Consider the following 72,089-nt stretch of genomic DNA (forward strand, 5'->3'; position numbering starts at 1 on the left):
GGAAATACGGACCGAAGGTGCTTGTAGTCTTCGGGACTCACATAACCACCATTCGGAGCTGCTTCATGGCTTTCCTCCGGTTGGCGGTCAGCAACGACTGGAACCGAACGGAACCAGAGAAGCATGAAGTCTATGTAACAGTCCACGCGCTTGCTCCCTCACGGGACGCTGAGCAAGCGACCGGTGATAAAGTTTACCTGCTCTTTCGACTACCTATGGAAAGCATGCAGGCCCAAGCAGCCTTTGCTTCTTCTACAAATTTTTTCTATTACATTGTAACACCCATATTTTAGTAACCAATAAGAGTTGATCACACGTGATATCTATACTATCACTTCTTAAAATATTTAATACTCCTCCTGAAACATCCTGATTTCTAAACATCCTGATATTTATCGGGATATGTCTTTCTCGTAGAAACGAAGTACAGTTTTTGATCTAACGTTTGTTGACACTAGCACTCTGGTCACTATCAGAGGATTGCGACATACACATATAGAAATGACAGTAGTATGGCGTAACGTCATTGTGGCCACCTAAAAGGAATTAACGGACTGCGAACACAGAATGGTACTTGTAACTAGACGCGTCGGAGATTCCGTTTTGGAAGTCGTTAGGGAACCCGATATTGCGAGATCAACAGCGTCGAGAGTGTGCCGATAATGCCAGATTTCAGGTAACACTACTCACCACGGACGACGCTGTGGCCGACGATCTTCATTTAACGACCGAGAGCAGGAGCGTTAGCACAGAGATGTCAGTGCTAACAGACAAGCAACGGTGTATAAAATAACGGCAGAAATCAATGTGGGACGTACGAAGAACGTATCCGTTAGGACGCTACGCCGACATTTGGCATTAACGGGCTGTGGAAACAGACGACCGACGCGAGTGCCTTTGCTGACAGCACGACATCGCCTGCTGTTCCTCTCCTGGGCTCGTGCCCTTATCGGTTGGACAGTAGACGACTGGAAAACCATGGCCTGGAAGATGAGTCCCGAATCAGTTGGTAAGAGGTGATGGTAGGGTTCGAGCGTGGCGCAGAGCCCACGAAGCCATGGACTAGAGTTATGAAAAAGGCACTGTGCAAATTGGTAGTGCTGGCCGGTGTGGCCGACCGGTTCTAGGCGCTTCAGTCTGGAACCGCGCGACCGCTACGGTCGTAGGTTCGAATCCTGTCTCGAGCATGGATGTGTGTGATGTCCTTAGGTTACTTAGGTTTAAGTAATTGTAAGTTCTAGAGGACTGATGACCACAGATGTTATCCCGTAGTGCTCAGAGCCATTTGAACCATTTGAACCATTTGAACCAAGTAGATAGTGGTGTGTTTACATGGACTGGACTGGGTACTCCGGTTATGTTCGGTTACTTTGAGACCATTTGCAGCCATTCATTTACTTCATCTTCCGAAGCAACGATGGAATTTTCGTGGACGACAATGCGCATTGTCGCACGGCCACATTTGTTCTCGACTACTTTGAAGAACGTCCTGGACAATTCGAGCGAATGATTTGGCCACCAAGATCGCTTGACATGAATCCCGTCGAATATTTATGAGACCTAATGGAGAGTTCAGTTTGCGCAGAAACTCCTGCGCCGGCAATACTCTCGCAATTACTGGGGACTATAGAGACAGCGTAGTTCATAATTTCTGCTGGGGACTTCTAACGACTTGTTGAGGCCGTGGCACGTAAATTTGTTGCACTGCGCCTGGGACAATGAGGTATGATGCGATGTGAAGACGTATACCATGAATTTTGTCGGCTCAGTCAGGAGGATGTATGCAGAAACGGCCCGCTTCGCAATCGAAACCTTTTTATACAATTGGTTTACATTATAAAAACTTTTTTTTATCGGCTATCATAAAAATTTTAGTTGCCAGTGGTTACGAATCGTATTTCGGCGACGTTTCATCTGATACGTGCAACGAATTCACGTGGGCGTATCCTTTACTACCGACTGATTTATGCAACTTTAATATTACTAGTAAAAGTGTGTGTATTGTAGAACTAAGTCAGGAAACATCTGATTGTCGTGAGTGACTTCATAATAAATGTTTTTGTGGAAAATTTCATATTCTGTAGTAATTTGTTTGGGTGCGGGGTTGGGAGGAGAGGGGGATGTGAATGATTTATTGCTTATAGCGTTAAAACTATTAAACGTATTGAAGCATGTTACCTCGTGTATAAGGCTAGGCTCTCTCCCATTTCATTTTTTAAAGGAAATTAGCGTAAATGACAACGACTGACTCGTCTCATTGGTGAGTCCTGTTTAGTTTCTTTGAATTTAGTGTAGCGTTATCAGATAATGTGAAACAATTTCAAAGATCTTGGCAGAGAAATATTTTACTTCAGAGATCCTTTTCTTCCTGACATTCCTTTCGTTCCATGTGTGTCGACGTGGCGTATTTTGGCGGTAGTGAATCCCACCACGCGCTGATCAACTCCCCCACCCTCCTGCTTCCCTCGTTGTCAGGAGCTTAAGCTTCGCCCTTTCTGAGTGGCACACACGTTTAAATCAATCGCTCCTGCATAGGGCCTCAGCATCCGTTATCTTACAATCTTGGAGAATCAAGTTGCTGATACAACTGCCAACGACGATCGCTTCCTCCAGCCTCCTAAAAGCTGTTTGGTACGCGTTTTGTTTGTTTCCAGTTATTCTTCCTGAAATAAAAGGCTTGTAATTTTAGGTGTTCCGTAGTGGCTTGGACCCCCTCATTTTAAGTAGTCACTCAAGCACAGTACCACTTAATACTCCTGAAGGCTGTGTGTTATTGCAAGGTTCAGTGTCTGGAAGTGAAGTGCATTAAGCTGCGGTAACTGAATTCTACAGTGCAACGATGTCGTAACTTCTTCCGACCTCGCCTTCAACAAAAGATTTCTTCGTACGGCGGGGGAGGGGGGGGGGGGGGGCTGGAGGCAGATTTGTGAATTGAAGCGTTCCCCCCTCTCTAGATGAGGGCTAGATGAGGCATTACTGAAAGGGGTGGTAAGAATTTAACAATTTACAAACGGGGCTATTTAAAACAATAGAATTGCGGTGGAGACAGTATAGAGCGACTTAGGAAAGTTAACCGCTTTAATACAATAAATTACCTTACTGAATTTCTCACTGCTCATTTTTATTTGCAGTACAGCGTGGCATTAGGCAACTGAGTGGACGATCAGTCCGGCACAAATTTTAATTGAAAAACATTGCATACAGCCTAGAACGGATCAGAATAAATATCTCACGTGGGTTCATATATTTAATTGGAAAGTAATTAACGAAAGAACACTAATTATTCCGATCGTTCGTGTCCGAACAATCCGTAGCCAACCTCGCCTATTTTGCCTGTAACATGTGGAGATAATAGCATGAGTGATTAAAAGACAAGATAATGGCTTGAATTAATAACGAAGCCGACACAAAGTAGATCTGAAAAAAGTTTATAGAACAAATGTAGTTACAACTGAGACATTTACAACCGCTCAGCTAGAACTCCAAACGACAAAAGTTAATTTGTACAATAACAAGAGAAAAGAACGGCACTCTTTCATTTACTCTCTGTGGCTCTGCATTCACCATTTTTACAAATTGTGGAAGTTTCTGAAATCTGGTTTCGCAGGACAGAACGAATCAGGTTGTGGAAAGGTGCCAAGGTCAATTACTGTTAGTTATAGAAGAGCACACAAAACTTTATTGCTCAAACCAATGCACAGTTTTCTCTTTAAAAGAACGAAGATCATTTCACAGCTAAGGGCCCAAGTAACTTCTCGAGAATAAGTAAATGATTGCTTTTAAAACACCAGGATTTAGTGTAACTGCTGTAGGCCTTACTTAAGCAAAATTACAATATCTTTTCGGCTAGAGGCCGAAATAATATTTCAGATCCGCTAAGTAAATTCTCTAAAGCCAATCATTTACAAATTCCGGCTAAAGGCCATTTTAAGGAAAATTCAAGTTAATTCTTCGGCTGAAAGCCCAATTAAAAAATTTTTTTTGCATAATAAAAGAAAGACTTTAAGCCTTTACTCAGGACAGCAGAAGAACATCTTAAGTACATGAAGTATCTTGTAGGCTCAAGGCCCAAACAGTTACTCAAGAATAATTAAAGACAACATTAAGATAAACATTTACAGAATACGGCTGAGGGCCGTTTCAAGAACTCATGATAATTAAAGGGAAACCTTACAGACAACGATTTACATATTAAAGCCACAGATTCTGAAACAAACTCGACTGAGGGCCTAAATGAAGAGCAACAAGAATTTTAAATGAAAAACGGCTGAAGGCCTAATCTTATTCAGTCTGGGACCGCGAGACCGCTACTGTCTCAGGTTCGAATCCTGCCTCGGTCATGGATGTGTGTGATGTCCTTAGGTTAGTTAGGTTTAAATAGTTCTAATTTCTACGGGACTGATGAACTCAGATGTTAAGTCCCATAGTGCTCAGAGCCATTCTTTAGCCTAATCTTAAAGTTGTTATGAAGTTCGGCTGAAGGCTGTACACTAAACATAAAACAGACAATATTAACACACGGCTGAAGGCCTGGCACAGTACTTGCGACCCAATAAATTGGCGATTACAAACAACAAACAGTGGTGCTCAGAAGTGTTCCAAGGGTCGGCCTGGGGAGGACCCTCTAGGTGAGACAGCCAGCCAAGCGTAACACTAAACAATCGGGTTGCAGGACGACGTACGGACGGCTGCCGAACCAACCAACCGCTTAATCAATTCCTTTCAACCCGACCATCAGCACGACAACCAAAAGTATCAGCGAAGACGAGGATCACAGCAGGATTATGTCTTAAAAATAACTGGCGTTTAAACACAGTCAAGGCACAATAAACACGAAAAGATAAAATGAGAACAACACCAAGCTGTCGAACTACACGCCGACACGCCGTGCCGGACAGCATGAACACGGAGAGGAAAACACGCTGCCGCGAAATTACGGTAACGACCAGGGCAGTTAACCGGAACGGTAACAGCCACAAGGCAGAAGATACCGCTGCTTGCGGGGACAGCCCAGGATGCAACAACCAACGATCAACGAAGAGATGTCACAACAACAGTTGAGCTTTCATGACAGGTTCTTTGATTGCTCAACTCCAGTATGGTGGTCGTGACAAACTTAGCTGTTCCCGCAGCTAGTGCCACAAAAATCCGACCGCGCCACAGACTTCCTCGCTGCTCCACCGCATCCGACCAACTGCCTACTCCAGCACGCTGACAGCATTCATCTGCTCAGTTGGAATCACAGAAGCTACACACAGTGCCACGTAAACACTTAGACCAAGAACTTCGTCAATCCTAAAACCGAAACTTCCTGTCAGATTAAAACTGTGTGCCCGACCGAGACTCGAACTCGGGACCTTTGCCTTTCGCGAGCAAGTGCTCTACCATCTGAGCTACCAAAGCACGACTCACGCCCGGTACTCACAACTTTACTTCTGCCAGTATCTCGTCTCCTACCTTCCAATCTTTACAGAAGCTCTTCTGCGAACCTTGCAGCACTAGCACTCCTGAAAGAAAGGATACTGCGGAGACATGGCTTAGCCACAGCCTGGGGGATGTTTCCAGAATGAGATTTTCACTCTGCAGCGGAGTGTGCGCTGATATGAAACTTCCTGGCCGATTAAAACTGTGTGCCCGATATAGACTCGAACTCGGGACCTTTGCCTTTCGCGGGAAAGTGCTCTACCATCTGAGCTACCGAAGCACGACTCACGCCCGGTACTCACAACTTTACTTCTGCCAGTTGTGAGTACCGGGCGTGAGTCGTGCTTCGGTAGCTCAGATGGTAGAGCACTTGCTCGCGAAAGGCAAAGGTCCCGAGATCGAGTCTCGGTCGGGCACACAGTTTTAATCTGCCAGGAACTTTCATATCAGCGCACTCTCTGCTGTAGAGTGAAAATCTCATTCTGGAATCCTAAAACCAATCACCGTGGAACGACAAGGAGAAATGACAAGTCACACACACAGAGTGTTTCCATGAACGCTCGGCGACCAAAACCACGTCGTCCGGTGAGACGACCAGCCGGCGGTCGTTCCCGCTCCAATTTCCTTCCGGTGGACATTTCATGTGTGTGGCCAGCGGTTGGCAAGTACTGGTTGTCCGCGCCTCAATGGAGCTCCGTCCCCGACTGGACTCCAGACACACGACGACCTGGAAATACTAGCGGTCGCTCCAGATATAGTAAAACAGTGCGCTTATCGATAAGCGCTGCTACTGCCACACACGGGCAAGCAAACCAGCAACTTAGTGAGGCCAGTAAATCGAATTAAAATAAAAACGAGGCAACAGAACCATAAAAAACAAATGGCGAGCCGCGCGCGGCTCAGTATGGATGTGTTAAATGCAGTCTTTGAACATACTCAAAATCACAGCTTATTTTACAATTAAAACATGATTTTCCTTTCTTATACACTATCACATTATAAGTTATGAGAATAAAAATAGGGTTAGACACTGGACTGGCATTCGGCCATCCTGATTTAGGTTTTCCGTGATTTCCCTAAATCACTCCAGGCAAATGCCGGGATGGTTCCCCTGAAAGGGCACGGGCGACTTCCTTCCCCATCCTTCCATAATCTGATGAGACCGATGACTTCGCTGTCTGGTCTCCTTCTCCAAAAACAACCAACCAATAAAAATAGGGCAAGAAAAATAATGAAACGTTTTACCCTCCACCTGAAATGATAAATGTTTTACTGTTTCGTCTGTTGTCAGGTTTTCATCCCAAAATACTGGGTGTGAGATATTGTTTTGCTGCAGAGCGACTGCGTCACCCATCATTTTAAGAAATAACACAACCACAATAATGTGGCTCCCTTTTACGTGTATTGTCCTAATATTTTATGAGAGATTTTATCTACAGTTATTCTGTTGAGATTTTATGTACATTATGCAGATTGTCTTTTATGACCCTCCATTTACAAATGGTGTATTATAGTTTCTCATTTATTCTCTATGTTTCTTGTTGATACAACACTTTTAGAATTTATTGTCATTGTAATATATTTTAAGGTAACTCGTCTTTATTTATTTCATGCAAGTGCGCCGATAACCTCGCGCCCTAAAACACTAAACAATAACACATTAACTAAAAATAGGATAAGTAATCAGGGGAAACGTGATGAGAGCAAGAATGTTAACAACTAATCCAGAGGAAAAGTATTACCAGGGAGTCATGACATAAATATACTTCAGTGAATTTCCGCGTTCTGGCCATCGGGGCCGACCGTTCGCCAGTGCATCCTCTTCCAACAGTGTTATCGGATGCAGTAGGTGGGGGGGGAGTTGGGTCAGTACACCAGTTTCCCAGTCGTTATTGCATTTCTTAACTTTGGAACCACTAGTGATCAGTCGAGTAGTCCCTCAGTTGACGTCACGAGGCTGAGTGCACTCTTTACCAGTCTTCCCACCAAGGGAAAGTCCTTGCCATTACTAGGAATCGAACGCGGATCACCGGCGCGGCAGTACGCCGCGCTGACAACTCAGTAATAGAGCTCCCATATTAAAGGAGTAGCGTTCGGATTTTAATGTGATAAAAGTGGTTAAAGGCAACTATCTGGGGTGAATGATAAGGAAACTGTAACTGTCACACACGATATTTCATCGAAATTTTCGTGGAAACACGCTAGAATCACACCAAGAAGTAGTGGAAACGGTATTGTAACAACAGTGAAGAGTACGAACTAACTGTAGCTCTAAAGGTCGAATTTCTTTTATGACAAACAGTGGCTAAATTAATGTATTTTGTTCGTTCTGATTTACTGATTATAGACCATGACCATCGGTTAACTATTCAAATTGTAATGAAAACGGTAGTGGAAATAAGTATAAAGGCATGGCACCTACGAAGATAATAGTACAATGTCAGAAGCATATTGTGCCGAGTTTTTTTAAGGGAGTAGCAGATACATGAAGACAAACAATAATGACGGAATTACATAGTATGACACCCCAATTACAGAAACTCTAATAAACAACCCCCTGTTGATAAATAAGTAGGAAAATTAGTCATTCTGATAGTGACGGCAGTTACTGACGACAAATTTTGTGATAATTTGATCAACAGGAATGTCTGGTGAATAATAATATTTGTCATGAAATAGAGACTGAATGAAAGAATCTGATAAGATACGCAACAAAAACATCAAAGAAAGAATTGCAAAATAATTAAAATAATTAATAACGGAGGCTAAAGCCCAGATGGTATATTGGCCAAAGATAACATTTACCATAGAAGAGAGTTGTAGCCGCATCGAAAAGGAAGTTCGATGTGACTACAATGTAACGCGGAAATGGAAATGTTAGCTTCAGTTGCTATCTGGTCGCTCTCTAGTACTATTGCGATAGTAGCATGCATGTAAGCGGCACTAGATTGTTTTAAGCTAATCGGAAGTTTGAAAGTTTTGCGCTGTAGACTGAAGTATTATTCAGAATTCATACTAAAGCAAGATAATGGGATAAGGAGATTCGCGACGAAATTAAATCGTGTGAGATTTGTGATGGAACTTAGCCTCCGTGACACTGAATAAGCACGAACATTCAAGGACACTGAAAAAGAAAGATCGCCGACAGAAAAAGAATTACTAGTCTCGAGTAGGTAACAGACGAACGCAAACACAAAGAAGTACAATTGCGCCGAGTGGTCAGAAGTTGTCAACGACAGGGCTACTGATACAAACGGAATTGAGAAATCGGTGTGCGTGCTCAGCGTAGGGACAATTAATTACAAGGAACAATGAAATTGAATTCAAACTTTAATTCCTCATGTCGCCTACATAACTGAATAGACATTATCGTATGTATTAGTGAATATTTATTAACTATTACAATATTATGAAGTGATAATTGAATTCATGATTATTTAACAGTAAACAGTCATCGATTTGTCCCAAGATTAGGACGCATTCTGAACATTGCTTAAGTATATGTTATCTCTGCAATTACATCGTGTAGTTATTGGACTGCCGGAGTGGCCCAGAGGTTCTAGGCTCTACAGTCTGGAACCGCGATACCGCTACGGTCGCCGGTTCGAATCCTGCGTCGGGCATGGATGTGTGTGATGTCCTTAGGTTAGTTAGGTTTAATTAGTTCTAAGGGGACTGATGACCTCATAAGTTAAGTCCCATAGTGCTCAGAGCCATTTGAACCATTTTCTAGTTATTGAACACGCGACGTAGCGACGTCTTGAGGACGGAATAACAATTTATTAACTTAACATCCTTGCAATTCCATAATGTGGCCACGACTTGCGTGATGGAGTGAAGATTCAAGACTTTATATTATTAATATTCTACATCCATTATCTAACCGGGCATAATAAAAAGAACTACAGTTAGCCAGTTCGCGCAAGCTTAAAAGTCTGTCGCGGACTCACGACAAAAGAAAACCACGCAAGGAGTCTGTGCTTTTCTATTAGTTACAGGATGGCGCTGTCGTGAGCGACGGACACCGTTCCACGTCATACCGACTTGGACAACCGTCACCACCGAGGCGTGTCAACTCTAAGGAAACGCAGACGCCACAGTAGTTTCTTTCATAACACGGGTAACAGAAGTACATGTCCTTTCGTGGATGGAAACAGTTGCTCAGGCACTCACAGTCCTTGTTGTGTTATTGTATTATTAGCATTTTATCCAACCTCCATACTTCCTAATAATCTCTAAAATCCTCTTCGGCATTGGGTTTGTTAAGTTTTATAAATCTTGCAGGGAAATTGTTGCCCACTTTTCTCGTATCGCTTTTTTCAGTCCACGTACAGCCTCGTACTGCCCTCCATTGCGAAAAACACACCTTGCAGGTTTTCCACGGGGTTTATATCAGGGCTACGCGTAGACGAGAGGAAGATATCGATATCTTTATCTTCAAACAACTTTGTGATTATAGCAGAAACACGTACAGATGTTAGTCTTTCGATCCCTAGGTTCTTTTACAGTCTAATCAAGTCTGTCTCTAGCATCTCGACGAACGTGTTAGAGTTCATTCTAGTGTTCAGCCAATCAATGTGTGGGTTACCTTGAGCACAGAAGGCTACCCACATCATCAAACTTCTAACACCAAACTCTCCCCTCATTTTTACCTGCTATTCAGTTCCAAGGGCATACCAATAATATTGAAATACATCCGGCTCATCTAAATGAAAATTTTTCTCGTCAGTGAGGATACTTATCCCATTCTAAAGTCCGTGACATATGTTTTTCAGAGAACTCCAATTCAGCCTGTTTATGTTTTGGTCTTAAATCAAGTTACTGGTGTTGTTTCTTATTAAAGGCAAGATTTTTGTCATTTGATAAAATTTTTCATACACTTCTGGCAGATTTGGCAACTACAAATCAAGACCAAGTTGAGAAGAATAACTGTTTGCGGCCCTTGCTTTGCGCGAAAATAACCCCATTCGAAGCCCCAGATAATATTCTACTTTATCCATATTTTCAGTTTTGTATAAGTCATGTGTCCAATCTAACGACATTATCAATCACTGTAACTAAACGGTGCCGGCCGCGGTGGCCGCAACACTTATCTAGCCTCTCGCATCCCCCACCTGGCACAAGTTCTTTCTATGCCGGTGGTGCTGGCCCGCCGAATCCAGGCGGCACTAGGATATTTTGTGAACACAGGTCTGCTTTTTAAGGTAGCATACGAAACCCTCACCCTTCCTCGTAGTCGTGGAGGTCTTGGACTAGTCCACGTACGCGACCGAGCAGTGGCTATTTATGTAACCACAATGATAAAGATGTGGACACGACACCAGGCAAGTCTGCGGGCACCTTCATAGACGAACTCTCTCCACCTTCTCGTTCGGCTCCGGTAGCGGTGGCTCACATCTCACCATCGCTTACCCATATGCGAACCTTTTTTGTGGAACACAGTTATGTACATATGGAACTACCGACTACCAGGACGGCAACGGAACGTGATACATATCACATCTTCACTCGACGACGGCCGAATAATGCCGTAGAGCGCCGCCAAGCAACAGTTACGTGGTCAGTGGTATGGCGAACAGTGCACCATCCACACCTTGATACGGGAACGCGCGCACTGTGGTATCAGGTGGTAAATGGGAAATACGTTACTCGTTCCAGGTTGCATACAATTCATATGGCCACTGTGTCCGCAGTGCAATGTTTTAGACACAGAGGAGCATCGCCTGATATGCGATCCTTCGGCGGACGTATGGTGTTTGGTCAAAAAAATGATCGCCTTCCTCCTTCGGGTGGGGCCGCAAACAGTAGAACCACGCACATGATTTCTCCCAGATAGGACATATTATCCCCGAGCAAAGACAAACGCAGTGACTTGGATTCGAGGTTTCACTGTGCGCTATCTTTTCCGAGACGGCAGTAAGAATGTGCTTGACTTCTGGGCCTTATTACCGGAACATCACTCATAGCTTATGAGACATCCGAGATATCGAACATATTACGCAAATTTTTTAGGGAGTGCCTTGCTTGATCCCCCACCCAGTTGGGGTGTCCCGGGTAGGAGAATGTAATTATTGCCTATAAGTAGCAGAACAAGAAAGGACCAGGACAGTGGAGAGGATCCACAAACACACGTGAAGACGTACCCGACACCAGCGCGAGGTATGACGGGATTAGCGAGGTACGCGCCTGAAAGAGGAACGTAGACCGTTGTTGTTTTGTCCTGACAGAAGCAGGATTTATTTGTCACTTTTAGGTAAAAAAAAAATGAAAAGTCCACATATTTACGTTTCCCAGAAAATTTTTATTTTATAAAGTCATCGTCTTATATATTAAAAAAAATGCTAGAAGCAGTTTATGTTTGTTATTGTTACACCATTCCGCAAAAAAAACCTACATCTAGAAAAAAAAAGATAGTAGAGCACTTGCCCGCGAAAGGCAAAGGTCCCGACTTCGAGTCTCGGTCGGGCACACAGTAAAAAAGCGGTTCTAGGCGCTCACTCCGGAATTGCGCGAGTGCTATGGTCGCAGGTTCGAATCCTGCCTCGGGCATGGATGTGTGTGGTGTCCTTACGTTAGTTAGGTTTACGTAGTTCTAAGTTCTAGGGGACTGATGACCATAGTGCTCAGAGCCATTTGAACCATTTTTTTCAACTAAACGGTTCAACGTCTTGACGATTGCACGGTTAGAGTATCCCATTTCCTTGTAAGTACCGACTATTCCTTGTTCAATCGTTATAACTGTTTTCCACGTGGCATTGTCACAATCATAGTTTACGTACGCTAATCACACTATCACTAATGGCGCCTGTTTCTGTCTGCAGTAAAGGCACAATGCACACATTAATACTGCACAAAGCCGACTGTCTTTTCCACCCTCCACCACCTGAATCGTTGAAGTTTTGTTACATTACTACTGAAATCGCATTCGGGAGGACGACGGTTCAATCCCGTCTCCGGCCATCCTGTTTTAGGTTTGCCGTGATTTCCCTAAATCACTTCAGGCAAATACCGGGATGGTTCCTTTGAAAGGGCACGGCCGATTTCCTTCCCCATCCTTCCCTCACCCGATCTTGCGCTCCGTCTCTAATGACCTCGTTGTTGACGGGACGTTAAACACTAATCTCCTCCTCCTATACTACTGACATAAAATACGGTACCACTTGACTGCATTTGAAGCGATACTAGATCTCATACTATTGCGTATACATTGTGCACAACTTTTCCAACAGACAATGTTAATTTTCCTACAAGTATCCATACCTTTCTACTGATTTATACTACTGAAATATTAGAGTTGTATTTACATCGAACAGTCACGTGGGACAGGCACTACTCACGTGGCTGCAGCGCTTAACCTTCCCGTGTTTGCATGTATGTGAGCTCCACCCTCCAACTAGAAAAAATTCCGATTGCCTGAAGTCCTAATTAAATTTTACGATCGCGGATGTCACTGAACTGCAGGCCACAGTGTGCGTGGAAGCTTGCGCACAGTACTGTTGACACGGTTACCTTCATAAATGAATTGGTAACCTGCAAAATTCGACTGCCACTCTTCTCTGCTCTACAGCTAGGGCCCAGTATTGAATCTCGTGATGAAACGCCACGTGGAATGTCCACACGTCCTACAGCGAGGGGCAGCGTTTCCGCACTTCCTGCTGTCCGGCCGGTCATCCGCTGCTCGGACCGGCGTTGCCTCAGCGCGTCCGTTTTGGCATCACATCGATCACTCTTGGACGGCTCAGCGCTGACGGGCGCGTGATTGTCCGGAATGATCGATAGCGGAAACAGTAATGTATGACGCCGCTACGCCTAAGTAACGAGTTCCCATTCCGCAAACTCCTTTGACAACCGTGGGTGATGGAGTGCGTGTATGCTTAACGCTCTGCTCTGCGCATCTGGTTTCGGTCTCTCACTGCAATTCTTTCCTGCTCCTCTGTAATCATCACACCGCAACAGCTGCTGTGTTTCATTGTTTTTTTACATCTACATATATACGCCACTAGCTACCAAGCGGTGTTTGGCTGAGGGCACAATTCTTCCCAAAGTCATATTTCCACTCGCGGATCGCACGAGGGAAAAACGACTGTCTGAACGCCTCAGTACGAGCTCCAAATTCCCTTATCTTTGAATGGTGCTCATTCCGCGATTTCAAAATTGGTGGTAATATTATATGCTCTACATCCCCGGCGAAGATCGGATTTCGGAATTAAGTGCGCAGCCTCTTCCGTTTAGCGCGTCGTCTATCTGCAAGTGTACCCCACTTGAAACTTTCTATGAGATTTGTAACGCTCTCACGATGGCTGAATGTACCAGTCACGAATCTTGCCGCTCTTCTCTGGACCTTTTCAATCTCTTGAATGAGGTCCAACTGGTAAGGGTCCCATACAGACGAACAATACTCCAAGACTGGACGAACTAATGTATTGTAAGCAATTTCCTTTGTTGAAGGACTGCATCACTTCAGGGTTCTAGCAATAAACCGAAATCTAGAGCTCGCCCTGCCCATTACTTGTGTAATCTGATCATTCCATTTCAGATCATTCCGAATAGTCACGCCCCGATACTGGACGAATGTTACCGCTTCCAAAGACTGGGCAATTATTTTGTACTCGTACCTTAATGGGGATTTTCGGCTTGTTATACGCAGTAGGCTACACTTACTTATATTGAGAGATAACTGCGAGTTGTTACACCAAGGATTTATTTTATGTAAATCCTCATTGATTTCTTCACAACTTTCGTGTGATACTACTATCCTGTACACTACAGCATCGTCGACAAACAGTGATTTGGTGATAACTGCAAATCCGCTACATGTAATATTAATAACAGAAAGCTTTCTTTACGGTCTCTGCTTTTTTTACGGATTTTCGTCACTATGGGAGCCGCAGACCTGATAAAGTGATCAATAGCGTCGAATTTGGTAGATTCATCTTGCCAGATGATAGATTTTTGTCGTTTACTTGGGAGCTCTGAAAAGTAATATCTCCGAATTTTTTTTATTAAAACTATTAAGGCTTTTTAAACGAACGATTTTAGCATTTTACATCTTTATGTTTCATGTCTATTTGTTTTTCAGGGTAGCCATCCTGGCGACGAACACATTTCGCCCAACGAGTTTATTGATACAGTCATTGTAGAATGTTTGACTTTCTTGACGGAGACACCGCATCACCTCTGCTTGCACTGCTTCATCACTACTAAAGAAAAGCCCAGGAAGGTGATCTTTAAGTTTTGGAAAAAGATGGTGCCCAAATAGGACTGTATGGAGGATGATCGATGACAGGGAAGCCAAGGCGTTGATTTGTTGCAGACGTCGCGACACTCGTGTGTGGTCTGACATTGTCATGATGAAGAAGAGGGTGCTCCATGTGTGGACGAAGTCTTCGAATTCGGAGCCTGATTACAACACACTGTTTCTCACACACTGGCATGGTTAGGTTACGCATCGCCAGGTTACACACACACTATAATTTGGAACTCTAGCGGCATAACTACAAATACAGTACGAAAGTGTAGAACGAAGATGTAGAATGTTAATAACGTTTTTTTTATTTAAACAGCCTTAAGTACTTCTTTTCAACACGGCCTTGTGTATCACTCACCGGTAACGAACTTACTAAGATATGGAAATATTTTAATATGTTATTCTACAAGTAAAACTTTTAAAGTTCATATAAGCATAGGTCCGCAAATGATTAGTTACATAGTTATGGCGAATAAAATATTTTGCCTGAAATTTAGCAACTCCTTAATATGAAGTAATCAAAAAACTGTACGAGGTTCCAGTAAAGCACGATTTCCTTTTATTTTATTGTTACTGATCTGGTGAATCTAATAAAACTTGCCCCAGACGAGTGTCTGCAGTAGCTTTCCAGTACATCCAGAGAAGCAAAGAAGTAATTTTGTAAAATTTTTAATTTATAAACTACTTGTCATAATTTGTTTCTTAAATTACAGTCAATTGCACATAGTTCTCGGCAGAAGTTGTAGAGAATTTGATTTGTGAAAAATGATGATAATAACGTTAACTGGAACTGTATGAATGTGTCAGATAATCTGCTTTTATTAATGGTAGTATGTTCTTTCACAGAACAGTACAGAAAACTAGCTCGCTTCAAGGTTAAGAACCACTGAAACAACTCACTAACGGTTGCCAACAATGACAAAGGTTTCTACATTCTCAATGGAAAGTAAATATATTTACTTATATAATAATCTCTGCTCCTCTGGATGTTCCGGAAAACTACTGCAGATACACGCTTGGGACATGTTTTATTAGATTCACCACGCAATATCAACACAATAAATGGAAATCGTGCTTTACATTAACCTCGTACAGTTTTACGATGGCTTCATATTAGCGAAATTGGTAAATTTTGGGCAAAATCTTCTGTTAGTTGTAACTCCGTAACTGTACATTTGCGGACCTACGTTTACATGATTTTTTTTTTTTTTTAGTTTTACTTGTAGAATGTTAGTAAGCTTCATAATCTAAGAAAGATTTTTACTTCTGTCGCCATAATGTTTGCCAGGTATTTAATTTTCGAATTTATTTCAGGTAGGACTTGCAAATTTTCTTTGATGTCGATGTAGTGTAGTCTTGGTCATGAAAGAGAACTACTTCCTTTAGGATGTTCTGTTCATGTTTGACAGATTTTCCTTTCTCTTAGAGTTTGAAGTGAACTAACAATACAACTCACTTCCCTCTGATACTGGATACAATGTCTGTATCCTTAAAGGTCATATCTCCGTCCGAACAGGCCTTGGAAAGCCCAACGGTACCTCAGCCCACAGGCGTCACTGGATGCGGATATGGAGGGCCATGTGGCCAGCACACCGGTCTCCCCGCCGTATGGCAGTTTCCGAGACCGGAGCCGCTACTTCTCAATCAAGTAGCTCCTCAGTTTACCTCACAAGCGCTGAGGGCACCCCTCTTGCCAATAGCGCTCGGCAGACCGGATGGTCACCCATAGAAGTGCTAGTCCAGCCCGACAGCGCTTAACTTCGGTGATCTGACGGGATCCGGTGTTACCACTCCGGCATGGCCGTTTTGTTGTGCTATCCGGAATTCCGGCAAATATATTTCTGAAAGTTTTCCTTTCATGGACTCTTAATTTTGCTTCTTCTGTTTTTGTTAACGTCCATTTCTCACACACATGGAATGAGAAATATCATCTATTGGCTTGTTGTCGTCAGTTATGTATTTCTTGTCATCTCGTTTCATCGGGTGTACTACCGGTGGTCCGCGTTTGTCTAACACAATATTTCGTCTTCGTACCTCAGCGTCTTCATCAGGTGATTAACATACCAAGGTACGACGTCGAAATATTGTGTAAGAAAACCGCAGACCACGGGCAGTACACTAGATTCAACGACATAACACAAAATAGACGGGGAAGTCTAAGAGATTACGTATTTCTTCTTTGACGTCGGTTTTCCGTAGTTCGCTATGTTCCAAGATGAGTGAATTGAGTAATTGTTTATACTTTTTCTGCACCAATTTTAAAGCTTAATCTGCTTTAGTTGTCATGAAATAGTGGAGTATTTGGTTTTACTACTATTGGTTTCTAGTTTTGTTCCAAGTATGATATTATACAGTATGGTGGTTAGTGAATTATTTTGTTGGTTACTTTCTCCTACGATTACGACTTCATCTGTCTGTGCCAGTGTGTTAATATTCTGCTATGTTTCTTCTCCCAAACTGTGATTTTATTTTGCTGATGATCTACTCTACACCGAGGTTGAAAAGAGGTGACAAAAGCCTCTCCTTCTTTAGCTCTGAAAGTAACATTGAACATTTACATGAGGCAGGATACATTATCTCACGTGAAAATAAAAACCAGTTTGGTAGCAATTACGACACGTTACACTGTAATCATACCAGCTTACGCGCCCGCATCTCGTGGTCGTGCGGTACAGTTCTCGCTTCCCACGCCCGGGTTCGATTCCCGGCGGGGTCAGGGATTTTCTCTGCCTCGTGATGGCTGGGTGTTGTGTGATGTCCTTAGGTTAGTTAGGTTTAAGTAGTTCTAAGTTCTAGGGGACTATGACCATAGATGTTAAGTCCCATAGTGCTCAGAGCCATTTGAACCATTTTTTTTTAACCAGCTTATGCGTACCAATATGGTTCGGCTCTGAAGTAATCCGAAATGTTGCAAGTACATAGGTAGAAGCTGAACCACCTCTTAGTAACATGCCTAAACTATATCAAAGCTTCTGTAAGAATTAACATCATCGTGACATACTTTATCTCTTAGTTGTGGCTACTACCATCTCATCATTCTGAAAATAATTAGTACCCAAGGTTAACTTAAACTCTGTTTACTTTTATCATCTCGTTCATGACAAACACTATGTGGTAACTTTTGTTAATTTCAGCACAAATGTTTATCCTAAAAATAAGGAAGACTCAGTCCGTAAATTATGCTAAAAGGAACTTGCAAGTGGGTAGAATTATACTGAAAAAAAGTGACAACAGACAGCGTCATACGCCCTAATTTAGCGTCTGAGAGTCGTATTCCGATAACTAAAACTCTCCAACAAGTGTGTCAGCTATCTTCAGGCGTTGAACAAGAAATTGACTTCACCATAAGACAACGTCTCCTTTACGAACTGGAACGACCAGTAGTTACTCAGCCTTTTTACCTTTCTCCCTCTCAAAGCTATTCATAAATTTAATTCGTATTTTGTTCATGCTTAACAAATGTCTTGGAGAGTATAACAATTAGATATCTCTTTCTGCTAATCTACACTCCTCAACAAAATGTTGGATTGTCGTAGAGTTTACTTCAATGGGATACTCACTGAGGTGGAAACAAAAGCGATTTTGGTTAGTTACAAAAAATCATTACAAAAGAAAGCACTCTCTCTCTCTTAAGTGCACGTCTTGAAAACAAAATCAGTGGAAGTCTTTATCTCATGATGATGATCATCAGTCTTTATTAGTGCGTATGTCCTTCCTCCAGACGAATGAGTTCTTCCACACTGCGAGGCATGCTCTGGATGAGTCCATCAAGTTTATCTAGGGGTATGAGGTCCCACCGCTCAGTGGCAGCTTCGGAGAGGTCCTGTAGATTGTCAGGTGGACTCGGTCGCTGTGAAATGACCACCTTCAACGGGTCCCATTCATACTCAATTGCAGTCATGTCTGGGGACTGCACTGACCAATTAATTCGGCTGATGTTGCAGCCATGAAGATACGAGACACTGCTAGAGAACAGTGCGGTCACGCATTGTCATAGACTAGGTAGAAGTTGTCACCGACTACATGTCTGTAGGGCCTGAAAATCGTTTGTAGAACCTCTTTCAGGCTTCGGGGACCTGTCAAATTGCCATAGATGGGAATTATAGGTGTCCGCCGTCCCATCATTATTGCCGCCCAGAACATTAAGGCTCATGTCCACTAGGAAGTAAACTTCGGCAAGTTGCTTGCAGAAGCAATTTCTGCAGTCTCTTTGCATGTACAAACACCCGCAGCAAGTTGAGTTTCGCAAGTTTCGGCAACTTGGACAAGCAGCTTCCGCAAGCGAGTGTGTACGGTTTTCTGTAGATTTCTGCAATTACTTGCTGGACTTGTCAGTTGCGGGAAGTTTTTTGGGAACTTGCAGAAGTGTATACATTACTAAATGTCAGTTTTGAAGTTCGTGTGGACGAGTGAAAAAACACAATTGCTTATTCAGCGAGTGGAGTGTTTTCCCGTGTTATGGGGCACATGGATTTTAAAAATCGATTAAAAAACAAGACGCATCGGAAATTATTGTGTCAGAATTCGTCTCTACAGAGCTATAAATACGGAATAAATCCACAATTTGCGTATGCAGCATAATCAAGATCTAAATAAATCGAAGAAGAGAAAAGTGGACAAAGTTCAGACGACTTATATAAAAGTAAATGAGAATTCTTTGATTCCATGAAATTTATGTTTCGTTCCTACAAACCAAAAGAAATCGAAGATAGCATGATAAGTGAAAAAATTAATATTCTGTATATAGTATTTATTACTTTTATTACAGATGTATTTATGTTTACACCTTCATCAGAAATCAATCGAAATTTAAAGGCGTCTGTATTGCCAGGCTACTTTCCCTTCTGGTGAAACAAAGTAGTTTGTGAATTCATTTCTGACTTCCTTGGCCATCTGTGGCCAATTATGTATGTTTATTGGTTCCAGAGGTATATCAGTTTCTGTCTATATATCTTTACGTCATTCTCCTTGCGTCTGTAAATCTTGAAAATCAAATATGCCAGGTTGGGCATCAACGGAATTTCTACTCTCTTCTGTGAGTAAAAAGTTATCAAGAGCACAAATAGCTTTGAGAATCTGCCACGATTTCCCTGGGTTTATAAGAATTTGCGTTCGTGATACTCGAAAACGTGTGCATATAAGCCCAAAAAAGTTTCCAGACATTTCTTGGTCTAGAGAGCCGATAGTTAAACACAGGATTTTGCACTGGTTGGCCTCTAAAAGGTTAAGGCACCAAAATATAATTTTTTAGAGCAAATGCATCATCAGCAACAATGACTTAAGGTATCTACACAGTTCTACAGGGTAAATTTCGAGGAACTGGTACATTCAAAGTATTGGGCTCAAGACATTCTGAGAGTCTACAATTATTAAAAACTCCACCATCAGATAGTATACCATTACTGCCCACATTGAAGTATATAACTCTGTAGTCAGGTCCAATCAGTGCCAATAACACAGTGCTGTGGTTCCCTTTATAATTAAATTACACACTGTCTTCTTTCTTGGGAGCCTGTATGACTATATGTTTTCCATCCATATCGCCAATACAGTTTGGAAAAATCCCATCTATTCTCAAAACCAGTAGCGATTTGTAACCGTTCTTCTTCTGTGGAAGGTATCTGAAATTATAAAAAACAAAATTATATATGAAATTTATATCTTTGAAGATAAATATTACATTACAATGTTTACTTTAGGGATCAGAAAACTCCAGGGAAGATAATGAGTGTGATACAGGTACAGTCCACAAAAAAGCACAGTAAGGAAGAATTTGGAGACTATGTGGCATTGGAATTAAGGTTATTAACACAAATGTCAAGACGAAAAAAATTAAAGAGGCTAATACAAAAGGCAATACTCGATGTATGTGAGGAAGATGAAAGTGTAACTAATTCTTGGATGACAGGTGAAAGCAGTTTCATCTGCTCACTGTCAGAGAGAGTAATTATTATTTCTGATACTGCCCAAGTTGATCATCCACAAGGTAACTGTTTCGTAAATTTTCTGCTTAAGTGAATTATTTGTGTGAGTTATGAAATATCAGAATACAAACTTTCATATAGAGCCACACAGCAGCCCTTAACTCGACAGATTGTGCAGACGGGTACTCGGAAAAGGTACATAAAAAAGTGAAAACTATTGCATAAAAATTTAAAAAAGTGATTCAGTGAAATGAATATAGATGTACGACTACTGACAATAAACATTTATTTGACATTTACTTGTTTTATTCTCTTACCTGTGGCTAAAAATCGAAAACTAATTAAAAGACGATCTCTTGGTGATATAGCTTGCAGCAAAATTTGTATCCTGTTTCCGAATATTTGATTCTACAATTGACAAGACGTGTTAAAAACTTGTAAAAAACATTCTCATAAAGTTTGTAATATGAGCAAAGTCCTCTGATTTCAGTTCGTTCAGTAGCGTTTCTTGGAAACTTAAGCATGAATGCCTCTGTCTCACAACGCGAACTGTAGTGGATACACTTCCGCAAGTACTTGCAGCAAGTTCGTGAATTTAACTTCCCGAAGCGACTGGCAGAAGTCAACTTGTGCAAGTTTCCGTACTAATGTAAACACCGCAACAAGTTTTTGCAGAAGTTACTTGCGGACGTTACTTGGTAGTTGACACGCGCTTTTACACTTACACCTGCAAACGGATGGATTCTTTCTGCAAATATGACATTACTCCATTCTGCAATGGTCCAATGTCGATTTCCTTTAACAGATGGATTCTCGAGAAAGGTATTCATTTATTACAGGTACGCCAGGCAGTTCGCTGGATTTAGATACTTAGTGCTACTTGTGCAAAGCCAGGGTCCTCGAACATGTCCGCGTCCTCTACACCTCCCACTGACTTGATCCCCCTCATCCCCTGGTTCCTCCTCTCCTCTCCAACTCCTGCCTTCAGCCGCGTCTTCACCGTTGTGCCCCCCCACTCTACCTTCCACCTCTCACACTTCATCTCCTTTCCCGAGGTGGCTTCCATCAACTCCCCCTCCCGGATGATGTCCTCTTTCTCCCTCTATTTATCCCTTCTATCAACTATGATCCTCACCTCCCCCTCACTCCTTGTGTTTTCTTTCCCGGGCTCCCTCTCCCCTCCCCCTTCCATCCTGTTTTTTCTTCACCTACCCACTCCTTGACTTCATTCTCTCCCCCCAAGTCCTTTTTCTTTCCCCTCCACTACCTTCCCCACTCTTCTCGCATCTGTCCTGCTCCCTCTCTTTTTTCTGTGACCTCTCCCTCCATCGGCTGCCCCCTTTCTCCCCCCCTCCCTCATCTGCCCGGGCCCTGCCCCCCCCCCTCCCATACTGATATGCCTTTGTACTCTATAGTGCAGTGTTTTCTGTGAGTGTCCAATGATGTGTGTCCCCCTTTTACAGTGCTGCAAACAGAAACCAGACTGTCGCCGTGTTTTTTAATTGTACCTGTCTATTTCTTAAGTGTTTTTAATCAGCATCACTGACCTCTTCGATTTTTATGTTGTCTTCACAAATTTTTTGCCATGTACTAGTTTTAAACAGTAACCGTTTTCTTACCTCTTTTTATTGTTATATCCCCTCATTATGTTTTTTTAACTTTATCTGTAGGTTGCAGACTTGGGGGAATCGAAATACAATAAAGAAGAAGGAAAAACAAAGATGCTGGGGCAGCCAGTAGTTGTTCATGGAAGTGGCGAGCAAAAAGTTTCCGTTCAAAATCCATAAAGTCGAGAATCGGTAGGGCAGTCAGCAAAATCGCCTTGAGCATTGAAGCAATCATTCAACCGACGCACCAGGTTGTGATACCCGTTTCGTAAAATATCGTACACTGGTGTGTGAAGAAGTCCGTAACTACCTGTTGCACGTCTTCACCCGATACCAATGGTCGACCCTTCAAGGCCTTTATTAATGATCGAAGGCGTGATAATCACATGGGGAAAGATCAGGAGTATAGGTCTGGTGCTCAAATGTGTCCCACTTGAGCTGACGTGACTTTTGCCTTCCGATATCTGCGATATAGGGATGTGGGTTATCATAAATTATCAGCACCCAACACGGAACTTGTGGATGCACTTCAAAAAGGTGGTTTTCGACAGACATGCTGCTCCATACACATTCTTCATTCTCTGGTGTTTGTCATTCGGAAGCGAAGAAAAGAATAAGAGCACGTTGGTCCCGTTTAGTTTCATTTGGTAATAACGTTGCAATAGTTTACCCCACGTACGACGGAAAGACACGAATGCAGCGCTAATCCATTGACTATATGTCGGTGCTTCTAAACGCGAATCGGTATCACGCTACGATGCATATACGCTGCAGCAACGCCTTCAGTACAAAAAAATTTGGTCTCTCTTTATAAATGATCTGGTGTATAACACGAGAACCCTTTTGAAACTGTTCGTGGCCAATACTGTTGTGTACAGGAAGGTTTCAACACAAAAAGACTGTAGAGAATGCAGGATGACCTGCAGAGGATTGAAAAGTGGCCCAGGGGTCTGGAAGCTGGCTCTGAAAGTAAATAAATTTAACGTACTGACCGTAAACAGGCGAAGAACTTCACCACGCTTTGTTGATGTTATTGGCGATAGATCACTGGTAACGGAAAAAGCAGTAAAACAGGGGTAATTTTCTGGAGCAACATAAAGGAGAACGGGCACATAAATTGAGATCTGGTTTTCCTACAAATAGTTTTATTTGGAAGAAAAGGAAATGCAATGCATGAAGTGGTCTGCGAAACGCTCGTTCGATCAATTCTTGAATATTATTGTCATTCTATGATCGTTACCAGGTTTAATTAACATAAGAGCTGAGGAGACCAAATGAAATGCAACGCGTGCCGCCACGAGTTCGCCTGATAAGAGTGACGGCGCTATGGGGGTACTCCATCATCCCCAGAGGAAGTCATTGTAAGACAGGCGTTTGGTTTACTGTTTTGATTCCGAGAGAATACATTCTTAGAAGTCAGGCAACATATTGATTCCTCGTACACACATAACGCGAAGTGATAACGATGAGAAAATATGAGAAATTAGAAATGATATGGTTACCAATACTCGTTATTGCCATGTACCATTGACGAAGGGAGTGTTAGTAAGAGAAAGTTACGTTGGTAACAGCAGCACCCTGTTAAATGGTTTGAGTATCGATGTAAATAGTAGATACCAGGAATTCTTGCATTACCACGTTCGACATTCCACGATCGATGCTGTCAAATCAGAATAACCGATGAACGAAAAGAGAATTCATTTCTTTCAATCAACATCGCTATTAGAGACTAATGATATATTCAAATGAAACTATTTGGTTTCAGAGACCCTTTCAAGTCTCAGACACCTACAATGATACTATGCAGACAAACGACGAATGAAAATTTTTACCAGCGTCGTATTTCGAGCCCTGGTCTCCTGCTCACCAGCCAGTTACCATAACCACTACACCAATGGTTCTGAAGAAATGCTGGTATACCCCACCCTCCTCCCCAAATTCCCATTCAGGTGGTCTGAAGTAAGATTGGGAATTTGGATTGAGGGGGGAGATCTTTTGCCACATCGCTCTTCTCCTCTAGAAATGTTCTCAGAAAATACTGATACCGTCGTGTTCGGAGATGCCTGTGACGACACTGTGAAAGAGTTTCACAGCTTTGTTGGTGTAGCAACGCGAAGTGTCCAATGTGTGAACAAATATGTCTACAAAGAACCGTGTACCACTTGCAGTAATGTAAATTAATGTAAGATCGGTGATTGTGAAAAGAGAAACTGGGCATGAGGGTAACGCCTTATCAATGTAAATCGGTTTCAAATCCAGCAGCCATTTTCTAGTGTTAGTGGCTATAGGTTAACTCAACAATTTCCTGAGTCAGCATTGCGAAGGAAACTGCATGCATTGGGCATTTGGAGTCCCGTACCTTGCATTAGGCCATTGCCTACAGCACCACATAAATCTGTACATTTTTAGTGTGTCAGATTTCACAGAAACTGGGAAATAGCTAAGTAGAACCTTGTAGTATGATCTAAAAAGACACGATTTGTCAACTTTTCAAATGGTGTCGAGTGCAGCGACCTCAAAAGGAGGTTTAGGCTGCTGTGTGTGCAGAGTGTAGTCTATCCTGGTGACGCTCCTGGGCCACCTTGAGGCTTTTTTTTTTTATCTTGATTTAAGCCAACTCATGGAGGCTAACGTAAGGACGAACCAGGGTGCTTCATTTCAATATTCTCGGTGAGCAGGTGTGTTACTTCCCCTGCATTTTCACGAAGTGGACACTCCCAAGATGACAATAGCTGTATTTATGGGGCTGGACACACGTGAGGGATGTTCAGTAACTAATGGAACGCTGTTGTTTTCAGAAAGCAGTACATTTTATTCAGTATTCCAGTACGTCGTATTACTTCCCACTCTTCTGGTTACAAAACCGTATTTTTCAACATAATTCCGTTCAATGTGACGGCCTTACGCCACGTAACTGGGAGGGCCTCTGTGCCCGCATGGTAGCACCCGACTCGTCAGTGTTGGAGTCAACGTCCTGCTGCATCAGTAACCTCCCCATCATCCACTATTGGTTCCCGCGGACTGCAGCCTCGATTGGACGAAACAGATCGGAGTCGAAACATGCGAGCCGGTCACTGTGGCCGAACAATTCTAAGCGCTTCACTTCGGAACCGCGATGCTTCTACGGTCGCAGGTTCCTATCCGGCCTAAGGCATGGATGTGTGTGATGTCCTTAGGATGGTTAGAGTTAAGTAGTTCTAAGTTCTAGGGGACTGTCCGCAGCTCTTGGTCGTGCGGTAGCGTTCCCGCGCCCGGGTTCTGGGGTTCGATTCCCGGAAGGGTCAGGGATTTTCTCTGCCTCGTGAAGACTGGGTGTTGTGTGACGTCCTTAGGTTAGTTAGGGTTAAGTAGTTCTAAGTTCTAGGGGACTGATGACCACAGATGTTAAGTCCCATAGTGCTCAGAGCCATTTGAACAATTTTTTCTAGGGCACTGATGACCTCAGATGTTAAATTCCATAGCGCTTAGAGCCATTTTTGAAAGATGCGAGATCCGGCCCGTAGGGTGGATGACGAATAACAGTCCAGTGGAGTTTTGTAAGCTCTTATCGGGTGAGCAAACTTGTGTGAGTCCTTGCTTTGTGATGGAGAAGGAGAAGTTCGTTTGCATTGTGTTGAGGAACACGATGAAGTTGTTACTTCAGTTTCCTGAAGGTAGCACAATACACTTCAGAGTTGATCATTACACGATTGATGACATCGAACAGGATCACCCCTTCAGAGTCCCAGTCTTACAGACTAAGAATGCGTGATGCTTTGTACTTTCTCTTCGGAGCACAGATGGTGTGGCGCAACTCCATGGAATGTCGTTTTGTTTCCAGGTCGAAGTGATGTACCGCATATTTCATCATATTGGACAGAAAAATTGTTACGATCAGCCTCGTAACGATTAAGCCATCCCTCACAGATCGTTCTTCGTAGCTGTTTGTACTCTTCTGTTAGATGCCGAGGCACGCAGTGGGCAAACACCTTTCAGCACCCCAACTGGTGGATGAGTGTGTCAGCACTACCAACAGACTTCCAGACGTCGTGGTTCATTGTGATCCGTCGATCACTTCGAATGAGAGTGTGTGCACGTTCCAGTGTTACAGGTGTCACAGCTGTGTGCGGCTGGCCAGCACAAGAGAGACCGACAGGTTTGCGCGGCCCTGTTTCGATGATGACACGTGCCATGACTCTTCGTGCATTTGTTCACTGCCAGTTCTCCGTAGATATTTTGCAAGCGCCTGTGAATATTTGCAATGCTCTGGTTTTCTGTCAAAAGAAACTCAATGGCAGCTCTCTGATTGGAACGCACCTCCGTTGGAGACGCCATTTTGAAGGCTACGTACGTATAGCGCCGCCACCTATCGGAACTTCTTGAAACCATAGGGACTGAAGTGGGACTATTCTACGATGTCCCACGGATAATTCCTCATTTCTTCAACCGAAACTGGCGAGAAAAGAAATGTGGCCGATTGCTTATTGACCACCCATCGCAGATTCCTGAACTGTATGACACTCAGGTATCCTCTCGAACGTCGACTAACCAAAAAAATCACCCTTTCTTCAGCCCGTAGAAAAGATTGGGATTATTTGGAACAGCAGGTCCTAATCATCATCCCAGAAATTTGAGTCCCTGTGGGACATAATTTTTAACGAGTGGTTTAAGCGGAAAGTGGCAGAAATTTATGCATTCTATTCATCGCGACGGTGCATGGTATTACCATGACGCTTTGCTGAGGTGTGCCCTGTGTTTTTAAGTTACAACGGGCGCACCTTGATGTTAGATGTTGATTGATTTGGTGGAAAAGGCCAAATAGCGAGGTCATATGGGTCTCATCGTATTGGGGAAGGATGGGGAAGGAAGTCGGCCGTCCCCTTTTAAAGGAACCATCCCGGCATTTGCCTGAAGCAATGTAGGAGAATCACAGAAACCTAAATCAGGATGGGCGGACGTGTGACTGAAAAGTGGTCCTCCCGAAGACGGGCCAAGTGTGCTAACCACTGCGCCACCTCGGTGGGTGATGTTAGATGGTTCATGAACATCAATAAGATGAAATGTGTATGGAGGAGACAGTAAAAAAAAAGTCAGGAAATTCTATCGAAATACTCCGTGTTAGAACGGAGATGATCCATTTATTTATTAATAATGAAGAATATATTTGGAAATTTGTGGTAAGGTCTTATGGGACCAAACTGCTGAGGTCATCGGTCCCTAAGCCTACACACTACTTAATCTAACTTAAACTAACCTACGCTATGGACAACACACACATCCATGCCCGAGGGACGACTCCAACCTCCGACGGGGAAGCCGCACTGACCGTGACAAACCGCCCTTAGACCGTGCGGCTATCCCGGGCGGCGAAGAATGTATGATGCATTCCTTACATGTACCACTTATATGCTAAGCCATACTCTGCTTCCAAATTTTTACGATTTTCTGTGTGTGTCTGCTGGAATTTTCTTCAAAATCGGTTGGACAAACAGTAATGTCCCGTCTACGAAAAAAAAGAAAAAAAAATTACAGGAAACGAACTACCATGGAATTCGCCTTAAGTGATTCGGAGATATTACAGTTAGCTGAATAGCCATTTAAGCGTCTAATGTCTAATGTACCAGGATCAAGCTTAAGTCGTTTGTTTCCTTACTAGTATCCATTGAACTCACTTCAGCAGAGAACTAAAACTGTCGATTGAAATCCATCCTATTCGTCACAAGAATAGTCTTCAGATCGAAGGTTGACTAAGCTAGCTGGAAAGGTAACTTCGTTTTCACCTTTCTACAACGGGAAAGCTGAGCCTAAATCCGAACACTTTGGCGAACAGAGTAAATTTTGTATGAGTGTCATTTTCTGACCCAAGTAAGTCACCAAAGAAGTGGCGCTAATCTTGACCATGATTTATTATTTTCTTTTAATACGTTTGTTTTCTCCGTACCTCATAACTTTCATAGCGTCGTGCGAAATCACATACACGGGTACGGCCAGAACCATGCACTTTCGGCGATATGCGGCGTGAGAGATCGATTAAGCGGTGTACTGTATAACGGTCCGCCTATGTCGATCGTTCATACAGCTATTTTGCTCCCTCGGATATGCATTAAAGCTAGGAGAAAGTTAAGAGAAGAAGCTGCTGAGCAACAATCTTAAGTCAGAAGTGGGGAATATACCATACATTAATTTGTTTTAGAAGTGACAATACACTACCCGCCATAAAGCATCGGGACATTACTGCTGATGTTTAAGAAACGAAATAACATGTTTAAAACGTCAAAAAAAATGGTTCAAATGGCTCTGAGCACTATGGGACTTTTAGAAATACTTAAACCTAACTAATCTAAGGACATCACACAACACCCAGCCATCATGAGACAGAGAAAATGCCTGACCCCGCCGGGAATCGAACCCGAGAACCCGGGCGTGGGAAGTGAGAACGCTACCGCACGACCACGAGATGCGGGCTGTAAAACGTCAGCCGTGTATAAATCGCTGATTGATGCAATACTCTTACATTGCGCTAGACCACATATTTTATTGAAAGTGAAAATGGGTTCCAGCAGATGCTTGCTCTTGTTGGCAGCTAGAGGTTAGTTGTGTGATAGTAATAAAATGATGTTATTGAGTTGCAGAATGATGTGCAATGCTGCTTCATATTTTACTTGAAAAATAGTAATGATGACTGCAAGACATAATTTTTCTTTGAAACTGATAGAATTTCCAAGAACTCTCAATTTTAGATTTTGTGCAGGGAGGAAATTATCTGAGCTCGCAATCATATGCACATCCAGGGCCAAATATTGACAGTTTCAATTAAATATCCGTTGGGCTTATTGATGATTTGAATATTACACACATATAGCCGGTAGTGTCAACTACGTCGGTATAGTATAAATCTTTAACCATTTACGACTGGGAGTATGGAAACAGATAGTTTAATTCAACATTATTGGTCGCCATCTTCTCTTTCACTCACGAGACAATGCTAAACTCAGTACCGAAGAAGTTACGCACATTGTCCGATGTTCGATATACGCTCTAGGACAAGAAAAACGACACACCACGAAGGAATTATCCGAATGGGACAGAAATCGGTAAATGTGATTTACATGCAGAAACAAATAAATGATTACAATTTCAGAAAAAATGGATGAGTTGTTGAAGAGAAAACACTTCACAAACTGGGCAAGTCTTTAACGCATTGGTACACTCTTAGCCCTTATACAGGCACTTATTCGGCTTGGCACCGACTAATATAGTTGCGGATGTCCTCCTAAGGGCTACAGCGCCAAATTCAAGTCGTCAAAATCACGATCTGGTTGGAGAGCCGTGCCCATAATGCTCAAAGCAGTCTCAATTGGAGAGAGATCCTTGTGAACTTTCTGGTCAAAGTATGGTTTGGTAAGCACGAAGAAACTCTCCCCGAGTACAGGCGAGCAATTTCATTTCATTTCATTTCAGTCTTCAAAATGAGAAGGGAAAGCTAAGGTACACACGAACTGAAACGTACCTTGGTACGACCGGGATTCGATGCTGTGATCTTTCGGCTTCTATACACACTACTTGTCAAAAGATCACTGGACATGCTGTCGAGAGGCAATCACTGATAGGTGGTGAATAATGTGTTTATAGCGCCTCTATGATGAACTGCAGTGACGGTAAACTGAGAAACCCTTGCCCTTTTATTTTCTCCCATCTGTTTTCTATCGACCTAGGCAATCTTCAGGACACCACCGTGTTTCTTTGATTTTTAGTTTATCTAGCTTCATATCCTCTTTATTTTTGATTCTTACATGCCACATTGTTGTTCCAGTATCATTGTATGCTTCGTAAATTTGAAATAGTATACGCTGTGTATCTATTAAGACATCATTTTAATTATTTTGTATTGTAAGAATAATATTTAGTTAGTAATGTAATTGGTAATAGGCTTCAGGTTTCTTGGCTCGTGGGTTCTTTGACAAAATACGGTTAATTCACGTATGGAATTGGCACAGAGCTACCACCTCAAGAATATAATGGATCTATTGAATAACCTTCTAGTTCGAAACTCTCACAAAACCCAGCACAGCATGGTGACGAAAACTGTCCAAAATCAGCGCTGGTATATGTGTTTAATTCCATCACTTTTCTGTGTTTAGTCGTAGATACATATCTAATTTCACAGATGACAGCACAGCGTCGATGGTATTATTGCTGCAGCTTTAACTTCACTAATGGTTTTCAAATTATTCTCGAAAACTGAAAATCACTATCAAAACTATGATTCATATTCACGGTATTGGGTAATGATATTAAGCACCTGCGATGCAGTATCATATAAAATGTGGTTGTTAACATATTTAACTTTGTAGGTTGTTATTCCTTACTTAGGCAGACAAAGATCTTTCTACAAGGAAATTGTGTGAGAAAATAGCCGTGCATTATTTTAATAAAAATGAATGGAATCTCCTCCATTTTTTACTTTGCTAAACGTAAGTAATGTTGGCGCAGAATGAGATATCTTAGCAATTTGCGAATGCAGCGCTACGTTTCATTTCTTTCTCTCTCTCCTTCTCCTTTATTTTTCGTATATCCTTCTAAACGCCAGAATGTCACCTTAATGTAAGGGCGGCGATATTATGCACTCCATTTGTTTTCATTCGTCTAGACTGCGGCAGTTTATTATGCGTCTCAGGTGAAGATAGAACAGCAGTCACAAAAATGGGAGTGCAAACTATCAAGGTGCTGAACAATGAAAATTAAAAGATGATTATGTAAATGGCAAATAATAATGGTTATTAACAAATGTTAACATTAATTAAAAACTTGTTAAGGAGGAGAAGTATGCTAGCTACTGAAGCTTTAAATGTAAGTATCTATTGATGTTCACTTAACAGAGAGCAGAATCATATGAGTGAGCCTATTGTCATCCACTCTTGCGCAGTATTTGAACATTTCATGTTCGACAGATCTGGTCATTAATTGAGCACTTATTGATGCCATTTATTTACTTGCAATGTAGATCTGTAACGAGGCACTGTGGGAACGACATGCGAAACACACGTGTTTTGTTGAATGTTGCTGATACTGCTATAATCAGCCTGAATTGACACTGAAAACATATTGTGTGACAATGATTTTATACAAAAGTGTTGTTTCTGGTACTCACTGACAAGTTCTTTCAGCAGCAATGGTAGTGACTGCCTCCTTACTGAAAGATACGTAACGGTATCATAGAGGAACTTCAGTTAACATAAAAGGAGTAGCAGTTGTTATTATAAGGTGGAAGAAGGAACCCAGTGCGCTATTAGTAACGTCTAGAATAGATCATACTTAAGGAAAACAGTTAATCTATATATATTAGGAAATGACACGTGTTATATAATCATTATGATTACAATATATCCGCTGCTGATGCTTTATCAATAAGAGTGAGAAGCACATATTTTGAAGAGATATTCAACGAACAGTGCGCTTAAGACACAGAACCATATTAGGGTTATCAAGCTGAGCACGGTACAGAGATTTTATGCAGTGCCTCTATAGAGCGTTGTTAATTTAGCAATTGACATTTTCACATGAGCAATGTCATCAGGTTGACACAGTATTTATATGGTAATTGTCGAATAGTAATGCTTAGAACGAGCAGATGGTTTTAGAATTGCACAGACCATCCATTCGCTGATGATTCAAAATGCTGAACAACTGCTAAGTCAGATTATACCCCAGGCTTAATTTCAGCCTGTGACAGATTTTCTAAACAGTCAGCGTATACCAAAAACAGACGCGCCCCACACACACAACACAGATCCATTATATGCCAGTTTACTGCAGCAAATTACCCTATCCTTGCATCTTTTTAATGACGTTTTAATCTCTTTCTCATCAGACTGACAGCCCATTGCAAAGCTGATAAACAAGTGTTACAGTCTGCTGCACCGTCGTTCATCTCTTCCCCCCCTCCCAACCCAACACACCGACTGATGATACATACACTCCTGGAAATTAAAATAAGAACACCGTGAATTCATTGTCCCAGGAAGGGGAAACTTTATTGACACATTCCTGGGGTCAGATACATCACATGATCACACTGACAGAACCACAGGCACATAGACACAGGCAACAGAGCATGCACAATGTCGGCACTAGTACAGTGTATATCCACCTTTCGCAGCAATGCAGGCTGCTATTCTCCCATGGAGACGATCGTAGAGATGCTGGATGTAGTCCTGTGGAACGACTTGCCATGCCATTTCCACCTGGCGCCTCAGTTGGACCAGCGTTCGTGCTGGACGTGCAGACCGCGTGAGACGACACTTCATCCAGTCCCAAACATGCTCAATGGGGGACACATCCGGAGATCTTGCTGGCCAGGGTAGTTGACGTACACCTTCTAGAGCACGTTGGGTGGCACGGGATACATGCGGACGTGCATTGTCCTGTTGGAACAGCAAGTTCCCTTGCCGGTCTAGGAATGGTAGAACGATGGGTTGGATGACGGTTTGGATGTACCGTGCACTATTCAGTGTCGCCTCGACGATCACCAGAGGTGTACGGCCAGTGTAGGAGATCGTACCCACACCGTGATGCCGGGTGTTGGCCCTGTGTGCCTCGGTCGTATGCAGTCCTGATTGTGGCGCTCACCTGCACGGCGCCAAACACGCATACGACCATCATTGGCACCAAGGCAGAAGCGACTCTCATCGCTGAAAACGACACGTCTCCATTCGTCCCTCCATTCACGCCTGTCGCGACACCACTGGAGACGGGCTGCACGATGTTGGGGCGTGAGCGGAAGACGGCCTAACGGTGTGCGGGACCGTAGCCCAGCTTCATGGAGACGGTTGCGAATGGTCCTCGCCGATACCCCAGGAGCAACAGTGTCCCTAATTTGCTGGAAAGTGGCGGTGCGGTCCCCTACGGCACTGCGTAGGATCCTACGGTCTTGGCGTGCATCCGTGCGTCGCTGCGGTCCGGTCCCAGGTCGACGGGCACGTGCATCTTCCGCCGACCACTGGCGACAACATCGATGTACCGTGGAGACCTCGCGCCCCACGTGTTGAGCAATTCGGCGATACGTCCACCCGGCCTCCCGCATGCCCACTACACGCTCTCGCTCAAAGTCCGTCAACTGCATATACGGTTCACGTCCACGCTGTCGCGGCATGCTACCAGTGTTAAAGACTGCGATGGAGCTCCGTATGCCACGGCAAACTGGCTGACACTGACGGCAGCGGTGCACAAATGCTGCGCAGCTAGCGCCATTCGACGGCCAACACCGCGGTTCTTGGTGTGTCCGCTGTGCCGTGCGTGTGATCATTGCTTGTACAGCCCTCTCGCAGTGTCCGGAGCAAGTATGGTGGGTCTGACACACCGGTGTCAATGTGTTCTTTTTTCCATTTCCAGGAGTGTATGAAAGGAAGTTCATTTGCGTTTTTGCTGAACAACCAAAATACTTTAGTTCTTTTGAATGCAAAGAGGACTATAGGTTGTGGTGAGAGCACAATGTTCCAGTATTAGGTTCGCGACGAAAAGAAGTGTATTGGTTACTAAATCGTGAGAATATTAACAGAGATTGCCAAACTTCACTATTTAGTATTTGTTAGTTCATGGGTGTTTTAATGTAGTTTGTTTTTACTATTTTTTGTGTGGTGGAGCGGGAAGAACGAAAGCGTCCGGATATAGTGTAATACCTTCTATCGCATAGATCCTATAATGAAAAAGGGACTACATCTCTTCAGGAAATTACGGAAAAGCGAGCAAAGAAGGTGGTGGAAAGGCTGGCAACTGTGGGAACAGCAGAAACAAATGGGAACCATTATGGCCAATATAAGGGCCAAAAAGTGGGACTTACATTCTTGGAAACTACCAACAACTTTACGAGTCCATGCCGTGCTGAATCGCTGCAGTATTTCGCTCAAAAGAAGGACCATAATCCTATTAAGCAGGTAGTCACAATGCTTTGGGTAATCAGTTTACGTGAACTAAATAAAGCCAATTTTTTGATAACGTGCGCCAGTTGTGGCACTCTGACTGAAAGTTGGTGTTGGTGGAAGTTCTTTGCCGAGCCATAGTGTGGACTGAGAGAGTGCTGTGTCTGCAGCCAGTGGGAAAATCGGTTTCTTCTAGATCAGAACTTCACGCAGGCCAATTGTGCGGGTCAGGGATCGACCTGTCTCGGTTTTGCTCGTTCATTCCCAGAAGTAGTCGGTACAGCGCGTTTCCATTTGTTTTACGGTGTCGCATTTTTCGGATCTAACAACTCTCTTCGGTTTGGCAGAATGGTGATGTTAGCGCATTTTTCTCTTCGCTATTTGTTTGTGTGTGAAGGACGTTCGCAGATCCAGTAGATGCTAGCACAAAAAGCGACAGTCAAGCGGTCTATAGTCATAAATCTTTAAAAATTAGTAAAAATGACAGAAGAGAGGGATGAGAATTCTCAACATCTTTTATGCAGTCGCATAAGCCACGTTTTTTGCAGGGTTACTATGAAACTATATTACAGTCCATGCAGAAAGAATTTAGAGATTTAGTTCACAATGCAAAAAAAAATTGCAACGATGAACAGACGGGGTTCATTGTTCAATACATCAAGAAGCACTTTGTGCTGTATTTGCAGACAAGCAGTTCATGAAGGAATTGGTGGTATGATTAGTAAAATTTCTGAAGTTGCACGCTTTACTTCACAGTCAGTTATAACAATTTCTGATGTAACTGAACGAAGAGTTTGGAGACTTTATGCATTACTGTAAAGTACGTTGGTTAAGTTTATCGTCATGCGTGGAACGAGTTTTCAGTTTAAACCCCACTATTTTTGAATTTATGGACGGAAAAAGGGCGCAGGAAAGAAAATTAGAAGAGCCGTAATAGACTAAAAACCTCGCGTTTTGATTTACTTAACTGCACAAGGCCCACAGCAAGATACTGCAAGGTGAGAAAAAAATTATTTCCGATTTGATAGGAAAGCATTAAAAAGATAATTTCATTGTGGTTGGGACAAATGACAAAACACATCGTCAGTTTCTTTAAGCTCACTGGTGTCAAGGACAAGACGAAGTTTGGAGAATTGGCTCTGAGCAGTGTGGGAGTTAACATCTGAGGTCATCAGGCCCCTAGAACTTAGAACTATTCAAACCTAACTAACCTAAGGACATCACACACATCCATGCCCAAGGCAGCATTCGAACCTGCGACCGTAGCAGTCGCGCTGTTCCGGACTGAAGTGCCTAGAACCGCTCGGCCACCCCGGCCGGCGTTTGGAGAATTAATTGTCAACTTGAAGAAATGCAAGTACAGTTTCCTAAAAGTCTTGAGGGTACAGCGTATCTTACAGTTATTTTCGAAGCTGCGTTCCATTTCAACTGAAAGCGCCCATGTTCATGAGCAGATGTAACTGATCGATTTGGAAGATTATTCCCATTTTAATGGCAAATAATTTTACGTTAAAACTGTGCATGTGTCTACATTTCTTTCCTCAGATAGAGTTTTCACATCTCCATAATGAGGTTTCAAAAGTCCTACGGACTTCGATTAACATATTATGTGTGTGTGAGATGATGAAACTAAATAAGTTTCGGTTACGTGGCAACATAGGTGCGAAAAGCCGTGAAATTGTCTGTCTGTCCTTAAGCCAACAGTTTGTAGCAGACAAAAAAAGTAATGTCTTCATCGCATAAAAAAGAATCAAATAATTCTGAAAATAGTTTTGTTTGAGATATATATTGTTGAGAAGTATAGGCTATGTTTGTACGAAGTGCAGTTGCACTGCCAATTAAAAGTGTTGCGTTCGCACTCTCTCCTCCTCCAAGCGCACAGACAGCGTGCCTAGGCGGGTCGGGTGGGGGTGGCGGTGGGGGGGGGGGGTGAAATGTGCCTGAGGCTGAGCCCTCTGGCACTCTTACCAAGACACAACCAGCAAACAAAAATCTTGGCCAGCCCTGTTCTCCATGGTCAGTCAGGCAAGTGCCAACTGGTGATAATTTTGGACTGGGACGTTGCATCTGTAATGTGGCCAGTAAAATGAAGAGTTGAATGCTCGACTTGTGCGGCGTCTCTCTACAGCTTGTGACACATGCCGCAAGCTGCATCAAAGTCTGTGACACTTTGGGCGTAAACCAGGACAAGTAATACCACAGCTGCCTTTCAAGATTCCTCAGAACAGTGTAAGGTCCTGTGTGAATGTATTGGCAAGGAAGGTGAACTGTCAAATCGATGTACAAGCAGCAGTTGGGAGAAGGGTGCCTAGCTAACTGACTTAACAACAGAAAAAAGGAAGTTTCAAGAGGCTGGTTAACATGCGTAATGACCTTACCAACTGCTCAAGTTGAAATAGAAGTCGTATTGTGTGTTTTCTTAGCAAAGCTGGGAAAGGCTACCCGTTAGCTAACAAAAGAAAAAATAATTAGGTAGGTGGCTTTGGTGAGAAAGCGACTGACTGGTGGCAATTAAAAAAATTTTGACAGTTACTTATTGCATTTTTATGGAATTTATTAGAATATTTTCAACTGAGCATTCTGATTTAAACGATGTAAATAATGACTGCCTGTAAGTCGACCTTTTGGAATGATAAGATGCCAACTGACACTTAATTCGTTTCGTGCAAATTGATATCAAAATCTCATTAACTCATTATCCAGTTGTCTCTCTGTAGCGAAACAAGCGCTGTATCGTATAACAGATACAGAGGCCAGCGAGTGTGCCGGAACTTAACCCATTTCGACGCTGGTAGCACAACGTCACCATAACACATCTGTGAGTAGCGCTCAAGTACTGCACCATAATTAAGAATGAAATATAAAGTTAAAGTTGCTTTTTCAAACATTGTCAACATATACTTTAAGGTAATAATGTTTTAAATGTCAAGTCTCAGACTTTAATGGTTCAAATGGCTCTGAGCACTAAGGGACTTAACATCTGAGGTCATCAGTCCCCTAGAACTTAGAACTACTTAAACCTAACTAACCTAAGGAAATCACACACATCCATGCCCGAGGCAGGATTCGAACCTGCGACCGTAGTCTCAGACATAATAGGTGCAGATGGATGACAAAATTAACTGGTGCAAGTCTCAACGTGATTAAACAAAAAATTTGGTCAGAATTCACGTTTTTAAGAACAATGGAAGGCGCTAATTATTGAACATAGAAATTTGAAAATTTGTATGACACTTCAGTTCAACCGAAAAATAATAGCTACGTGACCCCATTAAGCTACCTCTAATAGTTTTCGAATAATTTGCAGAAAATGAAATATGGAACTAAAATGTCCTTATTTTTAGTAGATTATTTATCTGTTACATAAATGATAGAAAGTTTTGGTTACAGCAAAATAAATAATAGAGCTATAACAAGTTGTAGGACCGAGGTGTTAATAACAAGCAATACAAAGTCTCTTAAAGTTATAGTCCAGAGGTAATGATCTGCTGTCAGTTCCGTTCTAAAAATTCCAGGAGGCAAAGTTTTATGCAAGCGAGATAAAAAAATTTCTGTGATTTCTACCAACTAAACTACATGCATGCAAAAATTATGAAGAATCTATATTGATTCATAACATTGTTGTTAAAGATTGTGTGTCCGAGAAAGCGCCGTTCAGAGACTGCTTCCGTGTGCATAACGCGGATGACAGCAGGCGTTTCCTTGGTCATCGCTCTGGTTGAAGGGTTCACTCAGATCTTACTATAAAGGCGGATCGCCCACCACACGACCACCATCCCTCTAGGTATCTCGTCGTCTGCATCCTTAATGCCAATGGTATTAAGAGGACGAAGACTAAACTGAACACCTTCATTCATGACTACCATCAGGATATTGTCATTCTTACTGAAACACACCTTAAGCCCACCGACGAGTTTCGCCTACGCAACATGGTCTGCTATCGGACTGACTTTCTCAATCGCCGTGGTGGAGGCACAACCGTGTTCCTCCACAGGGCGTTGGTCCACAACCAGGAGGCTCTTCAGCCACTGGACTGCATAGAGGCCACAGCTGTCACTGTCTCCACCTGCCTTGGGACCATCACATTTATTGTAGCTTATTCGAGCCCTAAGCAACCACTCCTCGAAGCCGACCTCCGAAAGCTGACGTCATTTGACAAGCTTATCGTTGGGGCCGATCTCAATGCCAAACATCCAGCGTGGGATTCTCGTGTAGCCAATCCTAAGAGTCTCCTCCTCCTTGAGCTGTCCGTCTATGGCCCTCACACTCCCACACATACCAGTCCGCTCCAACTGCCAACAAGACGTTTTGGATGTGGCCATTTTTAAAAACGTTGCTGTACAGTTTTCCTTGGAAACAGGACATGACCTAGCTTCTGACCATGAGCTCGTTCTTCTACACCTTACCTACGTTGCATTGTCCTTTGACGTCCGTTCTACTGTCACGGTTACTGCTTGAGGCAAATATGCACGGGTCCTCAACAACAGTACCTGGCCGGACCTAGACCTCATGACTCCTGCCAATTTTGTATGTGCGGTTGACTAATCGAAACGAAATTCACCGAGAAACTCTCAACTTCCCACGTTCCGAGGGCTCTAACCCCACTGGATGATTTACCTCCACTTTTGTGTGAACTGAAAATGGAGAAGAACTGCTACCGCCGTTTGTGGAAACAATACTGTGGCCCTCAGTATAAGCATCGCCTGAAGCATCTCCAATGGGAGTTTGGTCGCCGCTTAGCGTATTGGAAATCGGAACAGAAGAAGGATAGGATGTCCACCTTTCTTCTCCAGCATAAATAGGACTGTGCTATCATCTAAGTCCTGTGTCGTACTACCTTGTGGATCCTCCACCCCGTCCAGACGGATGCTGGCCTCACATATGATACCCTCTGTGTGGTGGAAACCCTGGCTGAAGCATTTGAGGCCCAAACCCAACTGCTCGTTCTGGACCCTCTCCCCCCCTCCCCCCGATAAATTCCAGGATGACCAAGATATCCTGGGTGCTGTGGCAGCCTCCCAAAACAGGCCACCGCTTATGGCCCCTTGTCTTACCTCCTCAGGGAAGTGCCCCAAATCCTCTCGAGGAAACGGGGTAATTCGGCTCCTGGCCTGAATGGGATCGTCAAGGTACGTCTCTGTCAGCTACCACGTAAGCCCCTGGCCTAGTCACTAGGATATGGAACTGTTATCTTCAAGGTGGCCTTTTATGTCCACTGTGGTAACAGGCAAAGCTTATTGCGATCCCAAAGCCTTCTGAAGACCCTACGGTCCCTACCAACAACAGGCTCATCAGGCTTTTGAACACCATTGCAAAGGTCCTGGAGTCTCTCATATTCCACCGTATTCCTCAGCCGGTGGCAGGAGCTGGGACGATCCATCCCGAACAGTTTAGGTTTACCTCACACTTGTCTGCTGAACCGCAAGTTCTCCAGATCACAGAGCACATTAGAAAGGGTTTTAATTGCAGCATGTCGACGGCAGCGGTCTTCTTGGACCTGCAGAATGATTATGATAAGATTTGGCAGGACAGCCTTGTGTATAAGATTCTGATGCAAACGCCCATCCCTGACATCTACGTTAAGATTGTGGATGATTTCCGTCGCCAGAGAACCTTCCTCGTTGCTCAGCGGGGAAAGCGCTCCAGTGTACGGGACATGTCGATGGGAACCCCTCAGGGCTCTGTGCTGTCCCCTCGTCTTTTTAATATCTATGTCAATGACATGCCCATCATCCGTCACTGCCATTTGGCGCAATACGCCGATGACACGGCGCTTCATACGACCCGCCGCAATCCTTGTTGTCATTTCTCGCCCCCAAAGGCAAGTGAACGCAACAGTCACCTGGTGTCGCTCCAATAAGATGGCCCTTAATGCCGCCAAAACTACGGCAGTGTATTTCACAAAACGGCGCACTCCACCACAACATTTGGTCCCGTGGGCTCAAGCTACCAAGTATCTCGGGGTCTGGTTGGACGAGAAACTTTTCTTCCACCGCCACGCAGAATACATCACCCATAAAGGGTTAAAGTTGACAAAGGCCTTGTACCCTCTCTTCTCCAGCCGAGAGCTGAATTTAGATACCAGTCTCCGGCTATATCACTCCGTTGTTCTTCTCTCACTAACATATGGTTCCTCTGCATGGGCCAAGGTTAGTAAGTCTCGGATGCTGACGCTCCAGCTCCTGCAGAATAAAGTTCTCAGATGAAGTCTTCAAGACCCTCGGTTAACCAGGATTGTCACTCTGCACGCTTCGCTCCCAGACATTGTAAGATCTGAGTCAGTCAAACGCCAGAGTGCGCGTTGCCTCAGATGACGTCAGACACAGGTTGTTACAAAACGCTTATTTTCTGTAATAATAGCTAGTGAACTCGCAAGGACTGCACATCGTCCTGGATAGCTTAGATATGGCAAAAGTAACTGTAATTGTGCTGTCCGTGATATTTACGAATCTGAGTGGGAAGTGGTGACAATTATTTTATACTTTTGTGACGAGCATTTATTTTATCAGTAACCAGGGCGAAATACAATTTGGCAGCAACATACCTCAGAGGTCGCCTCTGAACTACTCACAGTGCTTTTTAGGATAGAAAGTTTTTCTGTCAGTGTGAACAGAAAGAGTGTTACAATGTGTTGCGTGTGAAACTTTATCAAACATATGTATCAAAAAACTCAAAAACTTCATTTATAATCATAGTCCTTATCCTGCTATGCAAATAAGGAATAGAAACACTTCTTTCAGTGGGCTGGACAAGAATGTGGACTTGCGAACTGGAAACTGTGGTCAGCATGTTCTCCGTCCCTTTCTGCCTGAACACAGAAATAGTGTCTCATAAAAGACAGCGGACAATATTTACAACAATTCCAATTACCTCCAATCATAATATTCTATTCAATCCGCCACGCCACATCTCCATCTAGTGTTATTTAATAGCCGGCCGCGGTGGTCTCGCAGTTCTAGGCGCGCAGTCCGGAACCGTGCGACTGCTACGGTCGCAGGATCGAATCCTGCCTCGGGCATGGATGTGTGTGATGTCCTTAGGTTAGTTAGGTTTAAGTAGTTCTAAGTTCTAGGGGACTAATGACCACAGCAGTTGAGTCCCATAGTGCTCAGAGCCATTTGAACCATTTTTTTGTTATTTAATATGTCACTAGACAATATTTACCACAATGAACTGTAAGAAGCACTTACAAAAACAGTGAATCATAGTTGTATGAGTCTTTCCAGTAGTCATTGTTTGTAAAACTGCTGCTGCAAAGAACTGAAAATTACAAAATATTTGCATCTGACCGTGCTATTCAAGCATCTCATGCGTTTTCACATGTATCTTACCTCTATGCTCATTTCTTCGGTCAGTTTGTAAGACCAAATTTCCGTTTCGTTATCTTTTTTCTTCCAAATGTAGACAATTCACATATTAGACATTTTGTCCATTTAAATTGTAGTGTTTATTAGGATCATAACATTTAATCACTGAAAACTAATAATCATAAAAATAGTAACTTTATTTAGCATTATTTACTTGAAAAGTAATTCAGTAGTTAACAACCTGCAATAAGCTTACAGAGAGAATGCAAACACTAGATCATGAATGCAACAACTGGGACCAACTAAGGGACGGATTAGTAAAAGCTACAACAGAAATCGCCCCACTAAAGAAACAGACGAAACATGGGTGACGGACATGTACCTACGACCAAGAGATTGCCAAGAGACAAGCAGCTTGGCTAAAATGGAGCTCACAGATGTCCGAAACAAATAAGGAAAAGTTCTTGGAACAGCGCCTGTTAACAGCCAAAACCATCAGTCAACTTAAACGTCAATACACTCAGGACCAATTGACTCAATAAGATGAAGATTCCAAGAGAAATAACGCTAGAAACTTTTACCAAACTTTCAAGCGAAACCTTAGAAGCTATGCCCCACCCAGCTGACACTTCAAAGGACCAGTTGGAAACATAGCCTATAATGACGAAGACAATTGCGGCATATTGGACAAATATTTTCAGAATCTCAAATGTGAGTCCCCTGAAACTTCCTTTATCTATCAAGACAATCCCAGACAACCAAACTCTCACACTCCAACAGTAGAAGGAGTCAAAACCATCATTCAGTCCCTGAAGAATAACAAAGCACCAGGAGAAGACGCTATAGTTGCAGAGCTGTGGAAGCAGGCTGGAGATAAGGCACTCAAAGTTGAACGAGATCCTAAGGAACATTTGAGATACTGAGAAGTTACCAGATCATTGGACATCTGCTCTGATCCACCACATACACAAGAAGGGGGATTTGACTGACATCACCAAATATAGAGAGACCTCATTGATACGAGTCACCTATAAGATACTAAGTAAGGCATTATTGAACAGAGCCGAACTGGACCCGAAACTTGTAGAATATCAGCATGGTTTTAGAAAACGACGTTCTTGTGCTGAACAGATTCTAAACTTGAAGTCAGTATTAAGACAAATTAAACTAGCGAATAAACAGTACGTAGTTGCTTTAGTTGACTTCAAGAAAGCATACGATTCAGTCGACAGCCATACTCTTATGAGAATTTTGCAGGAAATGGGTATGGACCAGGAAACCCACAACCTATCCAAAAGGCCCTGAGTAACACTAGATCACAAGTAAAGTTCAGGAGAACACTTTCAGAAAGCTTCGAGATAAAGACAGGAGTTAGACAGGGAGATGGACTTTCACCTCTTCTTCTCAACTGTGCACTAGCCAAGGTGATCAGAGAGTCGCGAAAAGAAATGGAAGTTCAAAATATACCGAGCGGTATTTACCTGAGACACAAACGGAAGGGATTAGTAGTAGATTGTTTAGCTTTCGTAGATGATCTGGCACTTATGGCAAGCTCAGTGGAAGTAGCAGTAAAGCAGCTCAATATGCTCAAACTACAGGCTGCCAAGGTAGTACTTCAATTGTCACTACAGAAGACAAAATACCTCACCAACATCAGTTATACTCCCAGTGAGCTACAGCTGGAACAAGGTCAAATTGCGAAAGTTGACAGATTCAAGTATCTAGGAGAATGGCTGAAACCTAATCTATCAGAAGGAACAGCATTAACAACTCGGATTAATAAGTTACAATTAGCATATCGATTAACCAAGATAATCTATAATAAGAAATGCCTATCTCGCAATTCCAAATTAAAACACTGCCAAACAGTTATCGGCCCTGAAGCCCTATATGCCTCAGAATGCTTGAATCTGAGCAGGAAAGGTTTGACAGATAAAGTAGAGATTCAGGAGAGGAAGATCCTGAGAAACATTCTGGGACCGGTCAAAGCAGATGGTGAGTACAGATGACAATCAAACCAGGAGCAATACAATCATACCGAGAAAATCACAGATGTAGCCAGGAAGAGACGTCTGGCTTTCTACGGACATATCACAAGGATGGACCAAACAAGACTGGCCAACTGACTTCTCAACTACTGGAAGAGCAGGAAGACCGTGACACCATGGCTGATGGAAGTCAAGAAAGACACCCAGTAACTGAACGTAACTGAAAGTGACATTAGAAACCTAGCACTTCTCAGAAGAATACTAAAAGAAAAGAGGTTTCAGGACAGATCACCACATAAAAAGACCGTCGCGCTGTGTACAAAGGAGAGAAAAGAGAATCATAGCCAGAGAATGCGGAATTACTGGGCAAACATCAATTCCCTCTCCAGGCTGAAAAGTTGAATATTGCGGTCCTTAGCTGGCCCATTCGAAAGAAGAAGAAGTTAACAAATTATTTCTCTCCATTAATTTTTGTTCTTTTTTTGCCGTTTGGCTGGGGCCTCTCGGCGGATAGAACGTTCGCCTGGTTCCAGTCTTTCAAGTTGACGCCACTTCGCCGACTTGTGTGTCGATGGGGATGAAATGAAGGTGACTAGGACATCTTAACACCCAGTCTCGGACTCAGCCGGGAATCGAACTCGGGCGGTTAGGTATGACGATACGTGGCGCTGACCGCTCAGCTACCAGGGGCGGACTATTTGTTAAACAGAACCATGCCAGCCCAATGTATCAAACAAATTGATATCAGCAGCAATTACAGTGTTCTTCTGACTCGGCTATTTCTCTACAAACTGAAGCGTGAGTGCGTTCTACTTCTAACAGAAGTCAGATAGTGTCACACTAACAACTTATTTCCATTAATTTTGTCAGCTGGAACCTTGTCCACTCCAAGGAGTCGAAGTGTCGTTTTGATCAGTGAGGCATTGTTTTAATTGAAAAAAAGGGATTGAGCTTGACTGTTTTTCGGAATCAGCAAGTGGAACACATTAATTAAGAAACCAGTTGTTAATTTTTTGAAGATATTTAGTGAAAATGAAAGAAACTTTTTGGGATTCACATTAAAAAAAAACGGTTCAAATGGTTCTGAGCACTATGGGACTTAATGTCTGATGTCATCCGTCCCCTAGAACTTAGAATTACTTAAACCTAACTAACCTATAGACATGACACACATCCATGCCTGAGGCTGGATTCGGGCCTGCGACCGTAGGGGTCACGCGGTCCCAGACCTAAAACCGCTCGGCCACACCGGCCGGCCACATTTAAAAGTTATGTTGTAATTTTATTTCCTTGTTACACTAAATTTTAATACTCAGAATTAATTGGTCAACCCTTCCTTGTATGTTTTTCGCCTCAGATGAACGAATATATATGGCTGTCATAGAAATAAGTGTGCAAGGAATAGAAAAGCAACTGAAATCCACTGGACCTGACTGGATATCAGTTTGATTCTACACAGAGTACGCTAAAGAACTTGTCCCTCTTCTAACAGCCGTGTACCGCAAGTCTCTAGAGGAGCGGATGGTTCCAAATGATTGGAAAAGAGCACAGGTAGTTCCAGTTTTCAAGAAGGGTCGTCGAGCAGATGCGCAAAACTATAGGCCTATATCTCTGACATCGGTCTGTTGTAAAATCTTAGAACATGTTTTTTGCTCGCATATCATGTCATTTCTGGAAACGCAGAATCTACTCTGTAGGAATCAACATGTATTCCGGACACAGCGATCGTGTGAGACCCAACTCGCTTTATTTGTTCACGAGACCCAGAAAATATTAAATACAGGCTCCCAGGTAGATGCCATTTTCCCTGCCTTCCGGAAGGCGTTGTGTCGCCTGATAAACACAGTAAGAGCCTACAGAATATCAAACCAGCTGTGTGGCTCGATTGAAGAGTTTTTAGCAAACAGAACACAGCATGTTGTTCGCAATGGAGAGACGTCTACAGACGTTAAAGTAACCTCTGGCGTGCGACAGGGGAGTGTTGTGGGACCATTGCTTTTCACATTATATACACTCCTGGAAATCGAAATAAGAACACCGTGAATTCATTGTCCCAGGAAGGGGAAACTTTATTGACACAGTCCTGGGGTCAGATACATCACATGATCACACTGACAGAACCACAGGCACATAGACACAGGCAACAGAGCATGCACAATGTCGGCACTAGTACAGTGTATATCCACCTTTCGCAGCAATGCAGGCTGCTATTCTCCCATGGAGACGATCGTAGAGATGCTGGATGTAGTCCTGTGGAACGGCTTGCCATGCCATTTCCACCTGGCGCCTCAGTTGGACCAGCGTTCGTGCTGGACATGCAGACCGCGTGAGACGACGCTTCATCCAGTCCCAAACATGCTCAATGGGGGACACATCCGGAGATCTTGCTGGCCAGGGTAGTTGACTTACACCTTCTAGAGCACGTTGGGTGGCACGGGATACATGCGGACGTGCATTGTCCTGTTGGAACAGCAAGTTCCCTTGCCGGTCTAGGAATGGTAGAACGATGGGTTGGATGACGGTTTGGATGTACCGTGCACTATTCAGTGTCGCCTCGACGATCACCAGAGGTGTACGGCCAGTGTAGGAGATCGCTCCCCACACCATGATGCCGGGTGTTGGCCCTGTGTGCCTCGGTCGTATGCAGTCCTGATTGTGGCGCTCACCTGCACGGCGCCAAACACGCATACGACCATCATTGGCACCAAGGCAGAAGTGACTCTCATCGCTGAAGACGACACGTCTCCATTCGTCCCTCCATTCACGCCTGTCGCGACACCACTGGAGGCGGGCTGCACGATGTTGGGGCGTGAGCGGAAGACGGCCTAACGGTGTGCGGGACCGTAGCCCAGCTTCATGGAGACGGTTGCGAATGGTCCTCGCCGATACCCCAGGAGCAACAGTGTCCCTAATTTGCTGGGAAGTGGCGGTGCGGTCCCCTACGGCACTGCGTAGGATCCTTAGGTCTTGGCGTGCATCCGTGCGTCGCTGATGTCCGGTCCCAGGTCGACGGGCACGTGCACCTTCCGCCGACCACTGGCGACAACATCGATGTACTGTGGAGACCTCACGGCCCACTTGTTGAGCAATTCGGCGGTATGTCCACCCGGCCTCCCGCATGCCCACTATACGCCCTCGCTCAAAGTCCGTCAACTGCACATACGGTTCACGTCCACGCTGTCGCGGCATGCCTCCAGTGTTAAAGACTGCGATGGAGCTCCGTATGCCACGGCAAACTGGTTGACACTGACGGCAGCGGTGCACAAATGCTGCGCAGCTAGCGCCATACGACGGCCAACACCGCGGTTCCTGGTGTGTCCGCTGTGCCGTGCGTGTGATCATTGCTTGTACAACCCTCTCGCAGTGTCCGGAGCAAGTATGGTGGGTCTGACACACCGGTGTCACTGTGTTCTTTTTTCCATTTCCAGGAGTGTATAAATGACCTATCAGATTATGTCAGAAGTTCCGTGGGCCTTTTCGCGGAAGATGCTGTAGTATACAGAGGAGTTGCAGCATTAGAAAATTGCAACGAAATGCAGGAAGATCTGCTGCGGATAGGCCCTTGGTGCAGGGAGTGTTTGTTCCGCTATCATATAATCATACAATAAAGGATCCTTCTTTCTATGTATTCGCAATAAATTATATTTGTCCATGATAAGGGACCCTTATCATGGACAAATGTAATTTTTTGCGAATACATAGAAAGAAGGTGCCTTTATTGTATGATTATATGATAGCGGAACAAACACTGGTAGTAGTAACTTCTGTAAAATTATTGGGAGTATGCTTACGGAACGACCTGAAGTGGAATGATCATATAAAAGTAATTGTTGGTAAGGTGGGTGCCAGGTTCAGATTCATTGGGAGAGTCCTTAGAAAATTTAGTCCATCAACAAAGGAGGTGGCTTACAAAACACTCGTTCGACCTATACTTGAGTATTGCTCATTAGTGTGGGATCCGTATCAGGTCGGGTTGACAGAGGAGATAGAGAAGATCCAAAGAAGAGCGGCGCGTTTCGTCACAGGGTTATTTGGTAAGCGTGATAGCGTTACGGAGATGTTTAGCAAACTCAAGTGGCAGACTCTGCAAGAGAGGCACTATGCATCGTCGTGTGGGTTGCTGTCCAGGTTTCGAGAGGATTCGTTTCTGGATGAGGTATCGAATATATTCCTTCCTCCTACTGATACCTCCCGAGGAGATCACGAATGCAAAAATAGAGAGATTCGAGCGCGCACGAAGGCTTTCCGGCAGTCGTTCTTCCCACGAACCATACACGACTGGAACAGGAAAGGGGGTAATGGCAGTGCACCTGAACCGCCCTTCGCCACACTCCGTTGGGTGGCTTGCAGAGTATAAATGTAGATGTAGAAGTAGATGTAGAAAATGGTTCAAATGGCTCTGAGCACTATGGGACTTATCTTCTGAGGTCATCAGTCCCCTAGAACTTAGAACTACTTAAACCTAACTAACCTAAGGATATCACACACATCCATGCGCGAGTCAGGATTCTAGCCTGCGACCAAAGCGGTCGCGCGCTTCCAGACGGTAGCGCCTAGAACCGCTCGGATACTCCTGCTGGCACCCCAGTCATCCCGCAACATTGCGGAAAAGGCGCAGTAGGGCCACAAACCTACGCTTTTAGCTTTTACATCTGCAAGAAAAAATCATCTTTAGATTGATGAGGATAGCACAATCATCTTTGTATCTTTATATACGTATAATTTCAGTTACGAGGAGCGTGCAATAAGGGAGGCCCTATTATACAAACAAAAATTACAAAAAGTTTATCAGTTTTAAAATATCTGATTGAGATTGTACAACGCTTCTGTTACTTCTGTAAGTAGCCACAGTGTTTTTCCCAGCATTTTTAGTAACATCTAGACAAGTTTTTTTTCAAACCAGTGTTGCAGCAGATCGGGTATTGTACTCATAATCAGCTGCTCACTGTTACATGACTTCATCGGTAATGAAGTGCTTACCTCCTAAATGAACTCTGAGTTTCAGGATAATGTGAAAATCACTTGGGGAAAGATGTGGTGAATACTGAGGGTGCGGGAATGAATATTGCGAGCTCCATATAGGTCTTCTAGAAGCATGAGATCAAGCATTGTCGTGAAGGAGAGAACGTTGAGAGTCAAGAGTCCAGGATGTTTTCTTTTGATGACAGCCAGCAACTTCCTCTAAATATTGCAGTACCTCTCTGTATTAATCGTGGTGTTGCGATACAGATAGTAAACGTGTAACAGCCCCTGACGGTGCCAAAAGTCGGTTTTCAAAATTTTCCTTACATTTTTTGGGGTACTTTCACCAGTTTTTATTTATTTATTTATTTATTTATTTATTTATTTTCTCTCGCCATGCTCTGAAGTTTTGTCTCAGTAGTCGAATGGTGGGCCCAGGTCTCATCTCCGTTTTAATTTTGATACAGTCTTTCCATAGGCAGCGTATAGTAGTTTCGCTACGAAAAAATGGATGGCAGATCGTAGCTTACACACGGAAAAGCCATGTAGTGATGGGTAAAAGTTACATTAGTCGTACCACAGTCATACTCCCGTGGTATCTGATCGCAAGTTTGTAAAATGCGACGTCGAGTGGTGTGAAGCTTAACTAACCAGTCGTGAGAGTAACCCTAAACAAGTGAACAGACCGATGGCTGCCGTGACAGCAAAATAATTAACAAGTAAGTTAGTCTGACTATTTTAGTTGTAGTACCTCGTTACTTTGTAAGGGATTTCAGAGAAGACTGTGATAATAAAGCACTTGTTTTATAACATGTCTATTTTCGTAGCACTCTGCCACTCATTTAACAATAATCAAGCAGCAGAAAACTTTAAGGTTGTGCCTGTGGTTCTACTTTGAATCGGTACGACTTAGGCGTTGAGGGAAATTAGATACCAACTAAAAATTATTTGTTTCTGCTTATCAATGTGACGAAGAGAGCGTACAATAAGTGGGACAAGGAAGATATGGGCGAAGCTTAACTGATTATCAGACTGGTGAAATTCGATTTCATGAAGCATGTAGAAGATACCAAAGCCTACATTGGGGTCATCATTTGAAGCGTTTAAATAAAACATAAAAATTTAGAAGATCTAATGACATGACAGCAGAAATGGAAGATCAATTAGATCAGCGTATAATGAAATTGCAATCTACCTTCTTCCGAGTAACTTTTACTGAAGGAGCTTTTACTTAAGGAAACTTCCTACCTGAATACTGAGAATTTATCATTTACCGCATCGCGTCACTAAAGAAGCAAAAAAGATAGCTGTAAAAGACGGTATTGCAGATTTATGAAAGATCATCCTACTTCGTCTTCGCGAGTCCCCAAAACAAATATCGGGGGCACGAAAAAAGGTAAAGAGCATGTTAATGAGTCTTTCGATAAATATGAGGAAATACTAGATGAACATTAATATACTGCTGAGTAAATACACGTATCAAAAGAATTTTGCATCACCACGGTTCGGAAAGTTCCAGAACCTGTACAGAAAATTGGAATAGAGATCATCATAAACATAGTTTCCACTCTTTTTATTGCTCATGTAAAAAATTGGAAGTTTGTGGTAAGGTCTTATCAAATTGTTGAGGTCAGTGATCCCTAAGCTTACGCACTATTTAATCTAACTTACGCTAAGGACAACACACACACACACACCCATGTCCGAGGGAGGAATCGAACCTACGACGGGGGGGGGGGGGAGAGGGGGGGCCGCGGGAGCAACGCGGATCGTAACAAGACATCCTAGACCGTTCGGCTATTGCTCATCAAAACCACGCATTGCATGTTGTACAACCCTACGGTAAAGAGATCGTGATACCAGTCCTGAGCAGTTAATTCAGCATGTTGTTGGGGCCATCTGTACTGCGCTGCATGGTGTCGTGGTTGGACCTCACCATAGACGTCGGGAGTAAAGTTGCGCATCATGCAGCCTATTGCGTACAGTTCTGTGGCTGCACGAAAATCATTATTCAACATGGTCGCGTTGCTGTCAGGGTTCCTCCGAGCCATAATACGTAGGTAGCAGTCATCCACTGTTGACCCTTGGGCGGCGTGAGCGAGGCATGTCATCGACAGTTCCTGTCTCTCTGTATCTCCGCCATGTCCGAACAGCATTGCTTTAGTTAACTCCGCGGCGCCTGGACACTTCCCTTGTCGAGAGCCCTTCCTGGCACAAAGTAACAATGTGGACGCGATCGAACCGCGGTATTGACCGTCTAGTCATGGTTGAACTACAGACAACACGAGCCGTGTACCTCCTTCCTGGTGGAATGACTGGAACTGATCAGCTGTCGGATCTCTTCGCCTAATCGGCACTGCTGATACATTGTTGTTTATATCTTTGGGCGGGTTTAATGACATATCTGAACAGTGAAAGGGATTGTGTCCGTGATACAATATCCACAGTCAACGTCTATCTTCCAGAGTTCTGGGAACCGGGGCTATGCAAAACTTTTTTTGATGTATGTATATGACGTGGATGAGACCGCTTTATCCACAGTTCAAAAACCGTCTAAAGTAAATGTCCTAAAAGACAGACACATAGTGGCCAGAATCACAAGCCGAGAAACGGGTCTTACGACGACATTTGTGTGTGCAGTTACTGAAGTAGTAGAATTCATACCTCTCATGTTAATATTAAAGCGTAGCAGAATGAACGACGTCTTAAAAATGTGAGCCCCACAATATTTCATAGAATGCACAAAAGTAGAAAAAAAAGGGACCAGAAATCAATTTTGCTTTCTCTGGATACACTCATACAAATAATTTAGATGTTCGTGATTATGGTGTAATAATGATACCATTTCCTGATCATACGAATCATTGTCTAGAGCCATTGGACAGACAATTTTTGAAAACAGTAAAAAACAACTACAATGAAGCGGCACCTTTGTGGGTACGTTAAAATCTTGGCAGTGTCGTAAAACTAGCTATCATTGCGGAATTCCTGGGGAATGCATACCTCAGATCAGTTTGTATGGACATAGCACTAAACGGTTTTAAGGCAACTAACTTGTGGTCACGTGGTAGAAATGTCGTCAACGGACAAGATATTGCAGAGAGCCTACTACCGAACATATTGTTGATCAATCGGACCAAGAAGCTGCTGATGGAACTGAAGTTCAACTGGCTCTAAGCACTAAGGGACTTAACATCTGAGGCGACCGTAGCAGTAGCGCGGTTCCAGACTGAAGCGCCTAGAACCGCTCGGCCACAGAGGCCGTCGGAACGGAATAAACAATGCGAAAATCTGGCAGCACTCAGTGATCGGTCTGGAACATCTACAATGTCTCACAAGTGTGGACAATGTGTAAACAGTTGTCGAAATTAACAGTCAAAAAATAAAGTCTTGCTTGAACACTTTATCTCGAATCCTGTGAATAACAATAGTTAAGGAGGAAACTGCGAAACCACCTGCTAGCAATGCAATTAACATCGAGTTCTTACAAAAAAGAAACTGAAGCCAAAGAAAAGGCAAATGAAAAGAAGAAATATATGCAAAAATGTATGAAAAAGAGACAGATAGATGAAAATTTAACAATAATAAAAAAAAGGATAGAGTGAATTGGTTGTTTCAGCTGTGTTAGGAAGATCGAAAGAAGACATGCTTCAGGGTATGAAATGTAAAAGTTGGGAGCAAGATCTATGCGCTCCGGTTGAAAGAAAAGTTAAGACATATTTCTGTGATATATCTGTTTAAATCAAGAGATTTTCGATATGCCAATTTAAGCAATTTATTTTGCTAAGAAGTTGTATTTTTTTCCTATGTGTAATTTAATTACTTGTAACTACGGAAGTGAAGTTACGTTTATAGTTTGTAATTTGTTATCGTGACATTTTGTTACAGAAATCCACGGATTTATAATATCGTCGCTGAAGTATTATCGTAAGTACGACTTGAGCTATAGAGGGTATGGATTAGGAAACAAGGAGGTTGAAAACTCATTTTGAGAAAAAAAATTGTATTTGTGTGGAAACTGGTTGATAGCCTAAAAAAAGATTCAGTGTGCGCAAAACAAATTATGTTATTTAAATTACTCTGCCAATGACAGAAATTGTCCCGTAAGGCTTAAGGAATACGACCTGAGCAAGATATGCTAATTATGAGCTATCTGGCAGAATACTGGGAGGATTCTGCGGTACTCACCGTAAGCCGACGTGAGCGTCGTCAACACATACCACTCGAATTCGCCAGCCCCCGCACGTCACGGGCAACTTTCGTAAATAAATAATAAATACAACCACATTGCTGATGGAGTTGCTCGTCCCTTCACATACAACCAGAAGCTGGGGTGTAAGTGCTGAATCTGCACGTGCGCTTGATTTACTGATTTATAGCTGTAATTCTGGTTCCCGGATATGAAGAAAACACGTGCTGTAATATTCATGGCGAAGCTAGTGAAATTTCTAAATGCCGGTAGAATAAGGACAGAGTAACATCTGAAAGTATTGCTACTGAAGATGCCTTCCAAACAAACAAGTGTGAAACTGATTTTATTGAGCTGTACATAACACGGAAATAACGCAAAAATTATCAATGTGATATTACGCACAGCTGAGGACTAAAGGACTGAAAAATTTAAAAATTCTGATCCAAAAGTTACACGACTCAACTGGAGATTTTTCTTTTAATAAAGAAATTTTTAAAGATCCCTTCGAATTACGCGAATGAGGTAACTGTCGGGAAGAGTTCTAAAAACTTTCCTTCCTGTAGAAGTTTCTAGTAGTATAATGCCCACCTCTCTCAACCAACTTTCGTACGTACTGCTTAGAAACGGCAGTCGTAAATTAAGAAAAAAAAAAAAAAGAAATCTTATTCGCCGTGCAAAATACGTTGACGGAGAAAGAGAATGGAATGAGAAGTGGAGCAAGAATACTTGTACTGAGCACGATGTGCCATAACCATTCGCAAGGAGGCTGAATACGTGTATGTGAGTTGGATGCAGAAAATAAAGCTAAATAAGCCAGGAGTGCTGGGATATAAAGAAAGAATTAATGCTTGAAGACTTTTTTTCTGAAGGTAGTGCCACTGTGAGTTACAGGTACTCGTACATGCATTACAATATGACGTCTCAGAGATTCAGTGCTGCCGTGGGAACGTTGTTGGAACTGTAAGAGCTTAATTTCAGCTGCATCTCATTAACGGAAGAACAAAGTGCTGCTCAAATTCTCTCAGAATTCTTTACCAAGCAGCCTCATTAAATTAAACGAAAAGAGTTTCGGGAACTGAAAGAATCCGAGTTAGTTGGGTGTGTAGCTTAGAAGGAGAGCGCCCAACTAATGAATGCTGGTCCGCGTGCCGCCATCATGACGCAAGTTCCTCTCGCCCACACTCAGGAAATTTCTTCCTGTTCTACGCGAGCCATTAGGTAATTGAGGAGTCGCAGCTGACGGAAGCTATTAGTTTTAGTCCATTTATTTCCTTTGATGAAGAGATATCGCTTTATTCTTTTTCTGCAATCCAAGCTGCAGAAAATTCGTATATTAGAAGCCCAAATTAAAATGCACTGATCCGTAAACAATTGTGGAAACAGTAGAATGAGTTACACGTTATTACAAGAAATAAACATCAGAAGAAAATGTTGTAACATACCTTTCCTCGTGCGTTCGGCAGATTAAAAAGATTTTCTTTCTGGCATTTAACGTGAGGTTGGCAATTACAGTGCGTAATCGACGCGAAGCAGTCACGCTGCAACGTGTTTGGGATATCATGTCACACTGTATGTCCCAGGATAACTGATTGTCTCACAAGTCCAAAAGCCCCTGTCGAAATCAGACTCTGTGAAGCCTTTTAATGTTCAAATGAGCCGCTAGACAGATGAAACTTACTAGTTATTTTATTTTAAATTCGTTTTTAATTTGAAGAATATCGATTAAGTACCGTCGTGGGCAGTCATACATGCAACACTTCAATCACGTCTTTGAGTACATACTACGAAGTTATTTTCTGACGAGGGCAAATATGATACCGGTTGAGTAGCAGTAGTAACAAAGCCGAGAAAGATATTGCTGGGGTAAGAGAAACTTGCGACATTACAAGGTTCGGATTTGACTCGTATTTGTTTTGTCTCATTTCCTTTTATAAAGTAGACAAATATACGCAACGGGTTGAATAAAGACTGAATCAAATGAGGTCAGTTGAAGGAGAGTGGTCACCTTCGAGTAAATAGACGAATTTGTAGTGTTGGTGCTAATTCTACTGACAAAGAGAACGTGCTGTGTAAGATCCCAGCAGATAAATTCCGTAACCTCAAAACAAAAATGTGACTAACCTCCCTTTCAGAATAAGTCTAATGTAACCATTCAATAAGTAACTGACTGTGAATCTAAACTGGCCCTGAAAAATCATTCTGACTAAACTGAAAATTCTTACATCAATGACGTCGCCGGATAATGTGTAAATATCAGCTCCTATAAGAATTTTTTCCTGCCACAGCCCAGTGCAGTGCTGATCACTAGATTTTGTTATGTATGAAAAACAACTGATTTTCTTTACAGTAATTGGCATGACTATGAATAGGGGATAATAGTAAAAACCTTAAATTCAGATGAGTGACTGTCAAAAGTTATTTTTATAAGAAAGATTATTGAAAGATATCTGAAAACATTTACAAGGGACTTTGATAAAAAGATAGAACAAAAATCGGTTGTAGCAATTAAAATATGCGTGCGGCAATAATGAACAATAATATTTTGCTTTTACCTTATACTACATCGCTCAGGCACATTTTGCTTTTACCTTATACTACACCGCTCAGGCACCGCCATCGTTCTCCACGACCGGCCTTGGTAATTCCATAAGTCTACCGACCTTCTCGAGCTACAGAACACCACTACTGGACTGCGTTCTACGGGCGACCTGACCCAACCGCCCGACTACGGGTTACTGTTACTACTGCCAACACTGCCCTCATGTCTGCGATTCTATTGCAGCTTACATATCGCAGGCAGCGCATGAGCATTCCATCGAAGTTACATCTGCTCGAGTGCGCTAGCAATAAATTCCTTAGTCACGGACTTCTTACAGCTGAAATCAGTAATCTGCGGTTAGACAATAAAGTGGTGATCATTCTTTCATTCTTTAAACCGTCGCACAAAAGACAAGGAAATAGATATCGAAATAAATCACCAAAGGATTGAATAGCAGCTGAAGTCGCTCAACAGAGGAAAGACAACTTGACCTGATCGAGTACCATACCAATTCGGTTCTACACAAATTACGCCAAATAACTCGCCTCTCTTCTAGGGGAGGTGTACCTCCTGAGGAGCGAAGCGTTCCTAACGACTGGGAAAAACGTCCACAGGTCATCCCCGTTTTCAAGAACAGTCATCAAACAGACGTATCATTCTATAGACCTATACCTCTGCCGTCTGTCTGTTGTAGAATAATGGAACACATTTTTTGCTTGCATGTTATAGCATTTCTGGAGACCGGAAACCTATTCCGTAGGAGCCAACATGAGTTGCGAAAACAGCGATCTTGTGAATCGGAGTTCGCTCTGTTCATTCACGAGACCACGAGACCCAGAAAGCATTTGATGCAGGCATCCAGGTATGTGCCGTCTTCTTTGGCATCCAAATGGCGTTCGGTGCCGTTCCGCATTGCCGTCTAATGAAGAAAATACGAGCGTACGGAATAGCGGACCAACTACACTACTGGCAGTTAAAATTGCTGCACCACGAAGATGACGTGCTACAGACGCGACATTTAACCGATAAGAAGAAGATGCTGTGATGTGCAAATGATTAGTTTTTCAGTGCATTCAAACAAGGTTGGCGCCGGTAGCCACACCTACAACGTGCTGGTATGAGGAACGTTTCCAACCGATTTCTCAAACAGCAGTTGACCGGCGTTGCCTGGTGAAACGTTGTTGTGATGCCTCGTGTAAGGAGGAGAAATGCGTACCATCACCTTTCCGACTTTGATAAAGGTCGGATTGTAGCCTATCGCGATTGCGGTTTATCGTAGCGCGACATTGCTCCTCTCGTTGGTCGAGATCCAATGACTGTAAGCAGAATACGGAATCGGTGGGTTCAGGGGGTAATACAGAACGCCATGCTGGATCCCAACGGCCTCGTATCACTAGCAGTCGAGATGAGAGGCATCTTATCCGCATGACTGTGAGGGATCGTGCAAACACGTCTCGATCCCTGAGTCAACAGATTGGGACGTTTGCAAGACAACAACCATCTGTACGAACTATTCGACGACGCTTACAGCATCATGGACTATCAGCTCGGAGACCATGGCTGCGGTTACCCTTGTCGCTGCATCACAGACAAGAGGGCCTGCGTTGGTGTACCCAACGACGAACCTGGCTGCACGAATGGCAAAACGTCATTTTTTTGGGATGAATCCAGGTTTTGTTTACAGCATCATGCACATTGGAAGCGTATATTCGTCATCTCCATACTGGCGTATCACCTGCCGTGATGTTATGGGGTGCCATTAGTTACACGTCTCAGTCACCTCTTGTTCGCACTGACGGCACTTTGACCACTGGACGTTACATATCAGATGCGTTACGACCCATAGCTCTACCCTTCATTCGATCCCTGTGAAACCCAACATGTCAGCAGGATAATGGACGACCGCATGTTGCACTTCCTGTACGGGGCCATTCTGGATACAGAAAATGTTCGACTGCTGCCTTGGCCAGCAGATCTCTCACAAATTTAAAACGTCTGGTCGATGGTGGCCGATCAACTGGCTCGTCACAATACGCCAACTGACTCCTCCTCACTCTCTGTCTTTCCTACGTTCTGTATTCCTACTATCCAAACCAACCCCTACCTCCTTCTTTGTAGGTTTCCTACGTACCTGAGATTTTTTATCCACACCCCTCAACCCTTTGGAACACACTCACTAATTCTCATTTGGTGCTGGTACTCCTGATTATAAGTGGAAGTACAGTGCTTCATCATCTGTTTCTCAGAAGAATATCACAAATCTGCAATATGATTTTAAAATGTGTGTATTTTCCTTCTTTAGCTGTTCCTCGCTGATTTTTAATTTAGAATGGAAAACCTATTTTTTTCGTTCTTTTAATATTTTTTAAAAAATCCCTTGGCATAAGAGCAGAACTGCGTACCGCTGATAGTCCCCCCCCCCAACCCCCCACCCATACAAGACGAGGGGAATGAAATAAGAAAAGTACCTGTGTACTATCCTTCCCCAGCACTATCTGACTATGAAACTTCCTGGCAGATTAAAACTGTGTGCCCGACCGAGACTCGAACTCGGGACCTTTGCCTTTCGCGGGCAAGTGCTCTGCCATCTCAGCTACCGAAGCACGATTCACGCCCGGTCCTCACAGCTTTACTTCTGACAGTATCTCGTCTCCTACCTTCTCAGGAGAGCTTCTGTAAAATTTGGAAGGTAGGAGACGAGATACTGGCAGAAGTAAAGCTGTGAACCAACAGTAAGCCCAGATTTTATGGACTGCCAGTCCATCCCATCTGTAACCTTCGCCCTCTCCCATATCGACACCAAATTCCTGAATTCCAAACCCTCCTCCTCAAAAAGGGAAAAATGTATCTCTTCCTTTTCCTCACTCATATTGTCCCCAAGGCCCTGCACTCTCCAAATCCCCTCCCCAGTTCTCTGCACTCACCACATACAGAGCTGCACAGTTAACCACTGCAAAAGATCTCCCTTGTCAATTTTGGTCACCATACAAACCTTGCAACCTTTCCCACAACCATCTGGACCAAGAACCGTTAACCTACTCATTGTCCCTCCACCCTCTCTGCTGTGATCAAAGGGGTCGACCCAGATTATACATCATACTAAAATTCATTTAGATTCAAAGTACATCTTGTTAGAGAACATGAAGAATCTCTTAGACCTAGTAGCCATTTTAAAGCTGCATGGTCAGTAATCAGTGTGATCTTACATCCAAATAAATAACATCTAAGATATCATATATTAATGTCTACATCTCCTCTCCAATGGTAGAATAACTTCGCTCCGCCTTACCACTTGGTCGGCCCTGTGGCCGTGCGGTTCTAGGCGCTTTAGCCTGGAACCGCGTGACCCCTTCGGTCGCAGGTTCGAATCCTGCCTCGGGCGTGGATGTGTGTGATGTCCTTAGGTTTAAGTAATTCTAAGTTCTAGGGGACTGATGACCTCAGAAGTTAAGTCCCATAGTGCTCAGAGCCATTTGAGCTCATCTAACGTGTCAGTAATATTAGGGATCGGGTACAAATCTCTCCCTGTTTTTTCATTTAAGAATCTGTAGTCACAACAAAATCGCTGTTGCTTTGTCCCTTCCAGTGGCTTTTTTGTTTCAGTTACTATGCTTACTGCCCATGGACAATTTCGATACTCAGTAGCACTAGCTATCTTTTGTAGATAACTGGCTGCAAGCGGCACTGGTGCCATGTTTTGTGTAGTTTTCATTCTTACTCTTCGAGAAAATGCAAGAGAAATCTCCGTTTGGAACAAATCTAGTGTCCTATCCTCAGCCTCTCTCAATAAAACTGCACTAGCATGAGTTTGTTAGTCAACTCATGAGTTTGGTCTTTTGACTTGCACTCCCCCTGTTACATTTTTATAGTCCCATTTTGCATTTGTCTCATATTACTAAATTTTTCTCGAAAGAAATGAACATTATTTTGCTTTCTATACTTTTCCCTTAACCAATTTTCCAACCCTATAAAAGTTGTTACTTACTCAAAACCTCATGGTACATGATGTATGACTAAGTCTCACCCGGGACGTGTAATTTAGCCATCTTTAACGAAGTTTGTTCCGACCAACTGCACAAACTGTCTGCAGATAAGACAACCTAAATAAAAATAATAACATCCTACGATGGTTTGTCACATTAAATGGATATACGACGAGCGGCTACAAGATTCACTGCCAGTATTGATTTTACTTGACTAATACCTAATCTTGTAGGATCTCTTGTTTGATTACGTAACCGCTGAGTCATATGCTCTTTTTGTTCCTTTAATAATTCAACAACTGATATTGTGCCATATCTGTGCAATGTCGTTCTCTTTCACAGCAAGCCTTATTCACCAGATACAATATACACTATCACGAATACCAAAAATTACTTATTACTTCGCCTCATCGACACCCAATGACACTTAACACATTTCTCTTTTGAACGACAGTGGAACATATTACAGGGATATTCTTGTCACAAAGAACGCAGTGACCACACACATTACAAGTTTTACAGTCTACAGACACTAAATATTCTTCACTAGGCTTTACGAACGTAATTCTTAACTTATTGCGTCTTATTCCCGACGTGATAACAGTCAAGACATATTTGTATGACTAAGAAAGCTTTTCAGTCACTAAACCACAATTCTTGTAACTGCTGTTGTGGCTCCCATACAAAATACTTCGTACAGACATTTGATGCTGATGATGCAAGCTTCAGAAGCATGACCACTACCTGACAGCAATTTTGCAAGATGCGACTGTTTGGAGAGCGGAAGTATAGATGATTTTGTGGCGTGAGAAACTCTTCCAGCTCACTTCTTGCCAGTTTTCCTTGGAAAGATGGTAGTGACCTGTTGTTGCCGTATGTACAATGAAGGAAGATTCAGGATTAATTATTTATTTCCACAAGCTACGATCAGAATCTTGTGTCGCTGTTGTCATCAGGTGTCGACATCCATTGAGGATTCACGGCGTAAGTGGTCTTTAACCCACTCAAAGTAGCTAACTCAGCACTAGCCATTTCTGCCAGCTACTGCTATGGCAGACTGCTGCTCCCAGTGGCTCTGGTATTGTCCGAACTGTGGTGCTGCAGCAGTGGTGGACTTAATAGGCGCCAGTTTGAGAGGTGGTCTTCCCGTCCCACACACCATCATTCTTGTTCATCTGTTGAACCACTATTATAGTTGCAGTGTAGCCGTGTAGTACGACGATTTTGCCAAGCCGTTCAGGTAGGCCCTGATCAGTTCGCCGAAGTATCAGGAATGCAGATGTCCTGAGCTGAGATGATAGTGAAGGTCCCCACGGTCCTCGTACCTGTGACAGCAGCAGGCTGAGGTGTTGAAATCTGTGAGTGATGATTATGACGAGGTAGCCATCTCTCCCAGTAGCGGCTCTCATTGCTCAATAGCGTGCAAGAAGTCTAGAACAGACTTGTGCCAAACGTCAAATTACTGTAATCAGGGAATCGATAGCAAACGTTGTATACGTCATCAGTCCATATGACTGTTACCCTGAAGATCTAAAATACTGGGGTTTTTATGGAATGAAGTAATGGCTAATGTTTACCCATCGCCACTTGTGATGACAGCATAGGTCTTGCTATTATGGAGGTGTCAGCCATTCTCATTTTGCTGTGCTTGGTTAACGAGTTTGTTATAGTACAAGATGGCTCCGTAAAAGCTACTGGGACGTGTTGTAGGACTAGTAATAGTGTTTCCTTCATCCGGTTCGAAGGTGACGTGATCCTGACTGGTTCCTCTGCCCCACTACATTTCTGGCGAGGTCCGCTCTCAGGCTTGCCAAAGGCGCCGATTCTGTGCTTTTCTCTGTCTTACTCTCAGTAGTGAAACATTATTCTTTGCTCCGGCTCGTATTGACACCGCAGTGATGTAATGGAGATATCTTCGCTCTGGGACTTTGAAAATTTTAGCTATTTGCTGCCTTGTCCAAGGTTGGTATGCAACAATATGTTGTTGCGGATATTGCTTAGCTTTTGCACGGTATTTTGTCTACCAATATAAGCTCATCCACTATGTTACCACAGAGGGCCGAATGATGGCGTAACGAAATGCCAAAACTGGTTGCTTTTGGAATAAATCAGGGACGAAAATATAGCTGCTGATTTATTTTTTGCTGGTTATACTTCTCGTTCACACAGCTTGACAGCTTTACCGCCCCTGATGACCACCACAACGATTACTACTTATGCCCGACAGCCCATGAGCTTATCGATACCAAGCTCTCAGCCCGTGTTCCTAGTTTCCAGTACCTCGACAACGTTCCAAAAAATGTTTCTAATGGATCTGAGCACTATGGGACTTAACATGTGAGGTCATCAGTCCCCTAGATCTTAGAATTACTTAAACCTAACTAACCTAAGGACAGCACACACATCCAAGACCAAGGCAGGATTCGAACCTGCGACCATAGTGGTAGCGCGGTTCCAGACTGAGTGCCTAGAACCGCTCGGCCACCGCGGCCGTCGACAATGTCCCACACACAGAACTCAGTGTTCAAAATAATAACATAAGACATTCAACAGATACTCTGTAACAAACGCACCACTGCTCCCAATCCCAACTACATAACCTACAGACATCTGAAACGATACCCCTCTTGTCCTTGGAAATCCTAGCCACCCTCTACAATATAATTCTTCATAAAAGTTCCTATTCTGAGCCATGGGAAACGTATTCTCCCTTAAACCAAGCAAACCAGCGATCTCTATCATTCCGTCGGCCTCACCTCTGTGTTTATCAAGATATTTGAATCCCTCTTATCCCCACATATTCATAAACTTCTTCACCTCACACACGCTTAGACGAGGTTCTGGAAGTCCACGTAATACAGACTCCCGCCAGGACCGTCGTATTGTAAGGGCAGCTGTGGCAGATCGTACAGTTACCAAAGCAGAAATAAGAGAGTTTGCGGGCCCACACTTGTCAATACAAACTGTTGTGAACCTGATATTATCAGTGTGACTGAAGACATGCACACCTCTAGCCCATCGTCCACTCCTACCACCGCTTCGACGTGCACAGCTCGACTGGTGCTGTCAGAGGACCACTTCGAAGATGGAATGGTGCTCCATGGTCTTCAGCGATGAAAGCAGATTCTGCCTGCACGTAAATGATGATCGTATCCGAGTATGACAGACCGGATGAGCACAGTCGCGTGGAGTGCATTCGTCCAAGACACACTGCCACACACCAGGCATTATGTTCTGGACTGTGATAAGCTACAACTCTCGTTCACCTTTGGTGTTTCTGGAGGGGAGGCTAACCAGCGCTCGGTCGTGAAGAATGTTAGAATGTTGTTAGATCCGTTCTTTTGCCATTATTACAAAAGGAAGGTGATGTGTTGCTCCAACAGGATAATCCTCACCCGCGCACAAACCATAAATCTCAACGTGTTCTGCAAGACGTACAGCAACTTCTCTGGCCAGCACCTCTTACAGAACTACTTGAAATGTCGACCAGAAGTGGCATAATGTATCCAAGGACAGTATTCCCCGTCTGTACGATCGACTAGATGCCTGGTTCGGTGTCTCCATTGCCACCTATGGGGCTACACCAGGTAGTAATGTGGGTGTTTCAGTACGATTCGACACCTGGTACCACTGAAGAGCATGTGCAACTTATCTATATTTGTTAAGTACACTCCTGGAAATTGAAATAAGAACACCGTGAATTCATTGTCCCAGGAAGGGGAAACTTTATTGACACATTCCTGGGGTCAGATACATCACATGATCACACTGACAGAACCACAGGCACATAGACACAGGCAACAGAGCATGCACAATGTCGGCACTAGTACAGTGTATATCCACCTTTCGCAGCAATGTAGGGTGCTATTCTCCCATGGAGATGATCGTAGAGATGCTGGATGTTGTCCTGTGGAAGAGCTTGCCATGCCATTTCCACCTGGCGCCTCAGTTGGACCAGCGTTCACCCAGTCCCAAACATGCTCAATGGGGGACAGATCCGGAGATCTTACTGGCCAGGGTAGTTGACTTACACCTTCTAGAGCACGTTGGGTGGCACGTGATACATGCGGACGTGCATTGTCCTGTTGGAACAGCAAGTTCCCTTGCTAGTCTAGGAATGGTAGAAAGATGGATTCGATGACGGTTTGGATGTACTGTGCACTATTCAGTGTCCCCTCGACGATCACCAGAGGTGTACGGCCAGTGTAGGAGATCGCTCCCCACACCATGATGCCGGATGTTGGCCCTGTGTGCCTCGGTCGTATGCAGTCCTGATTGTGGCGCTCACCTGCACGGCGCCAAACACGCATATGACCATCATTGGCACCAAGGCATAAGCGACTCTCATCGCTGAAGACGACACGTCTCCATTCGTCCTTCCATTCACGCTTGTCGCGACACCACTGGAGGCGGGCTGCACGATGTTGGGGCGTGAGCGGAAGACGGCCTAACGGTGTGCGGGACCGTAGCCCAGCTTCATGGAGACGGTTGCGAATGGTCCTTGCCGATACCCCAGGAGCAACAGTGTCCCTAATTTGCTGGGAAGTGGCGGTGCGGTCCCTTACGGCACTGCGTAGGATCCTTAGGTCTTGGCGTGCATCCATGAGTCGCTGCGGTCCGGTCCCAGGTCGACGGGCACGTGCACCTTCCGCCGACCACTGGCGACAACATCGATGTACTGTGGAGACCTCACGCCCCGCGTGTTGAGCATTTCGGCGGTACGTCCACCCGGCCTCCCGCATGCCCACTATACGCCCTCGCTCAAAGTCCGTCACCTGCACATACGGTTCACGTCCACGCTGTCGCGGCATGCTACCAGTGTTAAAGACTGTGATGGAGCTCCGTATGCCACGGCAAACTGGCTGACACTGACGGCGGCGGTGCACAAATGCTCGCAGCTCGCGCCATTCGACGGCCAACACCGCGGTTCCTGGTGTGTCCGCTGTGCCTTGCGTGTGATCATTGCTTGTACAGCCCTCTCGCAGTGTCCGGAGCAAGTAAGGTGGGTCTGACACACCGGTGTCAATGTGTTATTTTTTCCATTTCCAGGAGTGTATTTATTAAGGGTGAATGGTTAAGTGGAAAGTAATTTGCAAACAGAGACGGAGGGCGATGTCTGTAATATGCTGTAACTTCTATGTGCCACGAAATTGTGTTGTCACGACACAGTTTGAATCAAATTGGGAAATTTATTATAAGAACTGAATCAATCACTGAGATGAATATTGACATTTAATAAAAAGATTCATGTGAATAGTTGGAATGAGCATATGGGTACAATTAAAGTTGTTGTTGTTGTGGTCTTCAGTCCTGAGACTGGGTTGATGCAGCTCTCCATGCTACTCCATCCTGTGCAAGGCTTTTCATCTCCCAAAACCTACTGCAGCCTATATGCTTCTGAATCTGCTTAGTGTATTCATCTCTTGGTCTCCCTCTACGATTTTTACCCTCCACGCTGCCCTCCAGTACCAAATTGGTGATCCCTTGATGACTCAGAACATGTCCTACTAACCGATCCCTTCTTCTAGTCAAGTTGTGCCACAAACTCCTCCTCAATTCTATTCAATACCTCCTCATTAGTTATGTGATCTGCCCATCTAATCTTCAGCATTCTTCTGTAGCACCACATTTCGAAAGCTTCTATTGTCTTCTTGTCCAAACTTTTTATCATCCATGTTTCACTTCCATACATGGCTACACTCCATAAAAGTACTTTCAGAAACGACTTCCTGACATTTAAATCTACGCTCGATGTTAACAAATTTTTCTTCTTCAGAAACGCTTTCCTTGCCATTGCCAGTCTACAGTTTATATCCTCTCTACTTCGACCATCATCAGTTTCCATTATTCTCGTTTTGCTTTGTTTGTTCATCTTATATCCTCCTTTCAAGACACTATGCATTCCGTTCAACTGCTCTTCCAAGTCCTTTGCTGTCTCTGAGAGAATTACGATGTCATCGGCGAACCTCAAAGTTTTTATTTCTTCTCCCTGGATTTTCATACCTATTCCGAATATTTCTTTTGTTTCCTTTACTGCTTGCTCAATATACAGATTGAATAGCATCGGGGAGAGGCTACAAACCTGTCTCACTCCCTTCCCAACCACTGCTTCCCTTTCATGTCCCTCGACTCAATTAATCAAACAACGAAAAGCAAGATAATCAAACAAAAATATAAGGCCTGCCTATCCCGCTTCAGGAACGCCAGATGGGATGTATAAAAGTAGCATTGCCAAAGGAGAGGAGCTTGTCTGAGAAACATTCATCACAGTTTAAAACAGATTACTGAAATAAAACGTGATGTTAAAAATTCACAAAGTAATTTTAAACTGTGGTTTATTTTTACTCTTTAATACTTCATTCAGTTATACTATTATTATATTGAGACCTGAGGTATATTGTGGTGATAAATAAAAAGGAAATATTAAATGCACATGGAAAATTTCACACAAACAGACACGATTCACACACACACACACACACACACACACACACACACACACAAGAACAGAGATAAAAGAATTTTTTCCATCACAAAAACTCAAAGGCATCTCTGTCACTATAACTGAATTATTGTGAATATGAATACTATGAAATACTTTCCGACAGAGAACTTTGCCTAACTCATGTTCCACATGAAACTAAGGAACGCTGGAGTGAAACAACGACAAATACTATGGATATTCAACAACAAAGCAAAATTACGAAGACTCATGAAAAATCAATTATAAAAAGTCTAACTGTGTAGACACGAAGGGCAATAAAATGTCACTCCGAATTAAGAACAAAGTTTCGCCAAGATGATACTGAACTTACACACAATGTACTTACTACAACGTGGTATGAGCAAAGCTACACATTCTTAAGTTTGTATGCTGATGCGAAATGAAAAGCGAAGGGAATAATACCCATGCACACGAGAAAAGTTCACACACGTATCCCTATTAAGGGAAAAGTCCAACAAATGAATTCAAATTTGTGGTGGAGTAACGAACTTCCTGCATAAAGTTTTATGGTTACACAGTGCAAGGTCTGTAAAAACTTGCTAAAAACAGAAAACAAAGTCATGAATAAACTCTGGAAAATATAAGTGTAAGACGACTGAACTTGAAACTGAACTAGCAAATCAAACACATGCATCAATTAGAATAGCTACACATCGCCACACATTACCACTCTCACCAGCGCCAAGTCAATCTTAAGACTTCCGTCTTCACCCATCAGAGGTTCAGTGCTGAGTGCTGAGCACACGCTCACGCTGTGACGAACTTCCCCCAAGAATCCGGAAGACGCCAGAGGGGTCGTTTCCGCCACCAACTTAACTACCTTTGAATGACTAATGAAAGCGTACAAATCTCCTTGGCATGACTGAAAAAGCTACTTAGACAACATTGTTAGAACCACAGTAGGCAGTCAGACGCTGCACTGCTACCATATGAAAGACAAGTTCAACATACGCGCTTATTCATTCGTACAGAGAATAATGGGAGAAAGGAAATTTGGAAGCACTAAATGTACGTAAAATGGAGAAAACTGGGTGCTTACTGGAAATATCGCTAGTGTAATGTAGCTCTGTACCACTGAATGGGAGCACACCCGAAGTACAAAACCAAAGCGCAAATGACTGAGTGCGGTCAACACGAAAAGCAAGTTAATTAATAGGAAACGAAGCTAACAGAGATGTTTCACAACCACCATGTCCCATGAAAAACACTCTGCAGAGAATTTATTTTACATGCTAGAGCAGTATCAAGCAGTCTTTCAAATAAAAGGAGAAAAAGAAAGAGAAAACACGGGACAAAATAACACCAAACAAAGTAGACGACTTATGAATCAATTGCAAACAGGCAACAAACGTTTTAAGAAAAAAAGAACATAACCGTTAAACTAATGTTAACTTACATATGTGTAAGATGAGTTTAATCTGTGACACTTCCATATACAATTTAAACATGGACCTCATTTGGCCACCAAGATTATCAAAATGTTCAGTTCGTGAATATGAAATAAGAAAAGAAGGTAGATGTGACTGTCATGGAGTTCTCCACGTCCTGCTCAATCCAAGAGCCAAGTCAAAATGCAAGAATGAAACACAAACGAAAGTTATAACACATTACACAATACAACACATCAAAATGTATTATATTAAATATTTGGCATACGTTATGCCGTAAACGAGTCAGTTACCCGAGTATTACTGGAAAAGAGGTCAATAATACAAACAACACATCAACATTACATAAGTTCAAAGGTCATCGTGTGATTTATGAAACCATTAATAAAAAAGAAAACTGTTCATGGCACCACTGTGCAGTTTCTTAGTTCAACATAGGTGACTATGGACATGAGAAATAGTAATGGTGTAAAAAATAAATTGAGAAAAAACAAATTTTCACTGAAAATAAAATGTATTATTGAAAATAATGTTCTTCCATTGTCACGTTTTGTCGAAAATGGCTGTGAGACGATTCTGACAACATTATACATAAAAAAGAAAAAATCGGATAATAAGCAAGTTTTAAGAAATATGTTGGCCATATACAAAGTGTCAAAAGGTCGAAAAAAAATTGCAAATAGGTAATTGTTTCTATGAAGCATTATATGTTCTGTCTACGTCATCACTAACTTTATCAAAAATTGGCACATAGGTTTTGTTTTCATGGCATAGAAAGGAACAGCTCTTTGCACTGTTTTAAAGTCCAAAATACGAGGATCGCGTCGTTTTAGCACATTATGAAGTATGCACTCAATTACCGACTGCGAACTCCTTGCTTCCGTCGCCTCCACCATCCATCATGCAGCTTGTGACCATGTGGTATACATTCTCCCTGCGTCGTCAGAGATATAAAAAATAAACGAAAAAAATACCCATTCAAAAGAATCTGATAAAAATTCACTTGACACCTACCTGAGAGACAGTCCCCACTCCTTCCAATTTAATGAGATAAGTGTGGAGGAGATGTGGCTTGAGTTCAGAAAAATAGTATCCGCAGAAATTGAAAGATTTATACCAAATAAATTAACAAACAACGGAGCTGATCCTCCTTGGAACACAAAACGGGTCAGAACACTGTTTCAGAAACAACAACACAAACATGACAAATTTAAACAGACGCAAAATTCCAAAGATTGGGGACCTTCTACAGAAGCTCAAAATTCAGCGCTGACTTCAATAAGAGATGCTTATAACAGTTTCCACAACGAAACTTTGTCTCGAGACCTGGCCAAAAATCCAAAGAGATTCTGGTCGTCTGTGAAGTATGTTACCAATAGCAATGGAGATACTATCGGAGACAATGCTGACAAAGCAGAGCTACTAAACACAGCCTTCCGAAATACCTTTACAAATACCTTTACAAAAGAAGGCGAAGTAAATATTCCAGAATTCGAATCAAGAACACCTGCCAACATGAGTAACGTATAAGTAAATATCCTCGGAGTAGTGAAGCAACTTAAATCACTTAATAAAAGCAAGTCTTCTGATCCAGACTGTACACCAACTAGGTTCCTATTACAGTATGCTGATTTATTAGCTCTATACTTGACAATCATATACAACCGTTCGCTCGACGGAAGTTCCGTATCCAAAGACAGGAAAGTTCCACAGGTCACACAGATATTCAAGAAAGGTAGTAGGAGTAATCCACTTAATTACATGCCCATACCATTAACGTCGATATGCAGCAGGATTCTGGAACATATATTGTGTTCGAGAATTATGAATTACCTCTAAGAAAACGGTCTATTAACACACAGTCGACATGGGTTTAAAAAACATCGTTCTTGTGAAACACAACCAGCTCTTTATTCGCATGAAGTGTTGAGTGCTATTGACAAGGGATTTCAGATCGATTCCGTGTTTCTTGATTTCCAGAAGGCTTTTGACTCTGTACCACACAAGCGACTTATATTGGAATTGCGTTCTTATAGAATATCGTCTCAGTTACGTGGCTGAATTTGTGACTTCCTGTCAGAGCGGTCACAATTCGTAGTAATTGACGGAAAGTCATCGAGTAAAACAGAAGTGATTTATGACGTTCCCCAACGTAGTTTGCTGTTTCTTATCTGTATAAACCATTTGGAAGACAATATGAGCAGTCGTCTTCCGTTGTTTGCAGATGACGCTGTTGTTTATCGACTAATAATTTCGTCAGAAGATCAAAACAAACAGCAAAACGATTTAGAAAAGATATACGAATGGTGCGAAAATTTACAGTTGTCCCTAAATAAAGAAAAGTATGAGATAATCCACATGACTGCCAAAAGGAATTCGTTAAACTTCGATTATACACTAAATCAGTCTAATATAAAAGCAGTAAATTTAACTAAAACCTAGGAATTACAATTACGAACAACTTAAATTGGAACGAACAGAAAATGTTGTGGGCAAGGCTAACCAAAGACTGCGTTTTATTTGCAGGACTCTTAGAAAATGTAACAGATCTACTAAGGAGATTGCCTGGACTACGCTTGTACGACCTCTTTTAGAATACTGCTGCGCGGTGTGGGATTCTTGCCAGATAGGGCTGACGGAGTAAATCGAAAAAGTTTAAAGAAGGGCAGCGAAGTATGGGAGAGAGTGTCACTGAAATGATACAGAATTTGTGCTGAACATCATTAAAAGAAAGGCGTTTTTCGTTGCGACGGAATCTTCTCACGGAATTCCAATCACCAATTTTCTCCTCCGAATGCGAAAATGTTTTGTTGACACCGACCTACATTGGGAGAAACGATCACCACGATAAAATAAGGGAAATCAGAGCTCACATGGAAATGTATAGGTGTTCATTCTTTCCGCGCGCTGTACGAGATTGGAATAATAGAAAATTGTGAAGGTGGTTCGATGAACCCTCTGCCAGGCACTTAAATGTGATTTGCAGTGTATCCACGTAGATGCAGATGTAGGTGTGGTGCACGTTCGATCGTTATGATATCTTTGCGCAGGGGAGACACGAACTGGCTGTTTTGTGTGTCGCTCTCAGCAGCAGGGACATCAATCGAGATGCAGTCGACCGTTAGCATTAGCCTCCGTTGACCTGCAGGCCCCATTCGGACAGCTGTTAGGACCAGCATAAGTCTCTAAGCTTCGTCAATGACTTCTAACTGAGATCGCATTCCATTGCCTACAGTATCTCTGCAAAAGGGAGACACAAACTGGCTCTTCATGTCGCCCTCGGCAGTAGAGAGACCGATCGAGGAGCAGTCATCAGATGATAAAGTCTGTGTTGAGCGGCATGATCTCTTGGCACAGTGTGTGCTGAGTTTGGATAGGTGTGTCTGTCAGCTGACATGCCCTCCTGCGGACGTGGGTAGCGGCGACCAGTAACTTCCACCGTCGTTCTTTACTGGGTAATAGGGATGGGGGTAGAGCGCCTCCTGCCCCCTCCCCCCTCCCCCCCCCCCCCCTTCGACTGGTCTGCTTTTACTGCCACTGAACGGACCCTGCCTGCAATTAGCGCACCTGGGAATTCCGTCACTAGCTGTAAACGCCATGATCTTAACAGCGGAACCTTCCGCAGAATCTGCCGACTCGCGATGCTCATTTCAAACTGCACTGAGAAAAATCTCACGATAAAATCTTACATACATTGTAAAACGTACAAAGGAAATTGCCACTACAGGCTTAAAAATAATTGCATGAGAAACTGCCCTAAAAATGCCTTACAAGGTGGACCTCCTTCATAAATGAAATGTATGAAATAAGAAAACTTTTATGATTAAATTATTAAGCATTCTAAAGTATTTCAACGAGAAAACGCAGTGAATTTGCTTCTCAGAAGGTTACTTCTACGAGAAAAATACCAACGAAAATCATATGTAAACTATTTCAACATTACTGAAAATAGCCTCAAAATGTAGACAGTAAAGAGAATAGTTACAGAGTTTAGATAAAACATGCTATTTATCTCGAGAAATAGGTCACGATAAAGCTTGTACAAGATTTGGAAACGAAATGGGGTGGATTCAGTGAAGCATTTATTTACAGACACAGTGTTATTTACCAGTAACTACATTCCCACTATAACAGGATACAGAATTAGACCAACTAACTACATTCCCATACAAAACAGGCTACGGAATTAGAGCAGTTTACCACAAACAGATATAACGACTATGATAGCACATTCAAATGAAAAGAAAAACCGTTATTTTGATACCTAATACCAACGCTACCTTTGTTTGATTGCTCCTCCGTGGTTCGAAACACATGCCTCTGGAACACTGTTGTAACATTTGTCTTTAAATAGGTAACAAAAATTGTGGTTATTCAGACGCAAAAATTAATGCCTCGAACCATAATGAGATTATATACCACACTGACATAAAGCAAATTAAAGGAAATAAATATGAATGAGAAGTACTTTACACTATAAATAAACATATGAAAGATATGAGAAAATAGAGATAGACCATTATTACACAGAAACATCAAATTATTCGTCAATGACCATATTCTCCCTCACATTAGCTGCTCTGTTCAGGAAGTAAATGGTTTAATATTTGAAATCTGATGCAGGCCCTTATACTTTAGTGTCTGGAGCGTCTCCGCTCCCTGTGCATTTTGATGTGGAATGCGTTTTCCGCGATACGGACCAATTCCTTTCGAACTCTCACGACTCCACTTCTATTAAGCCTTCATTTGCTTCACATCTCCCACAAAATCAAGGAATAGATTATATCCAAACTTCAAATTGATATGCTCCCCTTATTATGATCTCTGCAATTAACGTATTAGCTGGTGGTGGCACAGCTATCACAGCTTCAAGCCGTTTCATAATGTGGCCTCACTGAAATTCAAATATTATTAGCCTTGTTCCATTCATAGACGTATAAAATAAAATTATCCTTATAGTCTAAATTGGACAGAGGCTTACGTCATCGAGGAGGGATGACACTTACGATCTTGTTTCCGTAACGCTTCTGTAATGGACCTTGCATCAGCATTTTAACAAAATACAACATCATGAATGTTGGGCACCAACCTCTTTTTCTTTATTATATGGCAGCTATATCCATCTA

The sequence above is a fragment of the Schistocerca gregaria genome, chromosome 5, assembly GCF_023897955.1.
Source record: "Schistocerca gregaria isolate iqSchGreg1 chromosome 5, iqSchGreg1.2, whole genome shotgun sequence".
Classification (NCBI taxonomy): Eukaryota; Metazoa; Arthropoda; class Insecta; order Orthoptera; family Acrididae; genus Schistocerca; species Schistocerca gregaria.